This window comes from Carica papaya, chromosome 9 (genome assembly GCF_054855325.1).
Source record: "Carica papaya isolate Zhongbai chromosome 9, ASM5485532v1, whole genome shotgun sequence".
Taxonomy (NCBI): Eukaryota; Viridiplantae; Streptophyta; class Magnoliopsida; order Brassicales; family Caricaceae; genus Carica; species Carica papaya.
The window spans coordinates 11,666,500-11,738,588 of NC_142317.1; the positions used below are offsets into that span (position 1 = coordinate 11,666,500).

At 36.9% G+C, this 72,089-nt stretch overlaps 3 protein-coding genes and 2 pseudogenes across 8 annotated transcripts; 4 read left to right on the forward strand and 1 right to left on the reverse strand.

Moving 5' to 3' along the window:
- The first annotated feature begins 16,930 nt into the window (after positions 1-16,930).
- Positions 16,931-21,786, forward strand: LOC110822967 (E3 ubiquitin-protein ligase RGLG2-like). 4 transcript variants are annotated; one of them, XM_022053196.2, is made up of 12 exons: positions 16,932-17,127; positions 17,950-18,266; positions 18,634-18,718; positions 18,799-18,939; positions 19,026-19,139; positions 19,227-19,324; positions 20,178-20,257; positions 20,398-20,503; positions 20,619-20,746; positions 20,842-21,019; positions 21,182-21,238; positions 21,316-21,786. In XM_022053196.2, the coding sequence occupies exons 2-12, from the start codon at positions 18,027-18,029 to the stop codon at positions 21,394-21,396; spliced, it is 1,308 nt and encodes a 435-aa protein (XP_021908888.1). In that variant the 5' UTR covers positions 16,932-17,127; positions 17,950-18,026; the 3' UTR covers positions 21,397-21,786. The 4 variants fall into 4 exon arrangements, with proteins under 4 accessions (XP_021908889.1, XP_021908890.1, XP_021908888.1 ...); XM_022053195.2 differs by having other exon boundaries at positions 16,934-17,127; positions 18,004-18,266; XM_022053197.2 differs by lacking the exon at positions 20,842-21,019 and having other exon boundaries at positions 16,931-17,127; positions 18,004-18,266.
- A 1,014-nt stretch (positions 21,787-22,800) lies between these two features.
- LOC110822927 (aldehyde oxidase GLOX pseudogene) lies at positions 22,801-25,005 on the forward strand (annotated as a pseudogene).
- Positions 25,006-25,385: 380 nt separating this feature from the next.
- LOC148239859 (putative galactinol--sucrose galactosyltransferase 2) lies at positions 25,386-32,571 on the forward strand (annotated as a pseudogene).
- An 11,150-nt stretch (positions 32,572-43,721) lies between these two features.
- LOC110823065 (28 kDa ribonucleoprotein, chloroplastic-like) lies at positions 43,722-47,364 on the forward strand. Its single transcript, XM_022053344.2, has 4 exons — positions 43,722-44,412; positions 44,527-44,628; positions 46,573-46,854; positions 47,046-47,364. Exons 1-4 carry the CDS (start codon positions 43,828-43,830, stop codon positions 47,106-47,108), a joined length of 1,032 nt encoding a protein of 343 aa, XP_021909036.2. The 5' UTR covers positions 43,722-43,827; the 3' UTR covers positions 47,109-47,364.
- Positions 47,365-47,563: 199 nt separating this feature from the next.
- On the reverse strand, positions 47,564-51,846 carry LOC110823066 (protein-L-isoaspartate O-methyltransferase 1-like). Of its 3 annotated transcripts, XM_022053345.2 has the most exons (5): positions 51,529-51,846; positions 50,848-51,000; positions 50,094-50,364; positions 48,669-48,833; positions 47,564-48,032 (listed from the first exon to the last, which is right to left on the reverse strand). In XM_022053345.2, the coding sequence occupies exons 1-5, from the start codon at positions 51,706-51,708 to the stop codon at positions 47,782-47,784; spliced, it is 1,020 nt and encodes a 339-aa protein (XP_021909037.1). In that variant the 5' UTR covers positions 51,709-51,846; the 3' UTR covers positions 47,564-47,781. The 3 variants fall into 3 exon arrangements, with proteins under 3 accessions (XP_021909037.1, XP_021909038.1, XP_021909039.1); XM_022053346.2 differs by lacking the exon at positions 50,848-51,000; XM_022053347.2 differs by lacking the exon at positions 50,848-51,000 and having other exon boundaries at positions 51,555-51,696.
- Between the last annotated feature and the right edge of the window lie 20,243 nt (positions 51,847-72,089).

Genomic DNA, 72,089 nt, shown 5'->3' on the forward strand with positions numbered 1-72,089 from the left:
CACCTTTACCGCCGTGACGGTGAGATAGTGTGATGTCTTTACTGGGCTGGTGTAGCTCATTCCTTATTTAATCATTTCAGATCAGGAAGACATTGTTCCCGAGCCCGTTCCGCAGGAAGACGGCGAAGGGGACGCCTGAAGACTCCGTAGTTATATTTATAGCTTTTATTTTCGAGTTTCTCTTTTAGTTAGTTTGTTCTTTTATACTTTGAGCACGTTTTTTGTTTTAGTGTAAGGGATGTTAATCAAAATTTTTATTACGCTTCCGTATTTGACCTTTTTAATACACATATTTCATTTTAAAATTCTGGGGCCGTTACAGTAAATACTAATTTTTTTACCGAAACCTTGGTGTTTCCTACGCGTTTTCTTCTTTTTCTCCTCTCATTCTCTCTCTAGATTATTCCCTCTCTCTCTAAAACCCTTTGGTAGATGGAAGAATGAAGTGGAAGTGATGAAGAAATGGTGGAGTGAGGGTCCATATTTGTAGAAAATAAGGATCATTAGATTTGTGCTAAGTGATAAAATCTAGTGAAGAGAGAGAAAGTCAAAGTGAAATAATGGCATTTAACGACTAACAGATGTGACCGACGCGATGTGACGATGGTGCAAAAACTAGAGGCATTCCACTTAAACGACGATAGCACGTCACCCAAATGACAACGGCACACCGCCCAACTAGCGATGCATGACACCCAAGGGGATAGCTTGCACTGCCCGAGGCAATGCACGCTACCCCAGCCTGCCACGCGTCGCAGGCCTACTGTGTGAAGGGCACTGCGCGTAGGCCTACCGCACACAAGCCTCCTACGCTCAGGCCTACCACGAGGACAGCACATGCATAGGGCACGCAGAATCGCATACCCGTCTGTACGCAATAAGATGCACATGCAAACTGCGCCCCACGCGGATGGGACATGCGCACATGCACACGTCTTGTGCTGGTCGCACCCGTACGAGCGGGATCCTTCTCGTGGGATTTTCTGTGCTTTTTTTTTCCTCTATTTTTTCCTTGAAATCTTTTTAATTAATTTAAACATAAATTATCTATGAACAAATAAAATAAATAAAATAATTTCAATAATTATTTAAATCAAATAATACGTATCTAAAATATGAAATTCATCCAAAATTTAAAATACAAAATATCAAAGAGTTTAAACGGCTTTAAGACTCGAATAAATTGGGGTTCACATTACAAATTAATCAATAAAGTTTTTTGGGTGTTACAGAGAAGACTAAATTTATTTTAATTAGGAAATTAGCTTTTAATTTTTAATTTATTTCAACATGTCAACCTCCTTAATTTGGCCACAATCTCTTTTAATTAAAGTGGAATACTAAATCTATTTTAGTTAGAAAATTAGTGCTTAATTTTTAATTTTTAATTTATTTCCTGTTTATTTGAAAATTAAATTAAGAGATTTGATTTTTTTTTTATTTACTTGACTAAGCTTATAAATAGGCTACCAAGTTTTCATTGTAAGGGATTCAGAAATTATCGCAACAATATTAAGAGTATTTTTTTTCAAGAGAGATTCTTCTACTATCTTGTTGAGTAAGAAGTTGATCTATTTATCAAGGTACAACCTTGTAGCGTTTTTTCATTCTGTTTCTTTCATTTTCAGTTACCTTAGTTGCTATCATTCTTAATAGTGGGTTAAGTAGCAATGATCAATTCATTTAATGTCTTTAAATGAAATAGTGTGAGTTTCTAATCACACTGGTTGATCTTGAGTTCCGCATCACTATCAAATTATGGAAGTCTTATCACCATCTGTTTTTGCTGCATAGTTTTCAAACCACCAAAGTTTAAGTGAGCATACTGGAAATGCCAAACTTAAGCCACCTCTTTCGATCTTACCAAGAAACATGAAGAAGTTGTGTTGTGAAGATAAAATGAAAACATTTGATTTGTTGTCATTCTGACTAGAGGAATCAAGCCCAATTTTTCATCTTCAACACTGTAAACTCTATCTTTAATTAAAATCTCATATATGTTCTCTTGAAGTTGAGCAACACTTACTAGATTGGTCTTTAAATCTAGAACAAAGAAAACATTTGAAATTATTTTATTAGAGTTTTCTTTGGTACAAATTTTTACATTACCCTTTCCCATCATGGAAACTTTAGAATTATCACTAAACATCATAGTATTACAAAAGGATTTATCCAAATCAAAATGTCAAATACACACATATGGCAATTCTTGACTTGTTTGTTGATTTGAGATTTGATGAGTTATGGACATCACAGTTTCTTACTTTCTATTATGATTGGTTGCTTCCAGATTTCTTGTGTGAGTGTCTGCAGTCTTTGTTTGTTGTTCCTCGATCTTTATTGTTTGATGAAACATTGTTTGTTGTTGCTTGCAGTGTTTGCTGCTCTGTTTTAGTTTTGATCAATTTCTTTTCATAGACTCTCAAAAAATTATCCAATTCATCAATTGTAAGTACGTTAAGATCTTTAGATTCTTCAATTGAACAAATAATATAATTAAAATTTATTGTTAAAGATCACATAATCTTTTCAACAATCATCACGTCCTCTATCTTATCTCTATTAATACGCCTTTGATTCACAATTTCCATCATTCTAAAGAAACTATCATCTACTGATTCTCCAGTCTTCATATGTAGCACTTCAAATTCTGCATGAAGTGCTTAGAGCTGCACCCTCTTTACCTTTGCATTCCCTTTATACTTTTTCTTCAGTAAGCCCCATATTTCCTTGAATGTGCCTTTACAAAGAATTATCTCAAAGGTAGATCGATTAATTGCTTAGAAGAGATAGTTCTTTGTATTGAGATCTTTTAACTTTGATGTTTCATGTTCTTCTTTTTGCTGCTACATCAACACAATTTCAGCCACTAAAAACAACATTCCAGCACTCCTTAGAGCTCAAAAAATTTTCCATCAGAATGCTTCAATTATCATAATGACCATCAAAGCGTGGAATGGTTGCCTGCACAAATATTGCTTTAGTTGCCATCAGCTCCTGTTTGTCTCCCTCGCCAGATTATTGTAATTTTCTCTTCCTCACCTATTGCACATATGTTTCAAAGTGGCTCTAATACTAATTGTTAATTCTAAGATTGAAAAATAGAGAAAATATTTAAAAGAAATTTTAACAAACACTTGTAGGCATAAAAAGTAGGAAACTTTTCATAGTTTTATTGCAACAAGTACAACTCCTTTTAAACGATACATGTAACAAAAAAGATTAAGATAACAAGCAACAAAATAGGAACCAACTAGCTTATTCCTAAAGACTAGGAATACACAATAGTTCAATTAAAGAATCCTAGTCAAAGACAAATTCTAACTAGTTAACAAGCTTGAAAGGGCCACTTGAGTCTCTTAGCCTCTGATCTAATGAGTGGCTCACTTGGCGTAGTGATATTCGTCTCATGTGGCCTATATGCATCTTGAGTTATGCTCACATTATGTTCATCTCCTTGCACAAATACTCCATCATGTTTTATGTCTTAATCTCCATCACATACTCTTATTCTTCCTTAGACAAAACACTTCATAGAGAATTTTTTGGGAAATAATTCCGCTGTCAACAAGCCTTAAACTTAGAGGAATTTTGATGGATTCGATTTGCGCTATATGTGGTGAGGTTGAAGAAGCAATTGAACATATTCTAAACACATGAAGAGTTGTGTCTTGATCTCCATCACATACACCCATTCTTTCTAATATAAAACACTTCATAGTGAATTTGTTGGATAATAATCTTGGTGTCAACAAGCTTTAAACTTAAGGGGATAGTGGTGGATACAATTTGCTCTATGTATGGTGAGGTTGAAGAAGCACTTAAATATATTCTGTACACATGTATACCTGCTTCTATAGTATGGCGAATTAGTCCATTACATGAAGAAAATAGTGAGAAAATTATTCTCGAATTGGATTGTGAATCATATATCCTCCACTCATATTCAGTCACTGATTTGGTTTATTTTTGTGCGATGGGGATTATGGTGTGCTCATAATAAATGGTTATAAGATCATAAACAGTTCACTTATCATATACTTATTCAGAAATTAAATTGGAGAGGATGTATAGTGAGTTGTTAGATGCAAGATCACCCTATGATACACAATGCTTTGGCCCGAAATCAAACATCATATATGCCACTGCTGGAAAGAATAATAAAAATAAATGTTGACACTTCATTGGGTAAACATGGATGGGCTGTCATCAGGGCACTTGGGAGGGACTTCAAAGGTACAATGATTTTTGCTTATACGAAAAGAATTAAGGAATTAATAAAAAATTAGTTTTTGAGCAGTTATGTGAATAAAAAATTTAAGAAATTAATATTTACGTGAAAGCTACCAATTTATTTTGAGTATTTGTTTTTAAAAAAAAAAAAAGATTTTCAGTACTTACATATACGTACATCTATATATATACATGTAGATTCATAAATTAGATATTTTTTAGATTTTTAATATGCATGAGACTTGCATTATGAGAATTTTAGATGTGTGGTTGTTAAAAATTGCATAAAAATTTAAATTATTTAAATATTATGTTCATAACTAAAAGAAAAGTTTAACAAAAACTATATTTAAGTTTCAAATGAAAACTTACTGATTTGGAAAGAAAAAATTTAAAGTTTTAAAAATATTCATGTAAATTTTTTACCAATATTTACTTCATATGTAATTGACAATTTCCTGGTATGTATATTATATTATTTTATTTGATAATAAATATTTCATATCTGTGAAATTTTTGAAAAATATAACACTGTAATATATTTTTGGATTGTTATTCATTCATGCGGATTTGATTCTTAATCTGCTCAGAAATATGTTTTTTCATTTATTCCTTTGCCTAAAAAAGGTATATTTCTAAATATAAATAACATTACATAAATATCCCATATTAGTGAATAAAAAAGGAGACACAGAGTCGGTCAAAAAAAGAAAATTAGGAAACTGTGAGAACAAATTAATAAATTTAGTTTATTAATTTAAAAAAGGTACAAATTAAATAATAATTTTAATAAAGACTGTAAGAAGGAAAAAAATAAAAGATTATATGTGGTATAACCTCGAAATCTGACTTTCTTTAGATTTAAAAAAACTCTCAAGGCCTATTCTAAAAATATAATAAGATACGTGCATACACTTATCCGAGTTTGATTTTCATAAATAATATTTTAATATAAAATTTTAAATTCGTCATGTATACGTATATATATGTTCAAAAAAATTTGATCTTAATTTACAAAACTTACTTTGAGTACTCTTCTTAATAAAATTAAATAAAGTACACTAAATTAAGAAAATATTAGATGCACCATGTCCATATATATATATATATTTCACTATTAAAATTTAATTAAAATTTAAAAAACTTAGTTTAAGAATATTGATGTAACTTTAATTTTATAGATATTTTATTTATATTTAAAAAATATTTTATATTTATTTTAGTAAATATTTTATATATATTTTAAAAATATTTTGTATGAATTTTCGTAAAAGTATAACATACTATGATAGTAACTCAAAAATCATAGATTATATTCTAATTATATATTACAATTAATGCCAAAATTAAATCTAAACATTAATCAATAATTAATTTCTCTTAATTTTTTTTAAAAAAGGGAAATAACGTTATCTGTGTATCTATTTCGATTTTCCAATTATCATTGAGTATTTATTAAACAAATTATATTATCAAATATCATTTTCATGTTTTAAAAGTCATATGAATTACATCACCTATCACAGAAAATCATTTTCGTCTTTGTCAGCAAGCAAGAAGAATAAAAAAGATGAGCATTCTAAAATATCATTTTCTTTATGGATATTCCAAAATTATTTGATCTGTCCCCATACCAGTAATATAAAAATATTAGTTTTTTTTACTCATTGTTAAACAACTTCATAGTTGACTCATCACTAATTTTTTTTAAATAAAATTTATAAATTTTATTAATTAACAAATATAATTTGTAGTTAATAAAACACATAAAACATAATTACAGCTCAAATCTACAATCTCATTAAATTAAAAAAATTGAAAAATTATTTATTATTCAACAACTAATTCGTCTTTCATAATTAAAAAATTTGTGAAAATTTTCTTCATGTTTGATTCAATGCATAAAATACTCAAACTCACAGTTTTCTACAAATAAAACAAAATATCAGCAAAAAAAATAGTTAACTATTCAATACATTTAAATTCATCAAATCAAAAAAATCAAAAAATTGTTATGTAAAAACCCAAATCCCCTAGCAAGGATTTCAAACATTTTGACCCAATAATAATAATAATAATAATATCAAATTCCTTTATTTAGCGGAAGAATTAACATTTTAAAAATTATATTTCTTGCACGTTTACTTAAAACCCTCAAATATGAATTATGGGAATGTTTCGGAACTTGAAACGAGAAAAACCACTAACAAGTAAATATTATTAACCTCTATTCGAAATTAACAAAGCGAAAAGAGGTAGTTGTTTAGCTGGTCTCTTACTGTTTAGGATCCAGGTATTAGTCATTCTGATTTTAAATAGTTAATAAGAAATTGGTGAGCTATACTAGCTCAGTAAGGATATCATTGCCTTATTATTGACAAAGAAAATCAAAGAATTGTAAAAAATATAAAACGACTAACGTAGCATACTTTTAATAAAATCCATATTAGTGCATTCATTATCTGTTTCGCTAAAAATATTAGTATTTTCTTCTCTAATTAGTAGTTTTTCAGGTGTCATACATTAAAATAAAATTAGAATGATAATTTAATCATAAGTAACATATAGTTCAATAGGCATGTAACGTTTGATTCTTCACTATTTGCCCAAAATCAGGTTACTTACCATACACATTTCTACTCTGTCATTTTATTTTTTTTCTATCGGTATCGCTAGGGGCCCATAGGAATTCCCACTAAACATGGATACATATACTTTCTTTATAAATCAATCGATTGTCCCCATGCCTGTCCAATAATGGGTGCCCCAACTAAAAATCGTCTCAATATCATGTCTGGTATGAACGAAATTTATAAACTCCCAACCTCGTCCGATATGGGACTTTTCAGTCCCGTATAGTTAAGAGCAACGTCCACAGTAGGGTTCACCATATGTACTAAGTTCATACACTTTTTTCCATGATACCCAATAAACCTTTTTGCTCAACGATATTAGTTTACGCGTGCATATTTTTCATTATTATCTAGTTCCCAGTAACACGCAAGACCCATACTTCAAAAATATAAGAAAGTGTAATTCGTGCTTCAAAATTTATTAAGGGATGAAACTGTTAAATAAAAGTGAATTAAAATATCACAATAGAATAAAAACACCATATGTTGTGATAACATGAATAATAAAATGAAACAATAACTCAATGTGGAATTTAACAAAGGAGAAAGTAAAAATGAAGCGCAATAAAGTACTCTTCCACGATTCAAGGTGCGTGATTAGTGTACCAGTCTTAACGAAAGAAAAATGGGAACGAATTAGGCCAACAGAAAGAAAATAGACTAGTATAAAATAAAGTAAAACAAATTAAAATAAGATAAAAATAAGCAATTAAAATCAAATAAAAATAGAGATAAAAATAACATATATGCAACACAAATAAACTAGTGACGACCGTAAACAAATTGATTACTAGCTCCATCGACAACCTGTATTTAATGAATTAAGGAATTACAAAACTGTTTAAATTTTTTTTTTTTATTGATTAAACTTTAATTAAACCGTGATAGGAAAAAAGGTTGAGGGATTCTTACTCTAGGTCAGCGTTCAGGATACCGCTTTTTCACAACGGTTCGCAACGGTTCCTGGTTATTGGATTTCTTGGATTTTCTGATAAAATTTGGAAACGCTCATCAAAACAGCATAAAAATACGTAAAGAATGGTGAAAAAGGTAGAAAAAACTCACTGGGGTCGGGTTGGAGTTTTGATGCGGTGCTGCCGAGCTTCGTCGCCTGGTCCTCCTTCTCTGGTGCTTCTCCCTCTCGACTAAACCAATTTTGGCTGATTCTTAGTGAAAATTAGTTTAAATCATGGTTAGGGGTGTTTTTAAGAGAAAGGAGGGGAAAAACTTAGCCTTACCAGCGATTTTCGTTCTCTGGTGCGACAGCTCAGCTAAGCTCTATCGTCTTTCTCTTGCGGTTTGCGGCTTCTCTTAGTTATCCTACATCACAAAATGGTTTAGGCAGCTAAAAACAGAGAAACTGGAAGAACAAGAAAAAAATTTGGGCTTACCAATGCATTTTGGGGTTCTGGCATGGTGGCGTCGGCGTCTCTCTGACGGTTGAGCTCTCTTTTGGCCGCCCTTCTTCTTCTCCGGTAACCTTGTGTCGGCTAGAGTTTTGGGGCCAACTGAAGAGATGTTTAAATATCTCTTTTTCTCCGATCCTGACCATTCATTTGGGTTGATGTGGAGCAAAGAAGGTCGTTCAATCAGGCTTATTTAGGAAATCGATCTAGGTCATCCGTTCGGGTTTGCATGGAGCAATAGGAGTCGTTCAATCAAGCTTATTCAGAGAATCGATCTAGGTCGTTCGCATACACGAGAGTGGACACGGGCCGTCCAATCTTCTTGGCATGCAGATTACCAGCGTAGGCTTCCCACGTGGAGCCCGTGTTGACGTGACCGCCATGTGGTGTGCAGCGATTTACTGCGCTATTGACTGGACATCCACGTGGTCTATTTTTTTCTGTTTTTAAAGTTTCTTTCAAAGATGCCCCCCTTTTATTTACAATTTACTGGTTTCTTAAATTTATTTTTAAATGTGCCTAAAATATGTATATTTCTCTAAATAATTATTATTTTTTGCATCTTTTAAATAAAAAGAAAAGAGACTTAGCTATTATTAATATTTAAGAAAATCAAAATTCACTATTTTGAGACTAATTTCTAAACTCGAGATGTTACAACTCTCTCGTCCTAAAAAAAATTTAGACCCCCCAAATTACTACCTTTAGTCAAATAAATGAGGATACCTAGTCTTGAACTCTGATTCTAACTCCCAAATAGCTCGGTCCAAGATCTTGATGGGTGCTTCTTTGTACGAAAAATCGTCCCATAGTGGAAGAGGCTTATAAGAAAACACATGTAAATGATCAGGATATACTTGCACAACATTGACACATGAAAAACATAATGAACCTTGGATAATTATGGTCACAGTGCTAGTCTATAAGCGGACATCTCGATTTTGTCCAAAATTTTGATCGATCCAATAAACTGAGGATTCAGTTTTATCCTCTTCCCAAACCTAGTGATGCCCTTTAAGAGGGTGACCTTAAGGAAGACTTGATCACCTATCTCGAATTCTAAATCCCTTCTTCGTGTGTCCACATAAATCTTCTATTTACTCTAAGCTGTTTGGATATTTTTTCTGATTTTGGCAATCTTTGCTGTGGTATCCTCTACAAGGTCTGAGCCAAATAATTTAATGTCATCTACTTCTTCTCAACAGATCTGTAATATATATGCTCAATCATATAATACTTCTACGGAGCCATACCGATGTTTGCTTAGTAACTGTTGTTATAAGCGAACTTTATCAGGGGTAAATGATCATCCTAGTGTCTCCTAAAATCTAGGGTACAAGCCTTGAACATGTCCTCTAGTGTTCGAATAGTTCTATCTGATTGCCCATCCGTTTAAGGGTAGAAAGTCGTACTGAGTGATAATTTAGTCCCCATTAGTTGCTGAAAATTGGTCCAAAACCTGGACACGAACCTGGGATCTTTGTCTAATACCACTATTACTAGAACCTCATGCAACCTGACTATTTCTCATATATAAATTCTAGCTAATTGTCCAAGGAGTTTGTTACTCTAATGACTAGGAAGTGGGAGGACTTAGTAAATCGATCAACTATTACCCAAATTATATCATGACCAAAACGTGCATTGGGCAATCCCATTAGAAAATTCATAGTGATATGCTCTCATTTCCATTCTCGATTTATCAATGGTTGGAATAGACCGCTTGACCGTTGATGCTCAGCCTTAACTTGTTGGCAAATAAGACATTTTGAGATAAAATCAACAATATCCCTCTTCATTTCATTCCACCAAAATCGGAACTGCATACTTTGGTACATCTTGGTACTTTTTGAGTTCATGGTGAACTTCAAGTTATGAGCTTCTGTCATGATACCTCTTTTTAAACCCAGTAATATATCATTTCTAAAGGCTGTAAAGTAGAATCAGCCAGCTGGGCCTCCTTGATCCTCTAGATTAGCTCAAGTTGAACCATTAAGTGGGCTAGATATGTGGTCTATTCTAAGTCTTGGAGTTGTATCTACTGCGTGGCCTTTATCATTTTGCACTCTGAGATTATCATATGAGCTAATATACCTGCACTCTTCCTGTTGAGAGCATCAGCCACCACATTGCCCTTGCTTGAGTGGTACAAGATCTTATAATTATAATCCTTAAGAAGTTCTATCCAATACCTCTGAGACATGTTGAGGTCTTTCTGGGTGAATATGTGCTTCAAGCTCTTATGATCTGTATAAATATTAAACGTCTCTCCATACAAGTAATGGTACCAGGTTTTCAAGATGTGTATAATTGTGGCAAGCTCTAAATCGTGAGTGAGGTAGTTCTTTTTATGATTTTTCAATTGTCTAAACTCATAAGCTATAACCTTCCTGTGTTGCATTAAAACACAACCCAAACCTGATAGGATGCGTCACTATATACTGTGTACCCACCTGTTTCATTTGGTAGAACCAACATAGGTGTGGTAGTCAATCGCCTTTTCAGTTCCTGTAAAGTTTCTTTCACATTCCTCATTCCACTCAAACTTGATATTTTTCTTGGTGAGTCGTGTCAAGGGGGCTGTTATTCTTGAGAATCATTTCACAAATATGCGGTAATAACCTGCCATATTCAAAAAACTCCTAACTTCCTTGATCGTAGTGAATTATTTCCAACCCATCACTGCCTCAATCTTGTCGGGGTTCACTAACACCCCTTCATTCGATATTATGTGTTCCAGGAAGGAAGTTTGCTCAAGCCAAAATTCACATTTACTCGTCTTTATGTATAGTTTCTTCTCCCTGAGAGTCTGTAAGACTTGGGTCAAATGTTGAACGTGTTCTTTTTTGTTCTTAGAGTAAACAAGATATCATCAATGAAAACTATAACAAACTAATCCAAAAATGGCATGAAGATCTTATTCATAAAATCCATAAAGATTGCAGGTGTGTTAGTAAATCCGAATAGCATGACAAGGAACTCGTGATGTCCATAATGGGTTATAAAGGCTGTCTTAGGAATATCTTTTGCTTTAATTTTTACTTGATGGTATCTTGAATAAAGGTCAATCTTATAGAAGATTTGGACATCTTGTAACTGATAAAAAATGTCATTAACTCTGAAGAGATGGTACTTATTTTTAATTGTGACTTTGTTCAATTCTTTGTAGTCTATGTACAGTCTCAAAGTCCCATCGCTCTTTCTTACGAACATAACTCTGGTATCCTAAGGAGATATGTTGTGTTAGAGGAAACCATTATCCTGTAGCTCGTTAATATGTTTTCTCAGTTCTTCTATTTTAACACGACTCATTTGGTATGGGATAACAAAGATGGGTTAAGTGCTAGGCTGAAGATCAATTGTGAATTCTACTTCTTGATCTACTGCCAGCTCTGGTAGTTCATCAGGAAATACATTTGGGAAGTTTCGAACAACATGGATATCTTATATGCAAATTTCTTCCTTGGGTTTGCCTCTTGCAGAAAAAGGAATAGTTAAGTTAATGGCATACAATTGAATTCAATATACTACCACCATGTGCTAATAATATTTGAGATTTTATTAATTAGTAAAAGATTTTTTGTTGGAAATGTTGAATACAAACCTCTTGTGATAATAGTCAACAGTAGCATGATACGCTGCTAACTAGTTCATCCTTAGGATTTCATCAAAATATCTTGTATCTAGTGCTATTAGATCTGGGCTTAGTTCCCTACGTACTATTTTTATGATGCAAGATTTGTATATAACATTTTCCAGTTACATTCTGTTCCTAGTGCAGACACCATCAATACAGAATCAAGACGTTCAAGTAGTACATTTAAATATTGAGTAAAAGCATGTGAAACAAAAAAATACAAAATACCAATGTCAATCAAAATATGTGCAAAATATTTGCAGATAGTATACATACCCTGAATCACATTTGGGTTGGCTTCAACATTCTGCTAGATGAGCGTGTAGACTTTGCCCTAGACCTTGGGTCTGGCCTAATTATGATTCTTCAGGCACTCTCTCACTTAATGTTGGGCACTCCCGCATATGCGACAGGTATTGTTGAGACGATAACAAAGTCAGTTCCTATGATCCTTGCCACAGTGCTGGCAAATCTTACCACGTCTTGCTATCGGAGTATGGGGAGGAGCTTGAGGTGAAGGCCTTGGTCTCTTGTTCTGCTGGTTTAGAGTAATAGGTGGTGGTTTGCGATGCAGAATTGTGGGCATGGAGTTAACTACCCATTGTTGAGGGAAAAATACAGATGTTTCTCTCGATTAGCTGTGCCTTGGCCAAGATTGTCAAATAAGTGTCAAGCTCAAATACATACAGCTACTGTCTAATCTCAGGACGAAGACCCCATTCAAACCTCATTGCCTTCCTACATTCATTTGTCATGCTCTCAGGGGAGTACTGACCTAACTCTATAAATTTTTGAGTATATTATGATATTGACAAATATCCTTGGACTTACTGCGCAAACTTTATTCCTTTTAGGTGTCGGAGATGTTCTGAAAGGTACTCAGCATTGAAGGCTACCAAAAATTGTTCTCAAGTAACTGGAGCGGGTAGAGTAACCTACTTGAGTTGCCACCAATGCCCTGCCTCACCTACGAGCATATACATGGCAAAGATAACCTTATGTTCAGGAATCACCTCAAGTGTCGCAAATGCCTTCTCTGTCTCTATTAACCGGTACTCAGCTTCCTCAAAAGTGGATGCCTTTGCAAAACTAGATGGGTTAAGTCTCTTATACCTCTTGATATAATCTGGGTCCATCGTAGTCAGAGTTGGGTCTTACTGGAGGGGAACTGGATTATACTAGGAAGGAATTGGGTGGCTCTGTGGCAGCACCGGATTGTATGGTGGAGGCACTAAATTATACCACAAAGGTGTCGGATGGTACTATGGAGGAACTTAGCTGTACCGTGGGGGTACTGGATCTTCTCGGTGTGGAGATGGTTCATATTATGGTAGGGGTGGAGGGGGATTAGGTAACTCCCTCATCTCTTTCCTAGCCTGCTAGGCAGAAATCAGTCTCTCAAGCATTTCGAAGAGCCACTCAACGTATTTTCTAAATGATCCCTCCTGGGCTCCTCTATTTAGTGGGGGCCTTCTTCTCCTCATGTTTCCTTACCTACATTACATGACAATAGTTGAGAATCTAATTGTATTAAATTTATTCTAACCTTATGTGTAAGGAACAGTTCGAAGAAATGCGACTTTAATACCAACTGTAAAAGCCCAAAACCCCTAGCAGGGATTTCAAATATTTTGGACCAATCATAATAATAATAATAATAATAATAATAATAATAATAATAATAGTAATAATAATAATAATACTGAATTCCTTTATTTAGCCAAAGAATTAATGGTTCAAAGATTACATTTCTTGTACATTTAGTTAAAACACCCAAATAGGGGCTATGGGAATGCTTCGGAACTTGCAACAAGAAAAACCACTAACAAGTAAATATTATTAACCTCTATTTGAAATTGACGAAGTGGCAAGAGGTAATTGTTTAGCTGGTCTCTTGCTGTTTAGAATCAAAGTATTAGTCATTCTGATCTGAAATGGTTAATAAGAAATTGGTGAACTATACTAGCTCAGCAAGGATATCAACGCCTTACCATTAATACAGAAAATCAAAGGATTGTAAAAAATATAAAATGACTAACATAGCATATTTTTAATAAAATCTATATTAGTGCATTCATTATCTGTTTCACTGAAGCGTTAGTATTTTCTTCCCTAATTAGTAATTTCTCAGATGTCATACATTAAGATAAAATCAGAATGACAATTTAATAATAGATAGCATACATTCCAATAGGCATGTAACATTCGATTCTTCACTCTTTGCCCAAAGTCGGGCTACTTACCATACTCATCTCTACTCTATCATTTTATTTTTCTCCACCGGTATTGCTAGAGGCCTAAAGAGATCTCTGCTACATGTGGATACATACACTTTTTTGTAAATCAATCTGCCATCCCCATACTCCATCTAGTAATGGGCACCACAACTAAAAACTATTTCAATACCCTGTCCAATATGAACAAAATTTGTAAACTTTAAACCCTGTCCGGTATAGGACTTCCTAGTCCTATACGACTGAGGGTAACGTCCACGGTAAGGTTCACCCTATGTACCAAGTCCGTACACTCTTTTTCATGATACCTGATAAGCCTTTTTACTCAACGACATTAGTTTATGCATGTATATTTTTCATTATTATCTAGCCCTCATTAATACACAAGACCCATACTTCAAAAATACAAAAAAGCAAAATTCGTGCTTTAAAATTTATTAAGGGATAAAATTGTTAAATAAAAGTGAATTAAAATATCATAATAGAATAAAAACACCACATATTGCTATAACATGAATAATAAAATAAAACGATAACTCAAGGTGGAATTTAACAAAGTAGAAAGTAAAAATGAAGTGCAATAAAGTACCCTTCTAGGAATCAAGGTGCATGATTAATGTATCAGTCTTAACAAAAGAAAAATGGGAACGAATTAGGCCAATTAAAAGGAAATAGGCTAGTATAAAATAAAGTAAAACAAATTAAAATGAGATAAAAATAAGCAATTAAAATCAAATAAAAATAGAGATAAAAATAATGTATAGGCAACACAAATAAGCTAGTAACGAACGTAAACAAATCAATTACTGGCTCCATCAACAACCCATATTTAATCAATTAAGGAATTGCAAAACTATTTAAAAATTTTCATTTATTATTAATTAAACTTTAATTTAACCGTGACAGAAGAAAATGTTGAGGGATTCTTTCTCTGAGTCAGTGTCTAGGACACTGCTTTTTTCACTACGGTTCGCGATAGTTCCCGATTATTGGATTTCTTGGGTTTCCTGGTAAAATTTGGAAATGCACATCAAAACGGCATAAAAATACATAAAGAATGGTGAAAAAGGCAAAAAAAAAAAAACTCACTAGAGGTCGGGTTAGGGTTCCAGCGCAGCGGCGCTGCTGAGCTCTGCCACCTAGTTCTCCTTCTCCGGCGCTTCTCCCTCTCGACCAAACCAATTCTGGCTGGTTCCTGATGGAAATTTATTTAAATCGTGGTTAAGGGGTATTTTTTGGAGAAGGTAGGGAAAAAATTTAACCTTACAAGGGATTTTCGTTCTCCGATGCGGCGGCTCAGCCAAGCTCCACTGTCCCTCTCTCGCGATTTGCGACTTCTCTCGGTTATCCTGCATTGAAAATGGTTTAGGCAGCTAAGGACGGAGAAATGAGAAGAACAAGAAAAAAATTTGACCTTATTGACACATTTTCGTGTTCCGATACAGTGGCGCGAGCGTCTCTCTAGTGGCTGAGCTCTCCTCCGACCACCCTTCTTCTTCTTCTCCGGTAACCCTGTGTCAGCTAGGGTTTAGGGCTGACTGAAGAGAGGTTTAAGAAAGGTTGTTCGATCAGGCTTATGCGGAGAATCGATCTGGGCCGTCTATTCTAGTTTGCGTGGGGCAACAGGTGTTTTTCGATCGGGCTTACTCAGAGAATTGATCTAGGCCATTTGGACGAGTGGGAGTGGACACGGGCTGCCTGATCTTTTTGGCGTACGAATTGCTAGCATAGGCTTCTCGTGTGGAGCCCAGTTGATGTGGTCACCACGTGGCGTGTAGCGATTCGGTGCGCTCCTGACTGGGCATCCACGTGGCTCATTTTTTTTTCTTTTTGCAAATTGACTCCTGTTTTTAATTTTTTTTCAAATGTACCTTTTTTTATTTACAGTTTGATCCTGATTTATGAAATTTGTTTTAAAAGTATCCAAAATGTATATATTTCTCTTAATAATAATTATTTTTTGCATCTTTTAAATTAAAAAAAAAACTTAATTATTATTATTATTATTATTATTTAAGAAAATCAAAATTTACTATTCCAAGACTAATTTCCGAACTCGTTATATTACATATTCATTACTAACCACCTTTTAATTTGTCTTTAATAATTAAAAGAAAAAAACTGTAAAAGTGGTATTTTTATATCACGTTTGAGCCAATGTATATATAAAAAAATACATGAATTTAACGGCTATTGGTCATTTTTTGAAGTTGTAATCATCCTTAATGAGTATCAGTCCATGATTAGGAATCTCATTTCATTAGTATATATGATAATTCAAGATTATAATTAAGTAGAAATCAATTATTTTATCTTTGGTAATAATAGCCTACTTTTTATATTATATCTAAATACCCTTCAACTTAAAAGAGATAAAAACTCTTTCCACCATAAATTCATTTTTATAAGAAACTTCTAGTAATTAATTTTTATATAATTAAAATTACTAAATAAATTTGTCAAAATTTGAAATTAAAAAAAAGGATAGTATAAAATAAGTTAATTCCATGCATTTTGTTTTCAACAAAAACATACATCTTGGATTATCTTTAGTTTGTATCTAAACCAAATATCCAAACCCAATTAGATCTTGGATGTTTCGGATAGATTATTATTATTAAGTTAATATATTTTCTAAAATATATTCATCAAATTATTTTGGCTTTTGTTTGGAAGTTACTTAAATTTTAATTTAAGAAAAAGATTTTAATTTTAATTTTTGTTTAAAATAAACTTGATATGATAATATGATGTACTAAAAAAATGCTGGCCTTAACTAGATAACTAGAGTAGAGCTAAGGGTAGGAAACTTCCTAGAAATACGACAAGAAAAGCCAGCTTTTACTTCCCAACAAGGCGACAAAACGTGAACCATTGCCCGCTTCCTCCGCTCACCGACGAACTCTCTCCTTTCCTTCCTATCCACCTCCTTCTACACCAGAATGAAGAACAGGTCTAGCTGAGACTGAACTCGTAGGTCTACGGTACGTTAAGTTTATTTTTCATGATTTCACCTCTTTATTTCGGATGGGCGGCGGTTCCCATGTTGGTTCTGAATTTGGATGATGTGGGTTTTAAACTGGATTTGCTTCTGAATTTGTGATCTCTGCAAATTTAGCTACATGCATTTTTTTTTTATTTACTCATGCTTGAATGTATTAAATTTGATGCCTTTTTTGGTTGAGTATTAAAAGGAGAATGATTTCACCTCACATTTTTTTCCTTAAAAAAATTTCGTTCATTTCTTACTGATTCATACTCAAACTTGAAACTGTTTGACTTTGGTGATGGATGCATAAGCATAAAGCTCCATTAGCCTTTTTGAATTAATAAAATCCACAATTGGAAGAGGATGTATGACATTCATTCCTTGGTCTGAATGTAAATTGGCGTCAGGTGTTTCTGCACCTACTTCGCCAACACAGTCAACCGGTATGCATATATCAGTTTTATTTGGCATATAACACGTTGAGTATTCAGATTTTTGAAAGGGTTTCATCTTTTTCAGCTGTGTTTTTAATCTCTTTGGAAGTTTTCTAGGAAAATTGCTAAATAAAGAGCTTCTATCAAGTATCAATATAGCTGGATTGGTCAATATGACTGCTATCTTATGCATTTGAAAGCAGTCTTCAGATGTCAATCGTCTGTACTAATAGACAAAATTGGTTGCTTGATAAGTTCTTTGCTTTATAATTCCTCGCTTTATTGACATTTGAGAAGCAAGTTTCTATAATTTCTGTTGCTTTTCAAGCATGCGATGGATTATGTTTTGAGATGCAATTCATGATGTCAACTTTGGTTCTCAGGCGTAAAGATATCCACTTCGTATAACTATGAACTGCTTTTGTTGGATGCTACAGAAAATCCATAAATTGTAGAATCTATGGGTGGTGGATCTTCAAAACGCTCAGTTTCACGACAAACTTCATCGGTAGGGTCTGCTTCATATACATGGAATCATCACAGCTATCAGCAGCCATATGGTCAACCAAGTCAAGGTTATGGACAACCCCAGCATTATGCACCTTTCCCTCAAGGCTATGGTGGTCAGGCTCCAGATATGAGAAGGAGGCTGGAGAGGAAGTATTCTAAAATAGATGATAACTATACTAGCCTGGAGCAGGTATAGTTGTTTCTATGGGAACAAATTGGTATTCATTGCAAAAGATCCAATATGCTCACTTTCATTTTCGCTGTTGAGAATTTCCTCATTGACAATGACCTTTGAAGGGTTTGATTACTTAGAAAGTTTTGTGCTGTGCTACTATTTGACATGAGAGAAATGGTTTTTGCATCAAAGAATTATGCAGCACGAGTTAAAAAACAAGGGCTTGAGTAATAAGAGTATGTTTTGATATATTTCTGTTGCTCCTGATGAATGCATGACAAATTCTGTCATGCCAATGACTAAATAACAATATCTTTTCTCACAACTATTTGTCCATTCAAGAAAGCACTCGTCTTTCCCTAATATTTCTGTTCCACCCTAGGTTACTGATGCTCTGGCACGTGCTGGCCTTGAGTCTTCTAATCTGATCGTTGGTATTGATTTCACAAAGAGCAATGAATGGACAGGTTTAATCTTGTTTGCTGCTTTTGAGTTCTGTGTTCAGTAATGGTGAAACTGAAACATATTTTACTTGGGTCTATATTAGGCACAAGGTCATTCAACAGAAAATGCCTACATCACATTGGAGATGATCAAAATCCCTATGAACAGGCAATATCCATTATTGGAAAAACATTGTCGTCCTTTGATGAAGATAACCTAATTCCTTGCTTTGGATTTGGAGATGGTATTTCTTAAAAAAAGGTTTTTCTTTACTCTTTGATTTCATCATCTTAACCATTAAATATAAAATTTGGTTTTACAAATTGGCAGCATCAACTCATGACCAAGAAGTGTTCAGTTTTTATCCAGATGAGAGGTTTTGTAATGGGTTTGAAGAGATTTTGAGACGATATAGAGAATTAGTTCCTCAACTACGGCTTGCTGGTTGCAATCTCATTTTTCTCTATATTTCTATATGGGTTGGGTTGGTTTCTACATTTATGAACCTCCTACTTTCTTTCCTTTTACCAGGGCCAACATCATTTGCTCCTATCATCGAAATGGCCATTACGATTGTTGAGCAAAGTCGTGGCCAGTACCATGTGTTACTGATTATAGCAGATGGGCAGGTGCTTTATCTCTACCTGTGTTTCATAATCAATTATGAAATCTTCTGATTTATTTTTAGAAATTTTGGTGGAGATCAATTACTTTTTCCTTTGTTTTTTGGTTTTTTGCGTTCTCTTATTTTCTTGCATGTTTCTGTTGCTGTATACAGGAAAACCCTAGATTATGATGTTTTATATTTGAATTCATAATATCAAAAGTTGGGTTGTTGTTTTGATTTTAGCCATTACTATATCTCATCCAGGGTGCCTTTTAGGAGCAAAGGCTATATCTCAGAATTTACTTAAATAACCACTAACTGAGCATTAAAGAGGTAACACATAAGTAATTACTACTGTTATTTGCATTGCAGACTAGCATCATAAGATTAGGAACATAGAGACTGCATCTATTGATGTCTGAGAAATATGATACAAATTAGAAAATAAAACTTCTGGCTAGAAGAATTCAAGATATTCGACAAAGCTTCCCAGTCAATAGCAAATTGTTTTGACTTTTCTGCAAGTTCACTTGAAGTTTCTAATGATTTAAATGATTTAAAATAACTCAGCTTAGTTTCCTAGCAGACTGAAGAGTAAGTAGTTAAAGCAGAACCAAGAAGTAAAAAAGAAATCTTACTAAAATAATGGAACTAAATGAACAGTAATAATAAAGGTAAATGCCAAAGTCCTGTATCAGTTTCTACATTCGAAGATAATGAAGGAATTTTAGGTATTAGGTGTAGAAACAGTACTCTATTAGGTCACCTAGCAGTATGTTTTTGGGTGCAAGAAGTGATCAGCAATAGCTGTTTCACACTGCTAGTATATTGTAAGGTTGCTTATGTTATATTGATAAAACTGGTGTTTGTCATAGGTGACAAGGAGTGTTGATACTGAACGTGGCCAACTAAGCCCACAGGAAAAAAACACTGTTGAAGCAATTGTAAAAGCTAGGTAAACTGTTTGTGCTGCTTCTTTGTGCTATACTTCTATTTTTTTTAAAAAAAATGTTTATGCTGCTTCTTTGTGTAGTGATATCTTTCTTTTCTGAATAACTCTCCGATTTGTTGTCCAAATACGCTTGTTAATTGCAGTCAGTACCCCTTGTCTATAATCTTAGTTGGGGTCGGAGATGGGCCATGGGACATGATGAAGGAATTTGATGATAACATCCCTGCTCGAGCATTTGATAATTTTCAGGTAAGATATAACAGGGAGGCATTCATCTCTGCTTCATCCTTATCTTTTGGCCTGTGGAGGTTCTTATCTTCTTTATCAGCGCTTAACTCAGTGCTTAACCCCCTTTTTGTTGTAGTTTGTAAATTTTTCAGAAATTATGTCAAAGAATATAGACAGGTCTAGAAAAGAAGCCGAGTTTGCTCTTGCAGCACTAATGGAAATACCTTCACAATATAAAGCAACACTAGAGCTGGGTATTTTGGGGTAACAACTTAAATCTCATAAGTGTGAGCTTCTACTATATTGACGTCGACAAAACTTTTACTTGTGTCTGTATTCCTTTCCTATTTCTAAATCAGTGCTTGTAGAGGGAAGGCTATTGACAGAGTTCCTCTTCCCCCTCCATGCTACACTACATCTTCTTTCACCTCTTCTAAATCTTCTCATATGAGTAGTTTTAGTCCTAGTGCCCCTTCTGGTAGACGTGAGAGAGTCGTCAGCACCGCACCGCCTGCAAGTTCTGCTTCTGACAATCATGTACTTAAAGTTTCCTCTTTCTGTGGAAATTGGCATTTCAAATTGCTCTTTCCTGATTAAAGAGCCTCAAGTTCTGGTCTAAAAATAATGAATACTTTTGATCTCTAATGTATTAAGCAAAATGATACAACCTTAGATTTTCTCTTGATGTGAACTTGACAGGTATGTCCTATTTGCCTTACCAGTCCAAAGGACATGGCTTTCGGGTGTGGGCATCAGGTATGTATATGTGCATTTTTTTTTTCTGCAACTTAGAGCATGGATTGGAAGAATGTAATGGGTTTATTGGTTTGCAGACTTGTTGTGACTGTGGACAAGATCTTCAGTTATGCCCTATTTGCCGAAGCCCCATTGGCACTAGAATAAAGCTCTATTAAATGGCACTTTCTTCTGTGAAACTGCTAATAGAACTTGAACTTCCTACAAGCCTCGTTCCGAGCATGGTTTGGTAATGACTACATGCAGTTTCAGATAGGGATACTCCTTAAAGTCTGTACATATCTCCTGTTTCTGATTGTTCATGCAGAAGTTCCATTATATTTAGTGTCAATTTCCTGTTTTATATGGTTTACTGTGGTTCATTTTTCTCTGCTCCCAAATGAAAAGGAAACATACTCGCTATTGGCTCTGGAAAATGGCATAGATCATAAGTGGCCTGGATTTGTAGCTTTCAAATGACATTGTTGGATATACTCACACCAGAAGCTGGCAATGTTATTTGAATATGTACATAACGTGAGATGAAATGAGTTTCCGTTATCCTCAAAGTGATGCCTGTTACTCGTGTACTCTTCTCGTGGAATGTTAAATGATCAAGGCCTGGTCCTTTATGAACATAACTAATTCCTTTTGAGTCTGTGATTCCTTTGTTTTTGTCAATAGGGGTGTGTATTTTGGCATTGTATTAACCAGGGAGCAAATTTTTGAAACTGTGAATAGCTTTAATACTTAACTATTTAATCAAGAACATAAATCCAGTAGATCAAATAAAATATCCAACTAAGAATATTCATGCCTAGACTAATAAACCATTCATACTAAAGAAATAATACTCATTGGTAAGTTGTGAAGAGTTTAATCATAAGTAATCTCTTGATTATCTCACTAAATAAGTGGAAGATTCATTAAATTATAAAATGTTATTTTGTCATAATATGGTGTCTTTAATACTAACAAAAAGTAACTAATTTAGTAATATTTAACATCCATAAAATTACCAAATAAATGTATCCAAGCTGAAACATTATAAGTATTACCTCGTTCCGGACTATCACAAGAAAATTTGCACTTTTTGTTTCTATCATTGTACTTGTATATAACTTAGAGTATTAACATAATGAATCAAAAAGTTTCTATAACCTATTGTTAAAACTAAAGAATTATTATTTTCATTAATAGCATTTAACCAATGGAACAATCACATCTTGGATCCACATTGAATGTTGGATTAATTGTTGAAGATAGAAGTACATCAAATTTATATAAAATTTTACCGTCAGTAGGTTCTAACCGTTGGGAAAATATGAGTTCTACTTGAAAATTTTTGAATGAGAATTTTCAGATGAGAAAATATTCATCATTGAATCTGTTACTGATGCTATTCACATGCACATAAAAGTTGGAAACTTTTTGATTTTATTAGGTTCAGGTTAGGTACATATGTTGTTTATCCTCTCTATGGTAGAGGATATTTTATTTATTGTTATCTTCAGTTGGGAAAGCAATTGCTTAAAATTTGATTAGCTAAGGTATCAGTAAAAACCCTGAATAAACTTGAAAATTTTCATGTATTATAAAACCAGAAATATCAATGGAATGGGCATATTAAGTGCAGTATTTTCATGAATTCCTGCAAAATTGTATGTCACACAAAGTTTCAATTCCTCCTCGTTCTTGTAGCAGTGCCTGCAGGTGGCATGTTTTTGGCTACTGACCGAATTTAAAGGAGCGAAGTCATATGTCTTGAATGCATGGTTTCGTAGTGAATGGCCTAAAACCAGTCGCAGCCATCTATAAAGAAGCATAGTTAGTACCACAAGTCATTGCATAACAGTTTCTCTCTCTGCTGCAAATGGCGGACAAAGCAGCAGATGTTATTATTGTGATCACTGTAATTACCTTGTCCCTGCATTTTTTCGGGTTTAGTCGAGCAGCTGGAGGATCCTTGGGAGGCGAGCAAGGAAGATGGCAGCTTCTCTTGAACAGCTCTGGAGTAGTGGCTGCACACATGGCATTGACTCATCACAATACTGTCCTTATGTTTGATCAAAACACAGAAGGCCAGTCTGGGTATCCACTTCGCCAGAGGTACAACAGGACAAGATGTGGAATCAGGCGCGAAGATTTAGATTGGTCATGTTATGCTCATTCAGTTGAATTCAATATCTTGGATAACAAAATTAGAGCTCTAAGGCTTGATACAGATCCCTGGTGCTCTTCCGGTTCTTTTCTGAGCAATGGAACTCTTGTTCAGACAGGTGGATACGGCAGGGGAGCTCATAGAATCAGATACTTCAGGCCTTGTGGCGATGCCCAGTGTGATTGGAAGCAATCAAGGAGATCATTGTCTGATGAACGTTGGTGTTCTTCCAATCAATTACTTCCCGAGAATGATCGAGTTATTGTAGTAGGTGGAAGGAGAGTGTTCACCTATGAATTTGTTCCTAAGCTGCCATCAAGTGACAAGCCTATGGATCTTCCCTTCCTGTATCAGACTTATGAGAAGGATGCTGGAGGGAATAATCTTTACCCGTTTCTTCATCTCTCGTCAGATGGAAATTTGTTCATTTTCGCCAACCGAGACTCCGTCCTTCTCAGTTATAGACGAGATAAGATTATCAAGACCTTTCCTAGGATTCCAGGAGGTGGTTCCAGAAACTATCCCAGCTCTGGTTCATCAGTAATTCTTCCTTTACATCACACAAACAGGTTCCAGAAAGTGGAAGTCATGATTTGTGGGGGTTCAGCTTCTGGAGCCTATACAGCTGCAGAGAACAATAGAAGATTCCTCAAGGGACTGATCTCCTGTGGGAGAATGGTGATCACAGGAAACAAGCACAAATGGAATATGGAAAACATGCCTGGACCCCGTGTTATGAGCGACATGCTGATCCTCCCAACTGGTCATATTCTGATCGTCAATGGTGCCAAAAATGGCTGTGCCGGGTGGAACAATGCAGCTAATGCTGCTCTTCAGCCCTACCTCTACAAGCCAAAGGCAAAATTGGGTCGGAGATTCTCAGTCCAAAAAGCCACTAGAATACCAAGAATGTATCACTCATCTGCTCTTCTTTTACCTGATGGGAGGGTACTAGTTGGTGGTAGCAACCCTAACCACAATTACACCTTCAGTAAAGTCTCTTATCCAACTGAACTCAGGTTACAAGCATTTGTTCCTCACTACATGGGTAAACAGTACCATGATTACAGACCAAGTAACGTGTCTGTAAACTACGGGAGGAACAGGGATGGAGTCCGGTACGGAGAGGCCTTTACAGTCAGGTTCAGGCTGGGGAGGAAGCCAAGCAATGAGGTGAAGTTCAGCGCTTATGCACCTCCATTTACAACGCACTCTGTTTCAATGAATCAGAGAATGCTGATGCTTAGGTGCAGAAGCATTGTAAGGGAACAAGATGGTTGGATAAGTGCAGTTGTGGAGTCTCCTCAATCCCCAAATGTAGCACCTTCTGGTTATTATTTGCTTACAGTGTTGAACGGGGCCATCCCTAGTCTATCTCAGTGGATCAGGCTCGTCCATGCTTGATCACTCTGTTTATATAATTATATTTCTTTTTTTGGTTCTCTCTCAAGAATAATATATTTATTGCATGTTAATGAAATGTATAAATAGAAATTGCTAAACAGGTTTCATGTCCTGCTAGCTGCCACGTCCAAGTTTGAAGATAAATCTTTCCAGTATTCTTATGCCACCATGCTGCATATCGAACAAATGAATATTTATGCAAAAAAAATATACTTTCAAATCACGTCATCTTTCTTTGTTTTCTTTTTCTTTTTTCAGTGAAGAAAAGTCTCAATTCTTCTGAATTCTTCCAGTTCAGTCTTTTCCACCAAATGGGTCTAGAAAAATTTTTTTCTCTCTCAGCATGTTTTCTCCATAATCATTTTGAAGAATTAACATTCAAAGATGCATCAGGAACTGGATTGGTAAACTCGGAAAACTTCTTTTATCTTTTTTGAACCGGCTTCCAGATTGCCTGGTATTGGCTACTTCTTAAAACTTCAGCTCGAGGCTTCTTTTGGTGTTTCTGATCGAAGACAACAGACTTGATCCTTCTTGAAGTTGTCTGTATAAATAGAAATGGGTAGGATCAGGGAGGGGTGTCTCTTTGTAAGGGGCAATACGATGCTGAGCGGAATTCCACAAAATGGCACTGTCGCTCCAGTGACAGCGGGTTCAGCTTTCCTAGGTGCAACTTCAACTGTTCCAAGCTCTCGCCATGTTTTCAGTCTTGGAGTTCTTAAGTCTCTGCTTATAATAGCATTTCACATGTTTGGTTAGGGAGAAACTGTGCGGAAAAGAAATGAGCATTCTGAGTTTTAAAGCATGAACATCGTTACTCTCTTCTAAGATTCATTTCTGTTTTATGGCATACATCCAAAATATTAAATTCACAAGCTGAAGCTAGGATGGGTATATTTTGGTTTTACAATTTATCTAATCCATTTCCATGCGGTGTTTCTTTGGAGTTTGATTCAAATTGCTTCTGCCCCTTGCAGGGAATGCAGGTTCCTGTCTCTCTTCAGATTTAAAATCTGGTGGATGATACCACGAGTAGGGAAATCCGGCAGTGAAATCCCCATGGAAACTCAAATGCTTCTTCTGGAAACAAAAGAAGACCCCGCCATTGGTGATGAGATGTCACCCAATGCGGACACTGAAAACATTTTCTTCATTCTTCTGTTGCCTGTGTTGGATGGGAAATTTAGGACATCTTTGTAAGGGACTCCTGCAAATGCGCTCCATGTAACACCTACCTAAAAAAAAAAAAACTTTTTAGGTATTTTATTTTATTTTATTTTTTATTAATAAATATAATTTTTTAATTATTTAATTTATTTATTTATATTTTGTTTTATTTTAATTTAATAAAAAATTGAGTAAATTAATAAATAATTAAATTAAAAATAATTGTGAGTAAAATGGGTGAAAATTTGAGTTTTATGAGTATTTTTTAAAGAAAAATCGAAAATCGAAAGTCAAAACGCAATTTAGAAAAATCGTGCCACGTCAAACGTTCAGTCAGCAGCTCCGACCAACCAGGACGCGCCAAGTGGCAGAGGTGTTGACGTGAGAGGCCACGCGGGGGGAGTCACGTGGGCGATCTGCGTGTGCGCAATTGAACGGCTGAGGTCCGTTGCCGTGCGCACGGACGGCCCAGAGTGAATCGCACAAGGACGGCTCAGATTAGATAGCGATGAACGGGCCAGATTCACTCTCTACTTAATCGCAATAGGACGGTCCAGATCAAACGCGATGGACGACCCAGATCAAAAGCGGATGATTATAAATAACCTTATCCGCACCCAAACCCTAACCCTAGCTGCCAGAACCCCTTGCCGAAGAAGACAACCCAGTCACCGGGGAGCCAACCGTCGCCACCTGCCGCCGCACCGGAACCCTTTCCGACCGCTAAAAAAGGTAAAAATTTTCCATTTTGCACGAAATTCAATTTTAAATCCACCCATGGCTAAATCGGAGTGAAAGAACTGGCCAATTGGTCGGAAAACACCGACGAAGCTCAGCGGCGCCGCCGCGGAGAATTTCACAAACCGCCTTCGATGAGGCCCTTCCCGATTTCCGTTTTGTAAATTTTTTCCACCGTTGTGATCACCGTTTTCTTCTCTACAGGTTGACCGAAGTAAAACACCCAACCACAAAGTGAGGCGGAGGAGCCGCCACATCGGAGAGCCCCGCCGCCGGTGAGTTTCGATTTTTCGTATTTTTTCGGCCCATTGAGGCACTTTAGCGTGTGTGCTCGCAGGAATCGAAGTAAAATCGACCGAATTCAGCTGAAAATGGCCGACCCGAGGTGGACTGCCGCCACGAGCAGCTACGCCGTCGCCGGAGCACGGCGGCTGGATTTCTGAAATTGGCCGAGAAGGCCCCTCGAACTAATTTTTTGGTTTATTTGGAACATTTGTAGGTACCATAAATGCGTTTCAGTTCTCAGAGAAAAATTCAAGGAACCCAGGGATTGCCTGTAGGCGTAGTAAACCATTTAGCTTTTTGGCATTAAATCAAGTAAGGACCCCTCACCCTATTTTCTATCATAGGTTTGAAGTTTGAATAAATAATAATACGGTATTTTGTACAAATTAAATAGATGTGCATAATTAATTACGGATTGCTAATAGAGCCCGAACCGGACATTGTTCTCTATTGATTTCTGTTGATTTATTTTACAGTCTAAAAGCATGATGGTATCTGATTTATCTATTTTTTAGTTTAAATGCATGTATTACTGCCTTACCTGACCACTGTTTAATTTTGAGATTTAAGATATGATTATATTACCGAACGCATGTTTATTTATTTATGTGATTATCTTTAATTTGGTAATGGAGACTAAGAGGAAACAGGAAAATGGTGTGATCAAATAAATAGATAAGATGACAGCCTCACTAGATATCCTAGGAGATTGTCGATGGACCGGATTCATAGGGAACCCTACTGTGAACGTTGTCTCATACCGGACGGGGTATGGGGACGGCCCACTTCACTCTCATACCGGACGGGGTCTAGGGACGGCCCTGTGATTGAGATTGTTAAGGGAAATGGTTCACGTGTAGCGGGGATACCCCTATGGATCCCCATGGATACTAGTAGACTGCTGAAACGAGAAATGGTTATGATTTAGTTTATTGTTAATGAATATGAATTTATGATATGTTCTATGGTGCTGATCGTGCATGAAGTTATGATCTGTATGATATTATTGCCTATATAGGTTATTCTCATAAATTCTACAATGGTAAGTGAAGAGTAAATGATTTTATGATTGGTAAACGAATTTGCTAAATTTAGTGCTCTATTAATTGTTTTAGTTTTCTATCAACATTTGCTTCTGTGCAGGTGATATAGTGTGATATCCTTATGGGCTAGTATAGCTCATCCTTTATATAACCATTTCAGATCAAGTGTACCTGGTTCTAGAGCCCGATCCGCAGAAAGATTGCGAGTATATGCTAGATACTTTCTATTTTCTATTACTTTTTGCATTTCTTGTGTTTCTTTTAGAGAATTCATTCCGTAATGTTTGTTTAGTACTTTTAAGTCATTGTATAAGAGAGGTAAACCTTAACCTTTTATTTCGTTTCCGCACTTAAATTATTATATATTTCCTTTTAGATTTCTGGGGTCGTTACACTCCAGTTCTGTGCTGAAAGTGGTTAGTTGGGGTTTTTGGTTGGTGGTTCTATGTAGAGAACCAGATTTCAAATTTCTTTTGGGCATTACTTGAGAAATTGTTTAGTTTCCATTGTTGATTTATTCAGGAGATGCCAATGTTCAAACCTCCCAAACGTTGGAAGTAGTTTTTACAAATTTAGGGGATAACCCATACGAGCTCATAAGGAATTCAATCAAGTTGGTTATATTTGGGATCTCAATCCTCTAATTCTTGTAAGTTCCTTATTTAAAGTTACAAGATGCAAGAGGATTTCTTTTTGGGTGTTTGTGTAGGATTCTGGAGGAGTATAAGGGTACTTTTTGTCATATCGATAACAAGGTGGTGACGAGCTCATTGTTGATACATATGTGCATACCATTTGATAATTTGATCAAGAAACTTTTCCGTGAAACAGGTACCTACACATTTGGACTGGTTTATCTGGTGCACTTGGGATGTTTTTTATAGGGAAGTAAATCCACAAGGAATCATAGATGGCCTTGAAAGGTACAATTAGATTGTCAACACTAGTTTTTAATTGATGATACTAGTTCAGGTCGCTGACCTTTTGTTCTTTTTGTTTCATTCCCCAGTTTCTCTAGAGGAGGTTGTGCACCAAAGTTTGTAATAATCGACGATGGATGGCAAGATGTGGTAAATGCATTTCGAAAAGAAGGTGAACCTTTTGCTGAAGGGACACAGTAAGTTTTTTTTATGAAATGTACTGATTGATTTCCTTTCAGAAGTACTGATTTAAATTAGTCATTCTCCTCATACTGATTTACATTGCTTACTACCTCAATGGATCAATAGGTTTGCATTCAGATTGGTAAACTTCAAGGAGAATGGTAAATTTAGGAGTTCAGGCTCAAATAACACATGTTCTGATCTTCATGAGCTTATTGATATCATCAAAAAGAAGTATGGAATAAAGTAAGGCATGTTATCTTTTATAATTTCATGGAGATTTATCTGTAGTTTTAATCTGGGAATAGTAAGAAAATTCTAAACTGATGCAGGTATGTCTACATGTGGCATGTTTTACCTGGTTATTGGGGAGGGGTTTTGCCACCATCTGAAATAATGAAGAAATACAACCCAAAGGTTATACATCCCATTCAGTCACCTGGTAACGTGGGGAATCTTAGAGATATTGCCATGGACAGCTTGGAGAAGTATGGAGTTGGCATCATTGACCCCAAGAAAATATCCAACTTCTTCAATGATTTCCATTGCTATCTAGCAAGCTGCGATGTTGATGGAGTGAAGGTAGATATTCAGAATGTGATAGAAACCTTAGGTTATGGATAGTGGACGGGTGGTTATGACTAAACAGTATATACAAGCACTTGAGCAGTTTGTTAGGAGGAACTTCAAAGAAAATAATGTGATATGCTCTATGAGTCACAACTTGGACTCAATTTAAATGTTTTCCTGATTTTCTTCCATCACAAAACATTACATGTATTCATATAAACCTTATCTAAGTGGTTATATGCTATCTGTAATACTCGGGCCCAAAATTTGGTTCGGGATTAATTTTAAAATTTAAAAAATGAATAAAAATATAATTTTAAAATTAATAAATTTTTATTTAATGTGAAATTAGGAAAAAAATAGGTTAAAGATGAAATTGAAAAAAAGTTTGGGAAAAATTGGTGAAAATTTGCTTTTGGATGGTGTTTTTGAAAGAAAAATCAGAAATTAGGGGTTAAAACGCAATTAAAAAAAATTGTGCCACGTAAGACCGCCTAATCAGCAGCCCCGACAAACTGGGGCAACGCTGCGTGACAAGGTATGCTGACTCAGTGCCATGCAGGAGGAACCGCTGGCAATCCACGTACCCTGCGATCGGACGGCCTGGAAGCGTTCCCGTGTGCATGGATGGTTCGGATCTGTTCCCTCCTTAGGTGTGATCAGAAGGTCGTGATTAAACGCGATGAACGGTCCAAATTCGTTTCTTTTTTAAACGCAATCGTACGATCGAGATTAAATTGTGATGAACGGTTTAGATTTATTTCCTCTTTAAACGTGATTGGATGGTCGAGATTAAACACGATGAACGACCCAGATTAATGCGAGACGGGTATAAATATCTCGCATCACATCGAACCCAAACCCTAGCTGCCAACCTCCCGTCGAAGAAGAATAACCAATCGCTGGAGAATGGAGCCGACCACTGCCCCCCGCCGCGCCGGAGCCACCTTCGACAGCCAAAAAAGGTAAAAATTCTCCTATCCGCTCAGAATTTGATTCCGAGCACTCCCATGGCTAAATCAGAATAAAAAGAAAGGCGAATGAGTAAAAAACTGCAGGCAAAGCTTGTCACCGCTGCCGCGGACAAAACCCAAAACCACCTCTGATAAGCCCGTTCCTGTTTCCCGTTTCGTGTGATTTTTCCACCATTTTATTTTCTACAGGTTGACCGAGAAAAAATACTCAGCCACGAAGGTGAGTCGATAGAGCCGTCGCATCAAAAAATTCCGATGCAGGTAGGTTTTTGTTTTATGACTTTTTTCGGCCAACCGAGGCCTCTAACGTGTTTTCTCGCAGGGATGGGTATAAAACTAACCGAAATCAATCAAAACTGGCTGAAAACGGCCAAGCTGAGGCAAACTGCCGTAGTGAGCGGCGGTGCCATCATTGTGGAATTCAGAAATTGACCCAAAAAGATTTTTAACACCAATTCTGGATTTTTTGGAGTATTTTTAGGTATATGAAGCGTGTTTTAATCTTCGCAAAAAAATTTAGGAAACCCGGGGACTGTTAGTAGGTGCAGCTAAAAGTTCGGTATTTTAGACATCGATTCGGGTAAGAATCCCTCACCTTATTTCCTGTTATAAAATTGAAGCTTAATAATCGATAATATAGTATTTTATATAACTTAGAAAATTTTGAAAATAATTACAGGTTACTAATGGAGCCGAAAACCGGTTAGTCATTTATTTGTTGTCATGTTTAACTAATGGTTAAATTTACAGCTTTAAATACATGATGATATACTGGAATGGTTAATTGATTCAATTGTGTTTCCTTGATATATATATTGTTTGTTTTACATGATTTATGGTTAACTTTGAAATTGGACATTAATATGCAAACGAAAAATTGATTAGTCATGTGAATTAATGAATGGTAGCCTCATTGGATATCCTAGGAGATGGTGGATGGACCAGGTACATAGAGAACCTTACCGTGAACGTTGCCTCATATCGGACGGGGTATTGAAGATTGGTATTTTTGTACACTCGTACCGGATGGGGTATGAGGATGGTCCGATTCACACTCATATCGGACGAGATATTGAGGGATGATATTTTTGGTACTCATACCAGATGGGGTATGGGAACGGCCGGTTAGTTGACAATATTGAATATTGGTTCACGTGTAGTGGGACATCCTTATGGGCCTCCAGGGATACTAGTAGGCAAATAAAAAGGAAAAGTGGTTGTTATCGCTCACTTGAAAATGAGATTGGAATATTATTTGAATTATTATATCTCTATAGGTTGATTTTGAAAATCTCGCAACAGTAAATATATGTAATAAATTATTTTTTCTTATGATAAATGAATTTATTTAAATCAAGAGTTCCATTAGTTGTTTTTATGATTTTTACCAACTTTTAGTTTCTGTATCGGTGAGTAGTGTGATATTCGTACTGGGTTAGTGTAGCTCACCCTTTCATTAAATATTTTAGATCAAGAGGAGTAAGACCCAAATCCCGATCAACAACAGCGTTGTGAATAGTTCACCACCCGGACTCCCTTCAAAAACTAGTGAAGGTCGTCTTAAAATGCTCAGCATATTGCATTTTATTTATTTCTTTTATTTTGTTTGTTCTTTTAGAATAGTCATTCCCGCAACACTATTGAGCATTCTAAATAATTGTATAAGAAGTGTAAACCCTAAACTCTATTGTTTCGCTTCTGTATTTAATTCATAACTTTATTTTCTTTTAAGTTCCGGGCCTTTAGATTATCAGTTCACTGAAGACTACAGTGACAAGGAAATCCAGCATTTCACACCTTACATGTTTCTTCTGATTCTTTTAACAATCTTTTTTTAGGGGAATTTGCAGTTCCATATTGAGATATGTTTCATGTAAGGTTCTTCCCTTTGCACCGGGGATTAGACTGATATTTAATTTTCTTTTTTGGAAAAAAGAATAATTGGTAGGTTTGGCCTAGTGGTTACTGTGACATCCCATATGCTAATTAAAGCATGTGGGTGTCAGATATAGAAAGAAATTATGAGTGCATGATAAAAATTATATGCAACGGAGCAAATTAATACAAATCTCTTACAAAATATGTGAGTTCTAAATACACATATAACTTAGGTCAGAAGTAGCTACAAAATACAAATGTCAAAATACAAAAAAGGTCACTTCTATTATTATGCTATTGGACTCATCAGAGAGCGGAAACAATCATGCATTCAAGGTTTGCGAATCCACGAAATCCTCATAGACTTCAATGGATAGGTCAGGTGACGGTCCCTCACTATCTTCCTCATATGGGGGGCATATGGAAAGAGTGAGTTTCATATGCTTAGTAAGGAAAATAGTATTTGAATAACATCATAAGATTTAAAAGGTGAATAATTATATTATAAACACTTACCATTAGGTTACTCAAAGTCTTAATCCTAATTTGTAAAAATAATTTATTTATTAAGAAAACATCATATCATAGTCACAATAATAAAAAACAAACAACATATTTGACAATAGAGGAAATCAAATAAATGATAAATGCTCCGATTTTTGTGTCATGCTTCGTGAAGTCATTCCAGCTTCTATATTTGAGCGCTGATAAAGACTTCTGACTACCCATGTGGAATGACCATATCAGATACAGATAATGCTAATTTTCTTAGGCATATTTTCGGCTTGCCAAACCATGGTACAATTTATGACCACGATCGTACTAACCATAGTGGTCCTATCAAATATTCTATATTCACAACAGTACTTAGTCAAAGGTGACTCCTAACAGATATTTGTGTCACTGCTCTCGTCAGAGGGTACATCGTCATCCATAAAGAGCAATCCTCTCACATCTTTGCAAACCAAATGGGAGAGGGGGAAACAGATACCTCTCAGAGATAAAAAGTCTAACGAGACACTTGATGCATTATGCATGTTAATACAGATACGTACGAACGTCGGACCATTCAGACTTCATTCCACTTTTCTTTTTTCTTTTTTTGTATATTTATTTTTCAGATAATCTTACTAGTTTCATATTATTTTATTTACATGCAAATCATCAAGTGCTTACAAATCACATAGCATTATTGAAATCAAGAACAATTCATTTTATTAAAACTACTAAACATAGAATATGCAAATCACACAAAATCACATATCGTTATTTTAATTTCTAGAAATACTCCTTAAAATGTCTAAAGAAATACCAGATTCCTTACCGAAATCTCGATAGTTTTTCCTACACCGTTCTTCTTCTCCTCATCTCCTTCTCTCTATAGATCACTTTTTTTTTTCTCTCTCTCTCTCTAACTCTTAAAAGGTGGAAGAATGAAAGTGATAAGAAAATGGGAGGAAAGACCCTTATTTATAGAAAATATGGGGCATCGGACTTGCGCCAAGTGGCAAAATTCGGTGAAGAAAGAGAGCGTAGAAATGGGAGAGATGTTTGATTTGACGCGACACAAAAAATGAATGAGGATCCACCTCTACCAGCGGTGGCACACCCCAAGCGGCGGCATGCTGCCCAAGGTGGATGATGGCACACTGCCCGAGGCAGCAGTGTGCCTCACCCGCTCGGCGTACACTGCAGGCCTAGCCTGTAGGCGTCAGGCAACCCTGCCGCGCACAGGGCCTACGATGCACTAGGGCGCCATGTGCATAATGTGCTACGTCAACTTTGTCTACGTGCAATGTGACGCGCGCGAATGGGCCTACCTACACGCTACAAGACACGCGCGGACGTGCCTACCTGCGCGTGACAAGATACGCGTGCAGGTCTGGCCCTACGCCTCGCGCAGATGGGACATGCGTATTGTGTGTGCGTCCTGTGCCTATCGCGTTCGAGCAATCCCTCTCCCGCAGGTGTTTTTCCGCATGATTTTCCCCAATTTTTCCATTTTCTCCTAAAAGTCATTTATTTAAAAAAAATAATAATAAAAATAATAATTATTATTATCAATCAAAACAAAATTCGGTAAAATTAAATAAAATAATAAAATCAGCATAATTTACGAATTACGATGTAAAGTTACGAAATAAAATTAAATGAATTCAGTGTGACCTTAAGACCCGAATAAATAAGATTTTCTAAATATATTTTAGCACAGTGGTGAGTGGGGTGTTACATTCCTCCCACATTAAAAAAATTTGGTCCCCAAATTTGTCTCGAACAAGTCCGAAAAGTTTTTCCTCATCTCGCTTTCCAACTCCCACGTTGCCTCTTCTGGAATGTTAAAGATGTTAAAGATGGAATTATGATGTTAAAGATGCAAGCACGCAACATGTCCTCCAATGTCTGAATAGTACGTTCCAACTAACCATCAGTTTGGAGATGATAAACGGTACTGAAGTACAATTCAGACTCAAAAGCTTCTTGAAAGTTGTCCCAAAAGTGAAAAGTGAATCGAGAATCTCGATTGGACACAATGGATGAGGGAACACCATGAAGTCAAACAATTTCATCAACATAAAAGTGGGCTAATTTGCTCGTGGAGTCAGTAGTTCTGATGGGCAAGAAATGGGCAGTCTTGGTTAGTTTGTCAACGATGACCTAAATAGCGTTACGACTAGAACAATGGGTAGTCTGGTGATAAAATCCATAGTTACATGTTCCCACTTCCATTTCAGAATTAAGAGGCCCTGTAACAAACCACCGGGTCTCTGGTGTTTTGCCTTAATCCTCTGGCAAGTAAGGCATTTGAAGATATAGTCGACAATGTCCTTCTTCAGTCTTGACCACTAGTATTGGCGCTTTAGGTCCTGGTATATTTTAGTACTCCTAGGATGGATGGACAGTTTGGAGGCATGGGCAGCCTTGAGAACATCCATCCTAACAGCGACAGGAACCCAAATTCAGTTCTAAAATCTAAAGAAGCCATCATTTGAGATCCTGAAGTCAAGAAATTCGTTTGAAGATAACTTATTTAGATTCTTAGTGAGTTCTTGGTCCGTGGGATGAACTTCCCAAATCTTCATGAAAAGATCAAGTAAGGCTCAAATCTGAGTGAGATAGGTACTTTTACCATAGTAGTTCAGGCGGAGTGATTGCATGATATCTACTAACTTCCAATTGGAGGTCATGGTTTGGGCCAACACTACGGACTTCTTTTGGCTTAGTGTATCAGTAACTATATTTCCCTCTACTAGGGTAGTAGATGATCTTATAGTCATAATCCTTCGAGAGATCCATCCAGCATCTCTATATCATGTTCAACTCCTTCTGTGAGAAAGTGTACTTCAAACTTTTGTAGTAAGTGTAAATCTTAAAGGAATGACCAAACAGGTAATAACACTATATTTTTAAGGCAAAGATGATGGCTGCTAACTCTAGGTTGTGAGTAGGGTAGTTCTACTCATGGGTTTTCAACTATTGGGATCCATAAGCGACCACTCTATCATGTTGTATCAAAACGCATCTCAAGCCAATATGAGATGCATCGCAATAGACCTGAAATCTTTCAATGTTGTTAGAGAGGATCAACATCAGAGTAAAGGTAAGACGACATTTCAATTCCATAAAGCTTCACCACATTCGTAATTCCAAATAAACGATATTCACTTTCGAGTTAGTCGAGTCAAAGGAGCAACAATTTTAAAGAATCCGTTGATGAATCGTCGATAGTAACCTGCCGAGCCAAAAAAACTACATACCTCGACCATATTGGTGGACAGATTCCAGTTAATCACTGTTTCAACCTTGGCTAAATCCATGAAAACTCATTCACTCAAAATTACATGACCGAGGAAGGAAACTCAATCAAACTAAAAAAAGCATTTGCTAAGTTTAGCATACAGTTGGTTCCGATGAAGTGTCCCCAACACTTAAGATAAATAGACTGCATGTTCCTCTAGGCTCTTAGAGTACACTAGAATGTCATCAGTGAACACGATGACGTACTGATCCAGTGCATACCGAAAAACCCTGTTCATGAGATTCATAAAGGCAGCAGTGATATTAGTTAACCCAAACGACATCACCCTGAACTCGTATAGGCCATATCTACACCAAAAAATAGTCTTCAGAATATTTTCTTCTTTGACTCTCAGCTGATAATATTTTAATCTGAGGTTGATCTTAAAGAAGACCGTGGCTCCTTACAATTGATCGAAAAGATCGTCGATTCGAGGTAGGGGGTACTTACTCTTTACTGTTATTCGGTTGAGTTCCTGGTAGTCCATGCATAGCTTAAGGGAGCTATCTTTTTTTTTCATGAATAACACTGGAGTGCCCTAAGGGGAATGACTAGAGCGAATAAACTTCTGGTCAAGTAGCTCGGAAAGCTGATTTTTTAGTTCTACGAGCTCAGCCCAACTCATGCGATATGCAGGTTTTGAGATTAGTTGAAATCCGAGTAGCAATTCGATTAAAAATTCTCTCTCTCGCAGGGGAGGTAGACTAGGTAGTTCAATGGAAAAAACTTCTGGAAAGTTGCAAACAACCTGTATAGAATACATAGTAGGATCAACATCCATATTCCTGTTTATTTAATAGTTAGGAAAGATAAAAAAAAATTATTTCTTTTTCGTAGATCGTAAAGTTCTAACTTTACTTTAATAATCAATAATTGTTCTATATTTTTCTAATCAGTCAATTCCTAGAATCACATCAAATCCTAAGAAGTCTAATAGTATTAAGTCTATAAATACTTCTATTTTTGAAGCTTTTATCTTGCAATTTTTATATACATAGTGAGCTTCTAGTAATTCCCTAGAATGAGTCTCTATCGTTAATATTTTATCTAAAGGTTCCAGCCTAATATCTAATTTACAAGCAAGTGCACAGGAGATAAAAGAATGAGTAGCACCTGTATTGATCAAAGTGTTAGCAGATGTATCATGAATAGAAAGTATATCCTGGATAAGGACGAGAGTGGGGAGAGCATCGGGTTCATCTATATGGTACACACGATCCTAAACCACAGGTCTGGCTACGTCCTTCGACCGATGAGGGCAATTCTCTATAAAGTGCTGGGTGTTTCTGCACTGATAGTAGACGTGATTGATACACCGACAAGGTAGGTTACCATGCGAGCGACCACAATGCTGACATGGTTGAGAAGGTCGGGCAGACTATCCAGTAGGTGGAGGTGGGGTAGGGGGAAAGACAACTAGGGTTTATTTATCGGGGTGGCTACTTACTGGGTCAGGTAATCTTCTTTTGGGTTATTGAAGTTGTGATTGTTGGTTATAAACTTTGGAATGCGTTGGTGCTTAACCAAGATGAGGTCTTCGGCCAACTAGGCATGTTCTAGTACCTCTGCATGCGAGTTGAGTCTCAGCATCGCAACCCGATCATAGATGTCAGCACGAAGGCCTTTCAAAAACTTTCTAGCTTTACGACTTGATAATTTCCTTCCTTAGCGGAAGTCTTGAAATTCCCCTTCTTTCTTTTCTCGAACATAGGCTAGAAAAAAGTTATTAAAGAATGCATCCATAAAAACTTCTCAAGTGGTAGGGGTAAGCAAGATTTCTTTCTTAAGTCGCCACCAGTGTTTTGTTTCACTATTCAGCATAAAGACTGCTAGGGGAACTTTCTATTCCTCGGTTAGGTCTAGGACAGAGAAAATTTTCTCTATTTGTAGGATCCAGGCTTTGGCTACTAAGGGGTCAGGGCCACCTTCAAAGTGTGACGGGTTGAGTTTTCTAAACTCCGATATATTATTAGAGATGAACCTCTCAATTGTTAGATACTCCGGGGCAGGGTGTTGACAGGGTTTGGCTTGATTCTGTCCTACGGCTACGGTCAATCCTTGGATAGCTCGGAAGAGTTTAGTAAACTCGGCCTTAGTTGGATGGATGGTCTTGTGCCTCGGGTCTTTCGATACATTCTACATAAAGTCTTTTTCGCGTCATTCCTACAAAAAAAAAGACACGAATTGGTAGTCTTATTTGGAAAAGATGACTTATTTTTTATAGATCCTAAAGGTCTTTCTACCTACGGCCTCAATTGTAAGCGATTTGGTCCGCATAACTGCTCTGATACCATTTGTGACATCTCAAATGTTAATTAAGACATGTGGGTATGAGATACATAAATAGATTACGAGTGCATGATAAAAATTATATGCAGCAGAGTAAATTAATACAAATCTCTTACAAAATAGATGACTTCCAAATATACATATAACTAAGGCCATGAGTGGCTACAAAATATAAATATCAAAATACAAAAAGGGTCACTTCTATCATTATGTTATTGGACTCATCAGAGTGTAGAAATAATTATGCACTCAAGGTTTGCGAATCCACTGGATCCTCAAAAACTTCAATGGGTAGGTCAATTGATGGTCCCTCATTATTTTTCTTATATGGTGGGGTAGACATAGAAAGAGTGAGTTTCATATGCTCAGTAAGGAAAACAGTATTTAAATAACATTGTAAGGTTTAAAAGGTGAATAATTATATCATAAATACTTACCATTAGGCTACGTCAAAATCCTATCCTCATTTACGAAAATAATTTATTTATTAAGAAAACATTATGTCATAGTCACAACAATAAAAAACAAACAGCATACTTAACAATAGAGAAAATTAAATAAATCATAAATGCTCAGATTTTCGTGTCATGCTTCGGGAAGTTGTTCTAACTTCCATCTCTGATGGTAGATATAGATTTTCGACTACCCATGTGGAATGATCAGATCAAATACAGATAAAGAAACTTTGCTCAAACACATTTTCGGCTTACCAAATCATGGTACGATCTATGACCACGGCTATACTGACCATAGTGGTCTTATCAAATATTCTATAATTACAATAGTACTTAGGCAAAGGTGACCCCTAACAGATATTTGCATCACTGCTCTCGTCAGAGTATATACCATCATTCACAGGGAGTGGTTCTCTCACATCTTTGCAAACCAGATGGAGAAAGGGGAAACAGATACCCCTCAGAAATAAAAAACCTAATAAGACACTTGATGCATTATGCATGTCAGTATAGATATATACATATTTCGGATCATTCAGACTTTATTCCATTTTTTCTTTTTTCTTTTTTTTTGTATATTTATTTTCCAGATAATTTTATCAGTTTCATATTATTTTATTTACATGAAAATTATTAAATACCTACAAATCACATAATATGCTTGAAATTAAGAAAAAATTATTTTATTAAAATTACTAAACATAGAACATGCAAATCATACAAAATCATAGATTCATTATTTTAATTTCTATAAATACTCCTTAAGATGTCTAAAGAAATATCAGATTCCTTACCGAAATCTCGATAGTTTTTCCTACACCGTTTTTCTTCTCCTCCTCTCCTTCTCTCTCACGCTTTCTCTCCAACTCTTAAAAGGTGGAAGAATGGAAGTGATGAGAAAATGGGAGGAAGGGCCCCTATTTATAATAAATGGGGGTCGTCGAATTTGCACCAAGTGGTGAAATTCGGTGAAGAGAGAGAGCGTAGAAATGGGAGAGATACTTGATTTGATGCGATACAAAAAATGAAGGAGAATCCTCCTCCACCGGCAACAACACACCCAAGGCGACAGCACGCCGCCCAAGGTGGGTGATGGCACACTGTCCGAGGTGACAGTGTGCCTCACCCGCCCGGAATGCATTGCAGACCTAACCTGCAGGCGCTGGGCTACCCTGCCACATGCAAGGCCTATGGCGCACTAGGGCATCGGGCTACCTTGCCGCGTACAGGGCCTACGGCGCGCTGGGGCGCCATGCGCAGGCCTATCCATGCAGGCCCCATGCGCACAGGCCTATCTGAACGAGCCTGCTGCGCGAAAGGTGTGCACACAGTGTGCGATACCAACTTTTTCCACGCATGCAGGTCTAGTCCAGCGCCTCACACAGATGGGACCTGCGCACTGTGCACATGTCCTGCGCTTGTCATGCGCGTACAGCGCGTAGTGTCCGTGTGGGCAATCCCTCTCCCGCGGGTGTTTTCTTGCGAGATTTTTTCCCCTTTTTTTGTTTTCTCCTAAAAATTATTTATTTAAAAAAATAATAAAAATAATTAACAAAATTTGGTTAAATAAAATAAAATAATAAAATTGGCATAATTTATGAATTATGATGTAAAACTGTGAAATAAAATTAAATGAGTTCAGTGTGACCTTAAAACCCGAATAAATAAGATTTTCTAAATACATTTTAGCATGGTGGTAAGCACGGTGTTACAGTTACACAAGCAAAAACTCTCTTTTCATTTGCAATTAATTTGATTCCAGATTCTTGAACAACGCAGTAACTTCGGTAGCTTCCATGTATAAATCTGGTTTTCATTGATGTTAGCTAATTCATTTAATTTGCATTTAGCAATCTGTTTAATTTGGTAAACTACATTTCTCATATCTGATTTCATCCATAACTTGAATTCTTTGCATAGTTTTCTTATATTAACTCAATGTAAATAGTGAAGTAGATTCAAATATAAGACTTACATTCTAATTCATATGTTTTGTTGCCTTAAATGGTTTAATTTTTGTTTTATTCAAGAGTTGGTATGACATTGAATCATAACAAAATTATATATAATTACATAGAAAATTTAAGACAGCGAGAACCTATAATTAGTAAATGAATTTAATATAGAAAGAAATTTAGAACTGAACCAACCAAGACAATCTATGTTGAAACAGTGATGGCTATGGCAGAATCTAAACCCAAGTTTGGCTATGGTAGAATCTAAACCCAAGTTTCTTGTTTTCCTTTTAGAGCAAACATAATTCAGTAGACTTCAATAGGGCTGCAAGGGCTATAGGTGGTTGTGGAGTATATGTAAGGTGAGCCAGGTTAACTTTACAATCATCCTCTCCTGTCTTTAATACTTGTTCTTGTTTCTGCTTGGTACACTAAGTTTATCTTCTTAATCATTTAACAACAGCGACAAGCTAGACATTCATGACTTCAATATCCTCAGGAAGCTGGTGTTGCCGGATAGATCCATCCTTAGGGGCAGACAAGCTGGCCATCCTACTCGAGATTGTCTCTTTGTAGATCCTGTTATAGATGGAAAAAGGTATATTTTTGAACACTCCTTTGACGTTTTCCTTTATTCAAATCTTTCTATGCTCAATTATGAATTCACAGCATACTCAAGATTTGGAATATGAACAAGTTAGGTGGAGTGGTGGGTGTTTTTAATTGTCAAGGAGCAGGTGGTTGGCCTTGGCCACTGAAGCAAGTAAAAGAAAAAGTAGCAGCATCTACTGTCTCCCTATCTAGCCATGTAAGTCCTATGGATGTTTAATTCCTAGCAGATGTTGCCGGCGGAAATTGGAACAGAGATTGTGCAATATATGCGTTCAATTCTGGTTAGTTGCCAAACTCCCTGCCTTCTCCTCATTAACCGATAATTGTCAGGTCTTGCATTGACCTGTATGCAAATTGGTTTACATTGCAGGATCCTTTTTCAAATTGCCAAAGAAAGGAAATCTTTAAGTATATCATTGAAAACTCCGGAATTTGAAATATACACCATATCACCAATAATTTGAGTCAGTAAATTGGAATTTTCTTTTAAAACAAAAATACTTCTCTAGTGTATGTGCCAATGTAAATAATTACAGGCTTTTGGTGGAGATATTCTTTTTGCTCCAATAGGATTGATCGATATGTATAATTCAGAAGGAACAATGGAGAGTATGAGTTTTTCAGGATTCAGTAGAATCAAGATAAGAGTATGTGGGTGTCGGAGATTTGGAGCCTACTCCAACATTAGACCAAGGGCTTGTGAAGTGGACCTGGAAAAAGTGGATTTTGCATACGAGGATGATGATGGAGTACTCACACTTACATTCAAACTTCATCTTCAAACCAAATTAAGGGATATTGAATTTTTCTATTAACCTCTCTTCTCTTTTTGTCATTGGAAGCATTATTCAATAAGACTAGTCATGTTTCTCTTTGTTTACTTCACCTACTCTTTATATGTGTATGTATATATGTAAATGGAAATATATGTATTTACATGTTTATGTATTTTGTAAACTTTATATCACAATTTATTAGTGGGAATTTTTGGATATGTACAGTTTATATATTAATTAGTTGTACATAAATATATTTTTATGTTTATATTTGTTAGAAAATTTTTTTTACATTAAACAAAAAATATTTATTTCGTCCACTCTAATTTTTTATCGAATTTAATTCCAACGTTAATTTATTAAAGAATAAATTAAATATTTATGATACAGTTCAAATTTTAAAATAAAGTAAATATTCACACAAGGATGAATGAAAGAATAGAATTAACAAAAATTTGTTGTAGCGAAAAAATAAATAAGGCAAATTAAGAAAAAATATTCTAATATTTTGCCCTCAAAGTTTAATAACATAAATACAAATACAAAACATTTATTATCATCAATAAAAAAATACAAGTACAAAATTGAGAAATTATCTTCTACTTCCTAGTTTAAATTTTAGAAGACTCAATATTTAAATACAATTTATCAAACAATTATTCAATTTATTTTTACTTCATTACTATATTTTAATTATTTAATATATAAAAATTAATTTTTGCGTACATATTTGATGTACTTCCTTCGTCTTTAATTTCTCAGTCAAACATGTGACAAAAGAAATTACAAAGAACATTTGAAATGAATCGGGCAAGAAATTAACTTCGATAATTAAATACTTTTTTTACTCAAATTTGTATGAAATTTATATTATATTATATTATCATTTTAATTTTATCGAATTTGAATATGAATCAAGCCCGTGTAAAAATAAAATAATGGAAACTGTATATATAAAAAAACTGAACTAAACTCAACTCAAATAAATTTTATTTATAAAATTAATTAATTTAAATAAAAATTAAATAAATAAACACTACCCCACTAATTATTGAAATTAAGTCACCACTAAACTATAACTGCTAAACTTAAGTCACCACTAATTTATAATTGAAAAAACTAAGTCACTTTTAATTTATAACTAGTAACTCTTAAATTCACTTTAAAAATAAAACATAATAAAATTTTAACAGCCCAATGGAAAAAATAAAAACAGAAAAAAGAAATCGTGAAGAGGCCTATGGAGCCCATGGCAGATAAGAGATTTTGGACCTCGCATAGCATAGAAGTGAATGTATGTACAACCCTTCCTTCTTGCTTTAAACTTCTCTTTCTCCGCTCTGCTCCTTATCCTCTCCCTGCTCTTCCCTAAAACCCTCTCCTCCTTTCCCCCTCCCTCTCAAAATGTCTTCTTCTACAGCAACATCTATCTTCAAGCCCTTAGCAATGACAGACTCATCATACCTGCTCTCTTTTCCCTCCATGTTCACCACCACCTCAAAAGCTCCATATCTCTCTATACCTATCCCAACCAGACATGTCAAGCTTCACCTCTCTTACTCTCACTCCTCACACTCCTTACGGTCTTCCTATCTCAAACCCAAGACCCATTTCCCTTCTATTCTGACTTTTGTTGCTCAGACCTCAGATTGGGCCCAACAAGGAGAAGAAGAAAGTAACACCGTCACCACCATTGACGGACAAGAGGAAGAAGAGTCCACATGGGAAAACCAATATGATGATGAGACCAAGGCCAAAGTATCGGATTGGGAACCCGATGGCGAGCATTCTGTGGTTGAAGCAAGTGGAGGAGGAGAGAGCGGTGAAGTTGGGGTTTTTGAGGAGGGAGAGCCGGAATCAGGAGCGGAAGATGAGTTCGTTGAACCACCTGAAGATGCAAAGTTATTTGTTGGAAATTTGCCTTATGATGTAGATAGTCAAAGCTTGGCCATGCTTTTCGAGCAAGCTGGGACAGTGGAAATTGCTGAGGTAAAATGTTCTCTTGTGCTCTTTGCTGTCTATGTTTAGAATTCTTTGTGACATCGATGGCTTTGGAGGGTTTGTTATGGGGTTATTATTTTCCTTTGGTAATTTTGGCTACAGGTTATATACAACAGGGAAACTGATCAGAGCCGTGGGTTCGGGTTTGTGACCATGAGTACTGTCGAAGAAGCTGAAACGGCCGTGGAAAAGCTCCACCGTTACGTGAGTTTTCTTTAGTTCTTCGCTGAATTCTTTTGAACTTACTCTGCCTTTACACATTTCTTTGTTAGATGTTTTTGCGTCCCACGGCAATAAAAGGAACTAAATCAAAACTTTTTAATATCTGTGGATTAATATCTGACACGCTTCCTTGAAATTGTCGATATAATCTCCCTTATTTGCATTGTGATCCAAGGTTGCCATTTTCATTTGCTTTCCATTCTAGAGCAAATCTCAGTTAGCTGCTAGCTGTTGATATTGCCCAATATTTGGTTTTGAAAATCTATATTTTCAATAGGTGTTAATTTTTGTAGATGGTTTCTTATGTATCTAACAGATTTTGACATGTAGCATCAAGTCGCTTGTGTTGCCTTGGGTGAAAATTTCGTTCAATTTCTTGGTTGGATTTGAATTTGAATTTTCACCATCAATGAATTCAAATTGTGTGTGGTGGTAATTTAAATGTAATAAGTTATGATCTAATTATACATATTAGGAATAACATGAGAATTAGAACTGACAACTGAATGCGAATTAAACCAAACAGAGCAGGGTGTGGTTGGAACAAATAACTGTTTTGTGGAATTCAACTGAAATTTTATATTTAGTTCAACTAAAAGTTCATGAAAAGATGAAAATCCTGGAACACATCTGTTCCAAATATAGCCTTAAAGGGGTAGACTTTCTGTTTGTTTACCTTCCCTGAGCAGGATATATTTGATTCTTACCGGAGCTTATAATGAGTAGATACCTGGTTGTTAATCTCAAATTATGCCACGATTGCCTATGATATGCTGATTCTTTATCCTGCTATATATTCAATGGTTGTTGTTCCTTCTGCTGTTACAATAAGATAATTCTCTCCCTCTTAACTCCATAAAAGTTCTAAGTAAATCGTAGCTAATAAGATATATTAAATAGAAAAACACGGCTGATGGGTATATCTCCCTATCATATTTGAGAATATGATAGCTATGGAGGTGATCTTATCTGGCCTAACTTATCCAAGTAATAGTTAAATGACAAGTTATGTTTTAGGTCTGGAACTTACAGATGGAAATGGTTGAACTACATTATCAAGTTATTTATTAGGAGAACACAGGAGAAATCAATTGGTGAAAAAGTTATGTTTTTTCCTTAAACTAACCAAGACAGACATTGACTTTTAGTATCATCTGCATATAAATGCTTGCAAATCATAACCCATGATTTTAGTTTCTTGTTGCCAGATGTTGTAGAAATGTTATCTTCACATATAGTAGTTATATAGACAATCTCAGTGGAAGTTCCTCTTCACAGCCGTTGCATTTCCATTTCAAGGTTACTGGAATTACATAGCCACTAGCCAGTGAATTTTAGCAGTTGTGTAAGTCATGCATGCTTGACTACTGACTACTGCCCTGAGGGTATGGTCCTATTTCACTGCTTTTGAAAAGCATTGCTTGGTAGATTTTAATTTAGAACTTACTTTGCATGGCATTGGAGGTACGCACTATCCTTACTGGAAGCAGGTGTTATGGCCAAGTACATCCTAATAGCTCCGTCTTATGGTCTTGATATCATAAAGCTTCTACTTTCTACTTCAGAAAATTTTTGCATGATCAGATCTGTATTCAAATAATTCTATCACCCGTCAGGATCATTTTACACCCAGTTAGTTTGTGGCTGAAAAAAATAAGTTTCTGGAAATATTCTATTTATAGATTGATACATCATCCTCTACGTGGATTTATGCTTCTATATGATTTTAAATCAGTGGTTTCTTTTCTTTTCAACTGAACATAGAATGGCAAAAATATGCATGAGGCAACATTACACTCAGTCACTGAAAAATTTCCTGCTCTCCACATGGGCTGTTCCTATTTCTTGTTACTTGCCTGCCTGACCACCAGCCAAGAATTATGCTTTTAATAAGATGTTTTGTGGTTTCTTCTGTTTTGCACACAGGATTTAAATGGAAGGCTCTTGACTGTAAATAAGGCTGCTCCTAGAGGAGCAAAGCCAGAACGGCCACCAAGAGTGTTTGAACCTGCTTTCAGAGTTTATGTGGGAAATCTGCCATGGGATGTGGATAATGCTCGCCTGGAGCAGGTTTTTAGTGAACATGGGAAGGTTGTTGAAGCTCGAGTAGTTTATGACCGGGAGACTGGCCGCTCACGTGGGTTCGGCTTTGTGACCATGTCCAATGAGACTGAATTGAATGATGCAATTGCTGCTCTTGATGGGCAGGTAAAGTTCCTCTTCTTTAGCTAATTCAAGCTAAGATTTCATTTGAAGTTTTATGGTACCTCACTCATGTGTAGAGGCAACACAATAGCAAAAGCTTGATTACTTTTGATTATCAAGAATATGGCTTTAAGTTTCTAAGCATCCATAACAAGGCAATCTGTTTATTTGTCATTTGGGTGCATTGAGCTCAGAGTCTGGATGGAAGGGCAATTAGAGTAAACGTAGCAGAGGAAAGGCCAAGGCGCAGCTTTTGATATTGAAACCACATTAATACGAGGACATTTGGCAATGGAGTTTTTTTTTTTATTTCCTTTTCCATTTTGGTTCTCTTTTCTTTTCCAAATCCTCGATGAGATATGTAATACTGAATTTTTGTCCGCTATTTGAAAGGAAGATTGTTTTAGCTCCTTTAAATGTTTCTATTGGTTTTGTTCCTTTAAATGCCTTGTATAAGCTATTTATACTTGACACATTTTAGGTGCTAGTAATGTTATAGTTATTTTCATTGGATTTTGATGTTGATTATTTACTTACTAATTGCAAGTGTGAGTGATCCAAACAACTCTCTAAATAGGATTTCACCAATAAAAGATTAGCAACCAAACAACTCTTATTGGTCACTAGTCTCTTGATAAAATATCTTACATAAGAGAGATAAATCATGGTGATTAAATGCCCCCCTTCATAATAAACCTCAAGACAAGATGGCTAAATGGCAATCAGATCATTTTATTCTCAATTCTTTAGATCATTTACAGAGAGGCAAAGTATGAACTCGAAAAAAGTAAAACACTCCTAATTGACACTAAATTCACATATTTCATTCTGTACATTCCCACAAATTCTTTGCAAAGAGGTTGTGGTGTTTACAGTCTTTATTCGCAACCATAGGCTTTCAAGTGCTGGTGGAGAGATTTATGCATAACCTCAATAGCCGCGCAATTGAGAATCACGGCTGGTCAAAGGAACATATCGCACAGATGTTTCATTGTGAATACTGATAGAGCCATCCAAGTTTTTGTCTACCACCTTCAGATCTTGGAAAATATTTCCCACTGGTATTACCATTCTGCCTCCAGGCTTCAATTGGTCAACGAGAGCCTGAGGAATATCTGGAGCTGCCGCCCCCACATGTATGGCATCATAAGGTGCAAGCTCTTGCCACCCTAGTCTTCCATCTATCATGACAAGCACAGTTTTTGTCCAAGTCAATAACAAAATTAAGAAAATTTACTAGCTAAAAGCTACTGAGGTAACTTGACTTCTCTTACTAAACAAACCAAATAGTCATCAGATATGCAGATTGTTTCATTTTCTTTCAAGTTCCTGTGCTGACAAATGGTTCAAGAAAGCTGAAATTAATCCTATTCCTAGTATGTCAAAACTTAAAAGCACAAATCTGTAAGAACGTAAATTCTAGTGGGAGATGAAGGAAAAGGGGTATATACGAATGCATACAATTCCTTATGCCCGTGGGTCAGTCTCAATATTAATATCAATAAAATTTTTAAAAGAGTTGTTCACTTCTCAGGGAAAAAATGAATGGCATACATTCCTCATTTTTTCTAGAAGGAGATTGCTTTCTTGCAAAACTACCTTCGTTTTCTTTGCAAATTCTTTATTTCATGAAATGCTGTACCTCAGCAATGAGCTGCATTTGCTTAAATTGTAGCATATAACATCCTTATTGAAAGATTATTTTTATTATGTAGTAGTTGGTATAAGCTTATGATTTATTTATTTTAAGAGAGTCGAACTACAGAAGGTCATTATTGGAGCTCTCAAAGAAAAAATGTGAGCTTCCAAAAACATACCTCCGACATGAATGGAAAGGGAACCTTGTTCCAACAATGGAGCTGCTGCACTCTTCTCAATATTTTTGATTGAAGAAGCAACTAATTCAGGAATATGTTCAACACCAACAGCACAGCCTTCTTTTCCCACCATCACCGCAAAACAGGCTGTCAAATATCCAGTTCCTATAGAAACAAATGGAGTAGATCAAATTCAAATTTCTTATTGTCAGAAGATATTATCAGATAAGGAAACTCAAAACATCTGTAGATTATCAGGATGGATCTGGCAATGGGGGTGTGTATGAGTTGCAGAACCCTAGCCATCCCTGCCCCACTATCCCATACCCTCTCCCGCCTTTGCAAATTCTCAGAGTGGCAAGAAAATTCTTCCTCTAATCTCATACCACGGATGAAACTTCTGCCTACAATCCATTCCAACATCCCATACTCTAGCTATCCACCTATAATTTTATTTAATTGTATAAGTTATCTATAAGTTAATTACAAGAAACAAAAACTAAGACTAAATTGGTCTGTGCTAAATTGTCAATTTTAAAGTATCATATAAACTCTTTATATTAAAATAATACAAGAAAATATCAAATAGCATATGTAAATACAAAAAGAATATATAAACAATGCTTAACTAGGCACAATAGGGAGAGCAAGGTGTCCCCCATGCCTGCCTCACTACCCAGCTGCGTCATACCCATCCAGACGAATCCACATTTTTGCCCCATTGATCTATCTCATTAGGATAAGACAGAACAGTTAAAGAAGTTTTCCCACCCCAATGCCATCCTGAACCGTGTACATGAATCTATGCGTTGAGGGTGTTTCATAAACAAGATCGACTATCTAGATCAAGAAATAGTGCTATGCTCACAATATCTCCAGGAACTCGTAATTGGGCATTAACTACCAAGTATAAATCAATAAATGGAGAATCAACAAGAAAATCTTAATTCGGTGGAAGAATCATATGATTTGGGCAAAGAGAAAAACCCACACATTTTATCATGCAGATAATTGTGTATTAAAATAAGATACTATGAAAATAGCAAATGCAATAGTTTACATATTTATATATGTATGCATATATACATGTAGTTAGCACTTGGAGTTTTATAACTGGTTACTTGCAAAGCCTACCATGAATGGAGAAAAACTTCACCAAACAACAGTCCAGAAGGAAAAGAACGAGAAGCTAATATAAGAAACAAAAAGAAAAATTGATTAGATGGAAGGACAGTATGATTTGACAAATATAATATTCTTTATAAAAAAACATCCTCCTATTCCTAACTAGAAGATGCAATTACTTGAGTCAATTGTAACACTGCAATTACATGAGCAAATAAGAAAGAAACAATTGGGCTATAGAAGATAAAGGCATGAACACTGACATTAATGGAAAAAAGGTAAATTGAGCAGAAGCAGAACCTGAGCCAACATCTAAAGCATGCATCCCAGGCTGCAAATTCTTCTCCAGCAGCTGAAGACATGTTGCATGCATATGAGGAGCAGAAATTGTTGCATTGTAACCAATTGACATTGGGCTATCAACATAAGGCGGTGTTCCATCTGGCACAAACAAAGCTCTATCTACAGTCTCCATCACTTCAGCAACTTTCTTTGAACTAATTACTCCATAATGCTGCAAATTCTCAACCATTGCTTTATTCTGGTTAATGCCACTGCCACTCCACAGTCGCTGTACAAAAAATCAAATTATTTAATTGTGTTGTTCTATGATACTGAGTGAAAAGAGCAAACACAATTATCTACTATAGTTGGAGAGGAAAACTGATAACATATAAACAGATGAACTGGGCAAAAAACATTGATTGAGACTACATCAAAAGCACCAAAATATCCAGTACAATTAGAAAACTCAGCACGCCAGGCCATTGCCATTGCTGTTCTATAGCAACATTGCAAAATTGGGGTCACTGTCTTCTACAACAATGATCTCTTCACAATCAAGTATAAAATAAACAACAACACTATAAGCAGAATAATTTGAAAATTGTTGAGCGGAAAGAAATTGAAACCGACAGCAAAGTCACCAAAATTTATTACCTGCTATCTAGCACAAATTGTAGAGAAAGTGCGCATGCATGGCCTAGTCATGCTATTTCTAGGAAAAATTGCAAGATACGTAATCCTTCTTTAGCAAACATGAACTTAAGATCACCTGGATATTCTGGGTAACTATGGGCAGAGCTTGCAGGTCCAAGGCCCTTGGACATGTACAAACTTGCACGTTATCAGAAATGAGGGAGCAGTGACTCCCATCAGAAATAAGCAGCAGAACACAGAATATCCATACTCCTTGAAACAAATAGCCCTGTACGAGCAACTTATCTAATCTGAATCTTCTTCTACGATTAATAAAAAATACAAGACCCCCCTCCCACAGTCCCCCGTAACACTACAACTTTATTAACTACAAAGAGATACTGTCGACATCTAAACATTGAATGTCAATACAGCCACTAAAATGTAAATTTACTGTTCATGTTGGAACTCTAATTGAACCTGGCAAAGACTATCTTCATTTTACAAGATTTTTTAAAATTGATGTAGTTTCAGATTTTGTAAATCTTCGATCTCTCAAACGTAGCAGTTTTTTTTTTTTAAAAAAAAAAAACTTGATTGCTCTCCAATCCAAACTCCAAAGACCCATGGCAGGATCAAACAACCGAAGCAAAACTCAGTTCTCCAGATTCCTCACAGTCTAAGCAAGTGGGTCTCACCAAAACAATCCCTTTAAAACAATTCTTAAGATTTTTCCAATGAAAACAGTCATACAAGTAAGAGAAGACAAAGAAATGAAATAAACTATATCCAGAAACAGAGCGAGAAAGGGAGTTACCTCCATGCAGAAGAAGAGAGAGTTACCCGTGAGAAGGAGATGAGAGAGATTGTGATTGTGAGGAAAAGAAGAAAGAGTGTAGAAGAGAGGTAGGCGACGATGGTTACAGGATAGAAATCGCTTTAGAAGGGGCGAACAAGAGCGGCAACCATACGCAATTAATGGCGATAGTGCTCGCATATTCTTGTTTCTTCAATTTCTTTTCTTTTTTTTTTTCCTTAAATTGTTGGTTGTTTACCCATTTTTTCCTTCTTTCTCTTCCGACTGGAAATCACGGAATCATCATCCACCTGTCGTTGTCTTTCTCATCCATCCCAGATTCTCCATCGTGGCTCGCCCACTTGGCATCTCTATTGGCTCGCACGATTGCGAACCAGCACCGACTCTCTCATGGCGTTTTGGGCTTCTTCCTTCTGTGGGCTTCCTCTTGCTGAGCTTCGATATGAATAAATTGCCTTTTGTGATTAAGCTTGTTTTTTTTCCTTAAATTTTATATATATATATATATATATATACATTTTATAATGTCTTACATAAAATTTTATTTTGTTATTCATTCTCTTAAAACTTTTATTAATTTTGTTTCAATCCACAATTGTATTATTAATATTCAAATTACCATACTCTTTAAATACTAAATTAGATGTTGATTATTTTTAATAAAGAAAATAGAGATATTTTAGTTTCACTCGCATCTAATTTGGTATAATTGCATTCAATTAATCTAGTAGTATATGATTCAATTTTTATTACTACATATAAAGTTCTTAATTTTTAAATTAGTATTTTATAATTTTTGAATAATTTTTTAATTTTAATTTACCTAAAATTAAATTTTTCTTATTTTCATTTGAAAATCCCAATAAATATAGATATCATTTTAGGAAAAAAATACCTAACAATTTTATGTAAAAAAGATCAAAAGAATCAATAGTCAAGTACTATAAATATTTATCTTTTTTTTTTCCACAAACATATATTTTCTGTCATCTTTTAAATTGTTTTGAACGTGATATTTACTATTTTAAATGTATTACCTAATCAATTAGTTAATAAACTAAATTATACAAAATAAATTATAATTATTAAAAAAATATTTTATATTCATTATAATAAATTTCGGGGATTAATGTCAAAAATTATATTATTTTTTATGTCATATTTTGTTTTTAAACAAATTATTAGTTATGATAACTTTAATAAATTATCAGAGTTAGATCTCTTTTACTATAGTTTTGCTTGTTGGGTTAAATGGCAACAAGGAAAAAGTAACATAATGATTTCAACCTGTGACATATATGAATAAATATTTATCTTGTTGTATAAGGGATGGAATGCTAATTCTCAAACTTCACATGACAAAGAATTGTCCAATTTCACATGATCAATTTGATTTATTTTTTTAGAATAAAATTTTTTATAGTTTTGTCTTGTTTAAGGTATCTGACTATTCAAAAATTTATATTTAATTTAATTAAAAGAATTTATATTATATTCAAATGGTGTATTCCATATAAAATTTTATTTAAAATTAAAATCTATCATTTTAATTTCACATAAAATTTTTTATGTGGAATTAATGTATTTTTTATTTAAAATTTATCCCTTTTAATTAAATTAAATATAAAATGGTCTTAAAAATAATTTTCTAAATATATCTAAACTATTGTTTCTCATACTTCATGTATGTAAAATTACATCATTTAAGGATTATTCCTTACATAGGGCATATACATGGCAGATATCATGAAAGTGCTTATAAGGAAAGATATCAATACAACAACAAATCATGTTACTCAATGCCTTTTCAAGCCACTCATGGAAAGTAAACTTGGCGTTATACTTAATAGCTTTTGCTGCAACTTATAGTGAATTCTAGCTTGTTCTTTAGGTTTATGCCTCAAATTCATTGGTCAAATCCATATCTCTCTTTCAAGCAAATGCTAAACACTTCATATCATTTTAACTCATTTTCACTATAATTTGAAGCTGTCAACAAACTCACCAATACCATCATAGATGTCACCAATTACATTATTGACTTATACAAGTTACCACTTTATGTAGGGATTTCAAAACAAAATGTGAAATCTAAATAACCAAACTCATATTAAATCACATAGATTAAATCTGTAACAGAAGCATACCTGAATGTATAGCGGAAGAAATCTGCATACCATTCGGTAGATCTTCTAAATTAGTACGTAGTCTTTTGAGTTTTCACACTCACTCTATTTCTGGTTATGAGATATCAGAATCAAAAAAATTTACGTTTAAATTGGGGACCATTGTAACGGCTCCGAAAATTTAAATGAAATATATGTATTAAAAATCTCAAATGCGGAAGCGTAATAAAAATTTTGATTAACATCCCTTACACAATAACCAAAACGTACTCAAAACATAAAGGAACAAACTAATTAAAAGAGATACTCGAAATAAAAACTATAAATATAACTATAAAGTCTTTAGGCGTCCCCTTTGCCGTCTTCCTGCGAAACGGGCTCGGGAACAACGTCTTCTTGATCTGAAATAGTTAAATAAGGGATGAGCTACACCAGCCCAGTAAAGACATCACACTATCTCACCGCCACGGAAGTAAAGGTGGGTAGAAAATAAAAATGACCAATGGAGCATAATTTATAACGAACTCATTTATTAACATAAAAACCTTTACTGTCCACTTACCTCGGTGAGATCTATGAAAACAATAACCTTATAATATCATGAAATCATACACACTTTATAACATAACACATATCATACCTTTACATTTCAAGCATCAGAAAACAGATTTCCTCTTTTACTAGTCTACTAGTATCCATGGGGATCCATAGGGGGACTCCGCTACACGTGAACCATTAACATTTACAACCTGATTCCAGGGCCGTCCCCATACCCCGTCCGGTATGAGGGTGAAAAGGGTCGTCCCCATACCCCGTCCGGTATGGGCGCCAAAACACATAAGGTCTCCATACTCCGTCCGGTATGAGAGACCACGTTCCCAGTAGGGTTCTCTACGGACCCGGTCCGTCCACCATCTCCCAGGATATCTAGTCAGGTTGTCCACATTATCCAATTATCAATTCACATAACCTTTTTGCCCTTTTCATTGGTTTCAATCATCCAATCATACACAAAATATAAACCAGTAATTGACATCAAACAAGACAACACAGTTCGGGTTAATCATAATATCAACCATAATAAAAGAAATCATGATTCATGCATACGAGACCATAAAATAAATACATAAGACATCATGCTGCATTTAATACTGAAAAATAGATCAAACAATAACAGACCAACACTGTATCAGACTCGGGCTCCATTGGCAACCTTAATCAATTAAACATCTATAAAGTCACAAAGTACAGTTTAATTATTTATTTAGCTTTAATACCGTGATAGAAAATAGGGTGAGGGGTCCTTACTTGTTTCGAGATCTGAATTCGACTCTACAATACGCCTATAGGCTGTCCCTAATTTTTCTGAATTTTTTCCAGAAAATTGAAACGCACTACCGGTACCTGCACGTGTCCCAAAAAATCCTAAATCAGACCTAGGGCCCCTTTCGGCCAATATCAGAATTCCGGCACGGCGGCTCCGCCGTGCTCTGACGACAACGCCGTCGCAAGCGGCGGCGATCCGCCTCGGGTTGGCCATTTTCGGCTGAATTCGGCCACACTTGCATCGGTCCCTACGATAAAACAACCCTAGGACCCTCGGTGGACCAAAAAATCACGAAAAACTAAGACTTACCAGCGGCGGTGCTTTCGGGTACGGCGGCTCATCCGGCGTGAGTCGCGTTTTGATGTTTGGCTCTGATCAACTTGTAGAGAAAAGAACGGTGATCACAGTGGTATAAAATTTGCATCGAACGGAGGTCAGGAAGGGCCTCATCGGAGGCAAAAACAGAGGGGGGTCGCGGCGGTGCTGCTGGACTTCGGCTGGATTTTTCAGCTGTTTGGCCGGTGGTTTGGCTCCGGTTTGGCCATAGACGGACTCAGCATCGAAAAATAAGCCAGAGGGAGAAAATTTACCTCGATCGGCGGTCAGAAACTTCCCCGGTGTGGCGGCGGCCGGCTCCTCCGGCATCTGGTTCTTTTTCTTCGGCGAGGCACTAGCGACTAGAGTTTTGTGGTCAGGTGTGGGTGGGGTTATTTATACCCTTTGCCTTTTAATCTCAACCGTCCATCAAGATTAAATCTGGACCGTCCGATCGCGATTTAATTGGGATTAAATCTGGGCCGTCCATCACGATGCAATCTGGGCCGTCCGTGCCTGATTGAATCTGGGCCGTTCGTACGCGTGAATCTGGGCCGTCCGTGCGCACGTTTGATCTGGGCCGTCTGTGCGCGCGGGAACGGATCTGGGCCGTCCGATCGCGTGCACGCGGATCGCCCACGTGGCCCGTCCCCTGGTCAGCGTTTCCTTGCCACGCGGCGTGTCTTGGTTGGCCGGGGCTGCTGACCGAGCCGCTGACGTGGCACAACTTTTTTAAATTTCGTTTTGACCCTCGGTTTTCGATTTTTTTTTCAAAAACACCCCCATAATCTAAATTTTCACCCATTTTTTCCAAAATCAATTTCAATTAAATCTAAATAATATTTTTACCCTATTTTATCATTATTATTATTTTTATTTTCATTAAATTAAATAAAATTAAATAAAAATCTAAAAATTTCAAATACAAAAAAAAAGGAAAATAAAAATAATAAGAATAAAAATTAAAATACTTGGGTGTTACAACTCTCCCCCCCTTAAAGAAATTTGGTCCCTCAAATTTGCCTCTTACTCTTGGTCGAACAAATGGGGACACTGGGCTCTAAATTTTGATTCTAGCTCCCAGATAGCCTCTCTGGGCATGTGGTTCTGCCACACGACTTTTACAAAAGATATTTCCCGGTTGTGGAGTATTCTGCTCTTTCGGTCAGTAATACCGACTGGTACTTCTTCATAAGACAAGTCCTCTTGGAGTGGAAGCGGTTCATGAGCTAAGACATGAGAAGGGTCTGGGTTGTACTTACGTAGCATGGATACGTGGAACACGTTGTGGACTCTGGAGAGCTCTGGAGGCAGTGCTAGTCTGTAGGCAGCAGTACCAATCCTATCTAAGATTTCAAAGGGTCCAATATATCGGGGGTTTAATTTTTTCCTCCTGCCGAACCTACTAATTCCCTTGAAATGAGTGACCTTAAGAAACACCCGGTCGCCTTTCTTAAACGCTAGGTCTCTCCTCTGGGTATCTGCATAACTCTTCTGTCTACTCTGAGCTGTCTGAATGTTCTTTCTGATTTTAACTATTTTGGACGTGGTCTCCTCTACCAACTCCGGGCCGAACAATCTTCTATCGCCCACTTTCTCCCAACAAATCGGTGATTTGCACGGGTGCCCATATAACGCCTCATATGGAGCCATGTCGATGCTTGCTTGGTAGCTGTTGTTGTAGCCAAACTCTATCAGGGGTAGATGGTCGTCCCAATGGCCCCCAGAGTCCGGGACACAAGCTCGGAGCATATCCTCAAGCGTACGAATTGTCCTCTCTGATTGTCCATCTGTCTGGGGATGGAAGGCAGTACTAAGAGACAGCTTTGTTCCCATAGCTTGCTGGAAGCTACTCCAAAACCGAGAAGTGAACCTGGGATCCCTATCGGATACTACTGTCACTGGAACCCCATGCAATCTGACTATCTCCCGGATATACATCCTTGCCAATTTGTCCAATGAGTCGGTCATCCTGATGGCTAGGAAGTGGGAAGACTTGGTAAGTCGGTCAACGATTACCCATATGGCATCATGTCCTGAACGTGCCTTGGGTAGCCCCGATACGAAGTCTATGGTGATATGTTCCCACTTCCACTTCGGGATCGGTAAAGGCCGAAGTAACCCACCTGGGCGCTGATGCTCTGCCTTGACCTGCTGACATACCAAGCATTTAGATACAAAGTCGGCTATGTCTCTCTTCATCCCATGCCACCAAAACTGGGGTCGCATACTTTGGTACATTTTGGTGCTCCCTGGATGCATGGTAAACTTCGAGCTATGGGACTCCGTCATGATGTCTCTTTTTAACTCACTGTCATCTGGGACACACACTCTGTCTTGGAAATGAAGTAATCCATCAACAGAGATTCGGAATTCTAAGCTCCCTCCCTGTTCTGCATCCTTCATGCGGGTTACCAGGGCAAGGTCAACTATCTGGGCTTCCCTTATTCTCTGGATTAACTCGGGCTGGACTATCAGGCGGCCCAAACATGTGACTCTCTTCAGATCATGAAGTCGAACCTATTGCGTAGCCCCAATTGGTCTGCATTCTGAAACCATCAAATGGGCTAAGATACCTGCACTTTTCCTGCTGAGGGCATCTGCTACCACGTTGCCCTTACCCGGATGGTATAAGATATCACAATCACAGTCCTTAAGGAGTTCCATCCACCTTTTCTGATGCATGTTAAGATCCTTCTGAGTGAATATGTGTTTCAAACTCTTATGATTGGTATAGATATGAAAGGTCTCTCCATACAAATAATGGCGCCAGGTTTTCAAGGCGTGAATGATTGCGGCAAGCTCCAAGTCATGGGTGGGATAGTTCTTCTCATGATTCTTTAACTGTCTGGACCCGTATGCTATAACCTTTTCATGCTGCATTAGGACACAACCCAGGCCCAGATAGGAGGCATCACTATAAACTGTATATCCTCCTGATCCACTCGGTAAAGCCAGCACGGGTGCAGTGGTCAGCCGCTTCTTTAATTTTGAAAAACCTCTTTTGCAGTCCTCATTCCACTCAAACTTGGCATTCTTCTTTGTGAGTCGGGTTAGAGGAGCTGCTAGACTGGAGAATCCTTCAACAAACCTACGGTAATAACCTGCTATTCCCAAGAAGCTACGGATTTCCTTAACTGATGTCAGCTTCTTCCAGCCAAGTACCGCTTCAACCTTTTTGGGATTCACTAATACCCCTTCCTTCGATATGATGTGTCCTAGGAAGGCGGTCTGCTCAAGCTAGAATCCACACTTACTCAACTTCGCATATAACCTCTTGTTTCTAAGGACCTGCAAAATTTGGGCAAGATGGTGAGCATGTTCTTCTCTGTTTTTTGAGTAGACTAAGATATCATCGATGAACATGATGACAAATTGATCCAAGAACTCTCTGAAGACCCTGTTCATCAGATCCATAAAGATTGCCGGAGCATTGGTTAGCCCAAATGGCATGACCAGGAACTCATAGTGTCCGTACCTGGTTCGGAAGGCCGTCTTGGGGATGTCTTCTGTTCTTATCTTCACCTGATAATAACCTGATCGTAGGTCTATTTTAGAGAAGACCTGTGCACCCTGCAGCTGATCAAAGAGGTCATCAATCCGGGGAAGGGGATACTTGTTTTTGATCGTAACCTTGTTCAATCCTCTGTAATCAATGCACAGTCTCAACGTTCCATCTTCCTTCCTTGCAAAAGTGACTCCAGCACCACAAGAGGACACACTGTGTCTAATAAAACCACTGTCTTGTAATTCAGTGATCTGTTTCCTCAGCTCTTCCATCTCAATGCGGCTCATGTGGTAAGGAGCAACCGAAATGGGCTGGGTACCTAGCTATAGGTCTATAGTGAACTCGACTTCTCTGTCCATTGGCAGACCGGGTAGTTCGTCCGGAAACACATCTGGGAAGTCTCGGACTACCGGAATCTCTTGAATACAAATTTTCTTCTTGGGCTTACCTAGTTAGAGAAAACAGCAAGATTAAGGCACTAGAAGTTAAGAAAACTTGCCATCAAGGAATAAGTACTGAATAATTTTATTAATTTGTAAATGGCTCATTGTTAGGATGATTAAATACAACTTTCTTGTTAAAGCAATTTATGGTGGTGTGATACGCCGCTAGCCAATCCATTCCTAAGATTACATCAAAATCACCCGTGTCTAACCCTATCAGGTCTACACTCAGTTTTTTATTTGCTATCTCCACAGCACAAGTCCTATAGATAACTTCCCCTAGTAGCGTTTCACCCCCGACAGTAGACACAAACAACAATAAATCAAGTTTATCAGGTGATACACTAATTTTGGAAGCAAAAGCATGTGAAACAAAAGAGTGCAATGCACCAGTGTCAAATAAAACATGAGCAATATGGTCACATATAGTATACATACCCTGTACTACATCCGGGTCGGCGTCGGCATCCTGCTGGGTAAGGTTGTAAGCTCTGCCCTAGATAGGAGGCATCCCTTGATTCTGGTTCCTCGGGCATTCTTTTGCATAATGCTGGGCACTGCCATAAATGCGACAAATGTTGTTGAGGTGGTAGCAAGGTCGGTCCCCGTGATCTCTGCCGCAGTGCTGACAGATCTTCCCACGTGCTGCCCCTGGAGCCTGAGGAGGGGCCTGGATGGCTGGTCTGGGCCTCTTATTTGGTTGGGCAGGCGCAGTAAGTACTGGCCTGCGGAACGGAGCTGAGGGTCGGGAACTCCCTCCTGGCTGAGGACGGGTGCTGAAGCTTCTTTCCACGATCTATGCCTTTGCTAGGACTGCTGAATATGTCTTGAGCTCCAGTACTAACAAGTGTTGCCTGATCTCTGGGCGGAGACCTCACTAGAATCTCCTAGCCTTTCGGCCCTCATCCATCAATGTCTCCGGGGAGTATCTGCCCAGCTCTAGGAACTTACGAGCATATTCTGATACTGTCATGTTTTCCTGAACCAGTTGAACAAACTCCATTTCCTCTAGGTGTCAGATGTGCTCAGGGACATACTCCGCATGGAAGGCCACTAAGAACTGCTCCCAAGTGACTAGTGTAGGCAGGGTGGTCTGCTTGAGCTCCCACCAACGTCCTGCTTTCCCTACCAGCATGAAGGAAGCAAAGGCAGCTCTCTGCTCAGAAACTACTCCCAAAGTCCTGAAAGCTCTATCAGTCTCCGCCAGCCAGTACTGAGCCTCTTCAAAAGAGGATCCCCCTGTAAAGGTGGAGGGGTTCAGTCTCTTGTACCTCTCTATGTAGCCCGGGTCGATCAAGGAAGGAGCGGGGTCCCGTGGAGGAGGGACTGGACCCGGCTGGGGATAGACTAGGGGGTCCTGTGGTGGCACTTGCTGATATGATGGGGGCACTGGGTTATGCTGTGGCGGTGCCGGGTAGTACCGTGGCTGGGGCACCGGGTTGTACTGTGGCAGTGGTGCCGGGTGGTACTGTGGAGGAGCAGGCTCATGCCGGGGTGGCTCGAGATTAGCTTGCTGTAGCGGAGGCTCAACCTGCGGTAGTGGAGGAGGGTCGGGTAACTCCCTTCTCTCCTCTCGCCCTTGCTGGGCAGCTATGAATCCTTCCATCATCTCAAATAACCTGTCTACATCCTCCCGAAGTGAATTATCCTGGGCCGCTCGGTTTAGTGGGGGTCTTCCTCTCCTCATCTCTCTGCACCTGCATTTCATAAGGAATGGTTGAGTAACAATTTATCGGTGAATATTTCTCTAAGCATTATTGTGTAAGGGATGGGTCCGAGGAACGCGGCTCTGATATCAACTGTAACGGTCCCAAAAATTTAAATGAAATATATGTATTAAAAATCTCAAATATGGAAGCGTAATAAAAATTTTGATTAACATCCCTTACACAATAACCAAAATGTACTCAAAACATGAAGGAACAAACTAACTAAAAGAGATACTCGAAATAAAAACTATAAATATAACTATAAAGTCTTTAGGCGCCCCCTTCGCCGTTTTCCTGTGGAACGGGTTCGGGAACAACGTCTTCCTGATCTGAAATAGTTAAATAAGGGATGAGCTACAACAGCCCAGTAAAGACATCACACTATCTCACCGCTACGGAAGTAAAGGTGGGTAGAAAATAAAAATGACCAATGGAGCATAATTTATAACGAACTCGTTTATTAACATAAAAACCTTTACTGTCCACTTACCTCGGTGAGATCTATGAAAACAACATATGAAAGCAATAACCTTATAATATCATGAAATCATACACACTTTATAACATAACACATATCATACCTTTACATTTCAATAATCAGAAAAGAGATTTCCTCTTTTACTAGCCTACTAGTATCCATGGGGATTCATAGGGGGACCCCACTACACGTGAACCATTAACATTTACAACCTGATTCTAGGGCCGTCCCCATACCCCGTCCGGTATGGGCGCCAAAACCATGAACCTCAATACCCCGTCCGATATGAGGGTGAAATGGGTCGTCCCCATACCTCGTCCGGTATGGGCACCAAAACACATAAGGTCTCCATACCCCATCCGGTATGAGAGACTACGTTCCCGGTAGGGTTCCCTACGGACCCGCTCCATCCACCATGTCCCAGGATATCTAGTCAGGCTGTCCACATTATCCAATTATCAATTCACATAACCTTTTTGCCCTTTTCCTTGGTCTCAATCATCCAATCATACACAACATGTAAACCAGTAATTGACACCAAACAAGACAACACAATATCGGGTTAATCATAATATCAATCATAATAAAAAAAACCATGATTCACGCATACGAGATCATAAAATAAATACATCAGACATCATGCTGCATTTAATACTGAAAAATAGATCAAACAATAACAGACCAATACTGTGTCAAACTCGGGCTCCATTGGCAACCTTAATCAATTATACATCTATAAAGTCACAAAGTACAGTTTAATTATTTATTTAGCTTTAATACCGTGATAGGAAATAGGTGAGGAGTCCTTACTTGTTTCAGGGTCTGAATTCGACTCTACAGTGTACCTACAGGCTGTCCCTAATTTTCTTGAATTTTTTCTAGAAAATTGAAATGCACTACCGGTACCTGCACGTGTCCCAAAAAATTCCAAATCAGACCTAGGGCCCCTTTCGGCCAATATTGGAATTCTGGCACGGCAGCTCCACCGTGCTTCGACGACAGCGATCCGCCTCGGGTTCGCCGTTTTCGGCCGAATTTGGCCACACTTGCATCGGTCCCTGTGATAAAACATCCCTAGGGCCCTCGGTGGGCCAAAAAATCACAAAAAACCAAGACTTACCGGCAGCGGTGCTTTCGGGTACAGCGGCTCCTCTGGCGTGAGTCGCGTTTTGATGTTTGGCTCCGATCAACCTGTAGAGAAAAGAACAGTGATCACAGTGGTATAAAATTTGCATCGAACGGAGGCCGGGAAGGGCCTCATCGGAGGCAAAAACAGAGGGGGGTCGCGGCGGCGCCACTGGACTTCGGCTGGGTTTTCTGGCCGTTTGGCCTGTGGTTTGGCTCCAGTTTGGCCATAGGCGGATTCAGCATCGAAAAACAAGCCAGGGGGAGAAAATTTACCTCGATCGGCGGTCAGAAACTTCCTCGGTGCGGCGGCGGGTGGCGCCGGCCGGCTCCTCCGGTGTCTGGTTCTTCTTCTCCAGCGAGGCACTGGCGGCTAGGGTTTTGTGGTCAGGTGTGGGTGGGGTTATTTATACCCTTTCCCTTTTAATCTCAACTATCCATCAAGATTAAATCTGGACCGTCCGATTGCGATTTAATTGGGATTAAATTTGGGCTGTCCATCGCAATGCAATCTGGGCTGTCTGTTCCTGATTGAATCTGGACCATCCGTATGCGTGAATCTGGGCCGTCCGGTCACGCGCACGTGGATCGCCCACGTGGCCCGTCCCCTGGTCAGCGTTTTCTTGCCACGCGACGTGTCCTAGTTGGCCGGGGCTGCTGACCGAGCCGTTGACGTGGCTGCTGACGTGGGTGCTGACATGGCACAACTTTTTTAAATTGCGTTTTGACCCCCGGTTTCCGATTTTCTTTTCAAAAACACCCTCAGAATCCAAATTTTCACCCATTTTTCCCAAAATCAATTTCAATTAAATTCAAATAATATTTTTACTCAATTTTATCATTATTTTTTTTTTATTTTCATTAAATTAAATTAAATTAAATCAAATTAAATTAAATTAAAATCTAAAAAATTCAAATACAAAAAAAAAGGAAAATAAAAATAATAAGAACAAAAATTAAAATACTTGGGTGTTACAACCATAACCGCTTATTTATAAACAAACCCTGCATGTGAATTTTTTATATTCCCAATTTGACCCATCACGAAATTAAAAATTATACATTTAGTCCCTACACAAAAATAAAGCTCACATTTTAATTTGATGTATTAAGACTCAATATATCGTTAATTGTATCAGATCACTTTTAATTAAACTCAATTAATTTGATAACCTTTTACACACAATAATTTACACATATAAGTCTACATGGTAAATTTAAAACCTAATAATTTTCCACTTATACTATATGTGCTACCTCATAATCGTGCATTAAATAAATTTACGAGTACTCAGAATTTTACTATCATTACCTGAATACATCCCTAAACAATACCGTCCATCAATCATATCAACATATGATCAAAGCAGTCTTTGCTATATTTGTCGTAACTAAACCAATTAATGGTCATGTATATCTATATAACTGAATGATATGAATCAAATATGGGTGTGTAGCATGAAAATTACATGCAATGTGACCCCAAGCATGCCTATTTTCAATTGGTCATACTTTAAACCTTAGTGAGATCAACTTTAAGAAAGTTTAGAGACAAAATAAACCGAATTCTTTATAATGAAAACATGATAACCAAATATAATAAACCTTTTTCAAAGCATACCAAAAGACATGTCTTAATCAAAAAAGCAACTAAGGTGCAAAACTCTCACTAAAACTATATATCCTTAAGAGATACATCACTCATATGAGCAATGTGCTCATGAAAGACCTTGTGTGGTAATCCCTTAGTGAGCGGATCTATAACCATGGAGTTTGTCCTGATGTGTTCTATTGAGATCTTTTTACTTTGAACTTTTTTCTTTAACAGCTAGGAACTTGATTTTTATATGCTTTGACTTTATTGAGTTCATGTTGTTATTAAATACATAACTGAAGACCTATTGTTACAAAATAACTTGAGTAGTCTTTTAATGCCATCTAAAATGAGTAGCTTAGTGACAAAATTTCGCAACCATATTTTATGATTGGATGCCTCATAACATGTTATAAACTTTGTTATCATGGTGGAAGAGGCTATGAGTGTTTGCTCAGCACTCTTCTAGAAAATAACTCCTCCAACAAGCAAGTAGATATAGTTGAAGTGGATCTCCTACTGTCTCGGCATCCAACAAAATTAGAATCTGAATAACTAATTTTCTCCAATTGATCTAATCTTCTGTATGTGAGTATATAACCTTTGGATCTCTCTAGATACCGCATGATGCATTTGGCTGCTTTCTAATGATCCATACATAGATTGCTCAAATATCTCTTTAGCATCCCAATAATATACGCAATATTCGAACGCGTACAAACTTGAGCATACATTAGACTCTCTATAGCTAAAGCATAAGGAATCTTTTATATTTCTTTAGTCACATAAAAGTCACATAGTCATTCTTGGGGCATTAACTTATAATAAGTTTATCTCCCTTCGACACAAGAATGTCACTTGGTTTATAGTCTTGCATGTCAAATATCTTAAGAACCTTTTCGATATACCTCTTTTGTGATAATCTAAGAATAACTCGAGAGCGATCCTGGTGTATTTGAATCCCTAATACAAAAGAGACATCTCAAAGATATTTTATTTCCTTTTTGTGTAAACAATCTCTTAGTTTCGTATAATAAGTCTATATCATTATTGACAAATAGTGTCATCGATATATAAAACTAGAAAAATATACTTACTCTTACTAAACTTATAGTATACACATTCATCCACTACATTCATCTTAAAATAGAATGAGATAATAAATTGATGGAATTTTTTATACCATTGACGAGAAGTCTGCTTGAGTCTATAGATGAATTTCTTTAATTTTCAAACCATTTGCTTCGCATCATCTGATACAAAATTTTCTAGCTACATCATAAAAATTGTCTCATCAATGTTACTATTGAAAAGCATTATTTTAATATCTATCTGATGCAAGTCAAGATTAAAATGCACCACTAAAACCATTACAGTTCTAAAAGAGTCTTTTGATGAAACCGGAGAGAAAGTCTATTTATAATCGATGCCTTCTTTCTATGTGAAGCCTTTAGTGATAAGACGCGCCTTGTACCTTTTCACATCGCTTTTTGAATCCCTCTTGGTCTTAAATATCCATTTGCAATCAATGGGTTTCTCACCTTTAGACAATAGAATAGATCTCATATGTCATTATCCTTCATAGACTTAATCTCTTCATTCATGGCATAAATCCACTTTTGTGAGTTAGAACTTTCCATGGCTTGAAGAAGTTGATTGGATCATCTTCCACCATTCTAATATCATCATCATATTCTTAAAAAAATACAATATAATCATCCAGAATTGCATTTCTCCTCTATCTAATGGATTTTCTTATGGTATTGGTTCTTTGGTTTGTAGAGTTTATTTTTTTAAAATAACTTTTTGAGCTTGAATGAGACGTACAAAGACATTGTGTAAGTTTGAAATTGCTTTTTGAGTAGTGTCAGGTATAAGAGTCTGATCCTATATATTCTCAATAACAATAAATGGAATATCAATATATTTTTCTTCAAATATAAGGTCCCAAACTCTTCTGTAACACCACACTCACCATCGCACTAATTTTATATTTGAAAAATCCTATTTATTCGAGTCTTAAGATCATCTGAACTCAATTAAATTTATTTCGTAATTTATATCATATTTCATAATTTAAATTCGTAATTTTAAATTATTCAAATTTTGTTATTTCATTTATTTTTATTGTTATTTTATTTTATTTATTACATTTTAAAAAAAATAATTTTCAAGAGAAAAACAGAAAATGGAGCAAAATCCTGGGGGAAAACACTCACGGGAGAGGCTCGCCTGCGCGGGCACAGCACATTGTGCACGTGTGTGTCCGCGCGACCAAGCGTAGGACATGTGCACTGTGCACACGTCCTATCCGTATGGAGCATCGGTCCAATCTACACGTGTATTACATTGCATGCAGATAGGTTAGCCCACGCGTGATGTGACACGAACAGACAGGGCCAGGCGCTGCACACCTTATGCACGGGCTTTTCGCACAATAACGTTGCGCAGATAAGCCCGCACGCAGTGCCTTGTACATTGTAAGCTCTGCGTACAATTGGCCTGGTGAGGCGCACTACTGCCTCGGGCAGTGTGCCACTGCCCCCTTGGGCGCCATGTGCCGCCTTGGGCAGTGTGCCACCGCCTTAGGTGGAGAGCTGTTGTCGGTGGAAGATTCTTCCTCTGTTTTTTTGCGTTGTCATCGTGTCACATCAAATCGTTCATCTTCCACTCAACTCTTTATCTCTCCTCACCAGATTTTGCCACTTGGTACAAATCCAACAGTCCCCATTTTCTATAAATATGGACCCATTTCTTCCATTTTCTCACTATTTTCATTTCATTCTTCCATCCTCCAAGAGCTTAGAGAGAGAGGGAGTGATCTAGAGAGAGAAGGAGAAAAGAAAAAGAAAAAAAGTGTAGAAAAACTTCGAGATTTCAGTAAGGAATTTATGACCGTGGTCATAGATTGTACCATAGTTTGGCAAGCCAAAAATGTGCCTAAATAAATTGTCATTATATATCTGATCTGGTCGTTTCAAATGGGTAGTCGAAAATCCGTATTTATCCTTAGAGATAGAAGTTGGAACGACTTCGCAAAGTATGACATGAAAATTTGAGCATTTCATGATTTGTTTGATTTTCTCTATTGTTAAGTATGATTTTTATTTAACTATTGTGACTATGATATGATGGATCTGATGTTTCCTTTAATAAATAAAATTATTTTCATAAAGTAAAAAAAGATCCTGACATGACCAGATGGTAAATATTAATGACATAATTATTTATTTTTAAAATTTTACGATATTTAAATATTATTTTTCTTACTGAGTATATAGAACTCACCATTTCCATGCCCTCCCCCCATATGAGGAAGATAGTGAAGAATCGACCGGTGACTTACCTCTTGAAGTCTATGAGGATCTCGTGGATCCACAAACCTTAAGTGCATGACTTATCCCGTACTCTGATGAGTTCAATCGCATAGTGAAAGAAGTGGCCCTTTTATATTTTGATATTTTGTATTTTGCCATTTCTGGCCTCAATTATCTATATGTGAAATTGAAACTCATATATTTAGGTAAGAGATTTGTAATAATTTGCTCCGCTGCAGACAAATTTTTATCATGTACTCGTAATCTATTTCTGTGTCTGGTACCCTTATGCCTTAATTTGGATTGGGGATGTCACAAATGGTATCAGAGCAATTACGCAGACCAAATCCCTTACAACTGAGGTTGTAAGTAAAAAAATCCCTAGGATATTTAGGGAAATAAAGTCATTTTTCCAAAACTAGACCACCAACTCGTGTCTTTATTTCTTTTGTAGGCATGACGCAAGGGATACCTTCCGTAGAATGTACTGAAAGACCCAAGGGCCAAGACCATCTAACCAAGGCCGAGTTTATCGAACTCTTCTGAGTTATCCAGGGATTGATCGCAACTGTAAGACAGAACCAGGCCAACCCTTGTCAATATCTTGTCCTAAAATATTGAACGGCCGAAAGGTCTATCTCTCACAATATAATAGAGTTTAAGAAGCTTAACCCGCCACACTTTGAAGGTGGCCCTAACCCCTTAGTAGCTGAAGTATGGATCCTGCAAATAGAGAAGCTTTTCTCTTTGATAACTTTTTTTCAACCTACGTTTGAGAGAAAAATGAATAGGAATTTCAAGACCTCCGCCAAGAAAATCTAATGATTGCCCAATATACAACTCAATTTGTCCAATTGTCTAAGTTTGCTCCTCTAATGGTCATCCCCAAAAGTCGTAAAGGTAGAAAGTTTTTGGAAAGATTTTGTGTCGATATCTATGATCAGGTTTTGCTGAGACCCAGCTCATATGCCAATGTGCTAGAACATGCTCAGTTGGCTGAAGATCTCATATAAGCTAGGCACCAGTGCATTGCCCAAGTCGGTACCCAACAATAACATCCCCAACAACCTAGAAAAAGATTGTCTGACCTAATAAGTAGCCACTCCGATAAACGAACCCGAATTGCCCTTCTCCCTACTCTACCTCCACCTACTAAATAGTTTGTTCGACCTTCCTAACCATGTCAGCATTGTGGTCACTCACATGGTGAATTACCTTGTCAGCGTATCAATCACGCCTGCTATTAGTGTCAAAACACCCAATACCTTATAAAAGACTTCTCTTAAAGGTCGAAGGACGTGGCCAGATCTGTAGCCTAGGGTTGTGTGTACCACCTAGATGAAACCGTTGCCCTCCCCACTCTTATCCTTATTCAGGGTATGTTTTCTATTCTTGATACTTTTGTCAAGGCTTTGACCGATACAAGTGCTACCCACTCTTTTATCTATTGTGTATTTGCTTGTAAATTAGATATTATGCTTGAACTTTTAAAAGAAATATTAGCTGCAGAGACTCCTTCTAGGCGATTATTACAAGCTCACTGCGTGTATAAAAATTGTTAGATAAGAGTTTCAAAAATAGAAATATATGCAAACCTAATACTCTTATATTTATCAGGGTTTGACATTATTCTAGAAATGGATTAGTTAGAAAAATACAGCGCAATTATTGCTTGTGAAAGTAAAGTTGTAACCTTGCGAACTCTGAAAAAGCAATAAAATCTATTTTTCTCCCTAATAATTGAACAAACAAGAATATGGATGTTGATCTCACTGTGTATTCCATTCCCTTTGTTTACAACTTTTTATAAGTTTTTTCCATCAAATTACCTAGTCTACCTCCCCCGCGAGAGATAGAGTTTTCTATCTAATTGATTCATATAACACAACTAATCTTGAAACCTACATATCGCATGAGTCGTGCTGAGCTCGTAGAACTGAAAAAATTAATTTTTCGAGCTTCTTAGCTAGAAGTTTATTTGCTCTAGTCACTCTCCTTGGGGCACTCTAGTGTTATTTGTGAAAAAAAAGGATGACTCCCTCAGAGTATGCGTAGATTACCGAGAACTTAAATGAGTAACAATAAAGAGTAAGTATCTCATATCTCGAATTGACAATTTTTCGACCAATTACAAGGAGCCATGATCTTCTCCAAGATCGACCTCAAATCGGAATACTGCAAACTGAGAGACAAAGAATAAGATATTTCAAAGACTACTTTTCGGTGTAGATACGACTTGTATGAGTTTAAGGTGATGTCGTTCGAATTAACTAATACCCCTACTGCCTTTATGGATCTCATGAATGGGGTTTTTCGGCATGCACTAGAGCAGTATGTCATTGTATTCATTGATGACATCTTAATATACTCCAAGAGCCCAAAAGAACATGTAGTCTACCTGTCTGAAGTACTGTGGACACTTTTTTGAAACTAGTTGTTTGCTAAACTTAGCAAATGCTCCTTCCTTTCTTGGTCATGTAATTTCAAGTGAAGGAGTTTTCGTCGATCTGGCCAAAGTTAAAATGGTGATCAACTGGAATCTGCCCACCAATGTAGTTGAGGTACGTAGTTTCCTTGGCTTGACAGGTTACTACTGACGATTCATCGATGAATTTTCTAATATTGCTGCTCTATTGACTCGACTCACTCAAAAGGGCATACCTTTTAGCTGAGATTACGAATATGATGAAAGCTTTATGGAATTAAAGCATCTTCTTACCTCTGCTCTGGTATTGACCCCCCCTCCAATAATACTGGAAAATTTTAGGTCTACTGCGATGCGTCTCATATTGGCCTGGGATGTATTTTGGTGCAGCATTGTAAAGTGGTCGCTTATGGATCCAAACTGTTGAAACCCCATTAATAGAGTTATCCTAATCATGACCTAGAGTTGGCAGCCATTATCTTTGCTTTGAAGATGTAGTGTCATTACTTATTTAATTAGACCTTTGAAATTTATACTGACCACAAAAGTTTAAAGTATATATTTTTGCAAAGAGAGTTGAACGTGAGACAAAAACATTAGATGGACCTCCTGAAGGACTATGACTGCAAAATCATCTACCATCCCGGTAAAAAAAAATGTAGTCACTGATGCACTGAGCCAAAAAGAGTCCACAGATTGGCCCAAACCATGGCCTCCAGTTGGAAGTTAGTAGATGTTATACAGGCACTCTGCCTCAACTACTATGGCAATGGTACCTATCTCGCTCAAATTCAAGCTTTGCCTAATCTTTTCATAAAGACTTGGGAAGCTCAATCCACAGACCAAGAAATCACCAAAAATTTGAGTAAGTTCTTTTATGACGAGTTTCCTAATTTCAAACTCTCAGATGATAGGTTGTGTAAATTTCAAGACCGAATTTGAGTCTTTGTCGCTGTCAAGATGGATGTTCTCAAGGCTGCTTATACCTCCTAAACTGTCCATCCACCTTGTAAGTACCAAGATGTATCAGGACCTGAAACGTCAATATTGGTGGCCAAAAATAAAGAAGGACATTGTTGACTATGTCTCCCGATATCTTACTTACCAACGAGTTAAGGCAGAACACCAGAGACCCGACTATTTGTTATAGGGCCTCCTGATTCTGGAATGAAAGTCAGAGCATGTAACCATAGATTTTGTCACTAGACTACCTAGGACTTGTTCTGGTCGTAATGCTATTTAGATCATTATTGACAGACTAACCAAGACCATCTATTTCCTACCCATCAAGACCACTGAATCCACTAGTAAATTAACCCGCCTTTATGTCAATGAAATTGTTTGACTCCATGGTGTTTCCTCATCCATTGTGTCCATTCGAGACCCTCGATTCACCTCCCATTTTTAGAATAACTTTCAAGAAGTGTTTGGGTCTAGATTGTACTTTAGCACTGCTTATCATCCCCAAACTAATGGTAAGTCTCGACGCACTATCTAGACATTGGAAGACATGATGCGCAATTGCATCCTCAACTTTGGTGATAACTGATATGAGTATCTTCTTTTGTGTGAATTTATTTATAATAACCATTATTATTCCAGTATCGGCATGGCTCCATATGAAGTCATGTACAGTCGGCCTTGCCGTTCTCCCACTTGCTGGAGCAAAGTAAAAAACCAACATCATTTAGGACCAGACTTCATTTAAAAGACTATTGAGAAGGTTGCAATCATCCGTATGAACTTGGCTATCGCCCAAAGTTGCCATAATAGTTATGCTAATAATCGTAGAAGACCCCTGGAATTCATCGTTGGAGACCAAATCTTCCTTAAGATTTCTCTTATAAAGGAAAAATGTGGTTTGAAAAAAGAGGGAAGTTAAGCCCCCATTATGTGGGACCTTTTCAGATTGTGGAGCGTATTGGACCCGTGGTGCACTGCCTTACTTTGCCTCGAGAGTTTACGGGTCTAGGTGATGTTTTTCATGTCTTCATGCTTAAAAGGTACCACCCTAACCCTTCTCATATCATTCCTCACATTGAGACGTAGGTACAAGCTGATATGACTTACGAGGAACTTTTTATGAAATTTCTTAATTGGACTGACAAAGTTTTACGCAATAAGATGATCCCCATGGTGAAGGTGCAGTGGCAGGATCATACTACGGAAGAGAGGCAACATGGGAGTTGGAAAG

Bases quoted from the DNA above. Each gene is read 5' to 3' on its own strand.
- LOC110823065 (XM_022053344.2), top strand. From the start codon at position 43,828: ATGTCTTCTTCTACAGCAACATCTATCTTCAAGCCCTTAGCAATGACA. The intron at 44,413-44,526 runs GTAAAATGTTCT...TTTTGGCTACAG, and splicing joins GGACAGTGGAAATTGCTGAG to GTTATATACAACAGGGAAAC. The intron at 46,855-47,045 runs GTAAAGTTCCTC...CATTGAGCTCAG, and splicing joins TTGCTGCTCTTGATGGGCAG to AGTCTGGATGGAAGGGCAAT.
- LOC110823066 (XM_022053345.2), bottom strand. From the start codon at position 51,708: ATGCGAGCACTATCGCCATTAATTGCGTATGGTTGCCGCTCTTGTTCG. The intron at 51,001-51,528 runs GTAACTCCCTTT...TTGCTCGTACAG, and splicing joins CTCTCTTCTTCTGCATGGAG to GGCTATTTGTTTCAAGGAGT. The intron at 48,834-50,093 runs GTTCTGCTTCTG...TTGTTTCTATAG, and splicing joins TGCTTTAGATGTTGGCTCAG to GAACTGGATATTTGACAGCC.
- LOC110822967 (XM_022053196.2), top strand. From the start codon at position 18,027: ATGGGTGGTGGATCTTCAAAACGCTCAGTTTCACGACAAACTTCATCG. The intron at 18,719-18,798 runs GTTTAATCTTGT...GGTCTATATTAG, and splicing joins AAAGAGCAATGAATGGACAG to GCACAAGGTCATTCAACAGA. The intron at 20,747-20,841 runs GTAACAACTTAA...TTTCTAAATCAG, and splicing joins CTAGAGCTGGGTATTTTGGG to TGCTTGTAGAGGGAAGGCTA.